The sequence below is a fragment of the Centroberyx gerrardi genome, chromosome 24 (assembly GCF_048128805.1).
Source record: "Centroberyx gerrardi isolate f3 chromosome 24, fCenGer3.hap1.cur.20231027, whole genome shotgun sequence".
Taxonomy (NCBI): Eukaryota; Metazoa; Chordata; class Actinopteri; order Beryciformes; family Berycidae; genus Centroberyx; species Centroberyx gerrardi.
Window position 1 is genome coordinate 6,246,446 of NC_136020.1, and position 71,192 is coordinate 6,317,637.

At 42.8% G+C, this 71,192-nt stretch overlaps 4 protein-coding genes across 6 annotated transcripts in view; 2 read left to right on the top strand and 2 right to left on the bottom strand.

Annotated features, from left to right (window-relative positions):
• Positions 1–11,532: 11,532 nt before the first annotated feature.
• On the top strand, positions 11,533–28,179 carry prkcq (protein kinase C, theta). 3 transcript variants are annotated; one of them, XM_071920540.2, is made up of 18 exons: positions 11,533–11,596; positions 15,512–15,979; positions 19,540–19,739; positions 19,947–20,007; positions 21,572–21,752; positions 21,860–21,891; positions 22,007–22,092; positions 23,811–23,940; positions 24,165–24,274; positions 24,460–24,589; positions 24,764–24,936; positions 25,218–25,391; positions 25,486–25,577; positions 25,694–25,756; positions 25,847–25,985; positions 26,272–26,460; positions 26,891–27,019; positions 27,098–28,179. In XM_071920540.2, exons 2-18 carry the CDS (start codon positions 15,862–15,864, stop codon positions 27,254–27,256), a joined length of 2,166 nt encoding a protein of 721 aa, XP_071776641.1. In that variant the 5' UTR covers positions 11,533–11,596; positions 15,512–15,861; the 3' UTR covers positions 27,257–28,179. The 3 variants fall into 3 exon arrangements, with proteins under 3 accessions (XP_071776641.1, XP_071776642.1, XP_078138018.1); XM_071920541.2 differs by having other exon boundaries at positions 21,581–21,752; XM_078281892.1 differs by lacking the exon at positions 11,533–11,596 and adding an exon at positions 13,659–13,702.
• A 293-nt stretch (positions 28,180–28,472) lies between these two features.
• Positions 28,473–55,280, bottom strand: tbc1d30 (TBC1 domain family, member 30). The gene is made up of 15 exons (XM_078281891.1): positions 54,564–55,280; positions 52,155–52,319; positions 43,508–43,569; positions 43,070–43,135; positions 42,172–42,297; positions 40,491–40,676; positions 40,212–40,281; positions 39,717–39,815; positions 39,405–39,573; positions 38,596–38,701; positions 38,366–38,472; positions 36,891–37,030; positions 34,931–35,173; positions 33,792–33,857; positions 28,473–32,508 (listed from the first exon to the last, which is right to left on the bottom strand). The coding sequence occupies exons 1-15, from the start codon at positions 55,147–55,149 to the stop codon at positions 31,172–31,174; spliced, it is 3,528 nt and encodes a 1,175-aa protein (XP_078138017.1). The 5' UTR covers positions 55,150–55,280; the 3' UTR covers positions 28,473–31,171.
• Positions 55,281–56,163: 883 nt separating this feature from the next.
• Positions 56,164–66,207, top strand: gnsa (glucosamine (N-acetyl)-6-sulfatase a). Its single transcript, XM_071920589.2, has 14 exons — positions 56,164–56,489; positions 57,455–57,514; positions 57,848–58,054; positions 58,430–58,495; positions 60,267–60,365; positions 60,596–60,763; positions 60,916–60,998; positions 61,427–61,545; positions 61,676–61,779; positions 61,991–62,092; positions 62,229–62,339; positions 62,617–62,727; positions 62,893–63,053; positions 63,176–66,207. Exons 1-14 carry the CDS (start codon positions 56,328–56,330, stop codon positions 63,249–63,251), a joined length of 1,629 nt encoding a protein of 542 aa, XP_071776690.2. The 5' UTR covers positions 56,164–56,327; the 3' UTR covers positions 63,252–66,207.
• Positions 66,208–67,562: 1,355 nt separating this feature from the next.
• The window catches only part of LOC139928168 (adipocyte plasma membrane-associated protein), an 11,528-nt gene continuing 7,898 nt past the window's right edge, over positions 67,563–71,192 (bottom strand). Inside the window, exons 5-9 of the mRNA XM_071920598.2 lie at positions 70,930–71,082; positions 70,709–70,824; positions 69,935–70,095; positions 69,612–69,807; positions 67,563–67,772 (exon numbers count right to left, since the gene is read on the bottom strand). Of these exons, the coding sequence (XP_071776699.2) occupies positions 67,563–67,772; positions 69,612–69,807; positions 69,935–70,095; positions 70,709–70,824; positions 70,930–71,082 (836 nt within the window). The remainder of the gene's footprint in view (positions 67,773–69,611; positions 69,808–69,934; positions 70,096–70,708; positions 70,825–70,929; positions 71,083–71,192) is intronic.

Sequence of the window (71,192 nt, forward strand, 5' to 3'; positions counted from 1 at the left end):
AGAGACCAATTTCTCCACAACAGCAGCCTCAATAGACCAGAATGCAATGCAGCCACAAGACATGTTGTGTTTTCACTCTCGCTTTTTCTCAACTGGAAAAACTCACTTTGATGTCATTATTATCGCTCTCTCCACCTACAATACAGCATAACCCGCAGCTGAATGGAACAAGCTCAGGCCCATTTTCTAGAGGTTGTCCAAAGGCATTCTGGGAAACGTAGGCAATCACTAACTGAAGTAGAAGTAGACGAGGCGGGTTGAGGGAAAGTGGATATATCAAAAAATGTAAATCACAAACACATTACTCCTGGAATGCGTTGAACATCAGATGGATGATATCTAACAGTGAGAGGATCCAAGCGTGGATTTGTCCTTTAATATCACGCACACTCACTGTATTTACTTTTTGAAATTCAAGCTCTTTGTTCTATTATCTTGGTTTCGACTTTCACTAGGCATGTTTCATCAGAGAAGCTACACAGCAGATCATTATACTGTAGCAGCTTAGTGAAGAGCTTTACCCCTCTGCTATAGGTTAGTATAAGAGGGAAAGGAGGTCAGGGGTTTGATCAGATTCCAAGTATGCATCATTATGTTTTATTATTATCATCATGGGTTTCAATGGAGAGTTTTAGTCTCCTATGATGGTCTGAATGCTGTTTCAGAGGCTTTTCCACCCTGACAAGAATGAAAATCAGGGGGAAACACTGAATATTGGTACAAAATATTGGCTATTGGCAAATTTAATCCAAAAATATCAGTATTAGTCAGTGTAATCCTTGTCATTTTTGACATGAGCATATTGAATATTGGCACAAAATATCAACTCAAAATCAAGCATTTTCAATCCAAAAAATATAAATTTTGGCCTTCAAAATCCCATAATAATCAAAAGTCAATTCATACTGTTATGCAATCCTTCATTCTGCACACAATACAAGCAAGGAGTGGGAGGCGAAGGGTAAAAGATAAGTTCAATCATGACTTACAGTAGAGAATACTTGTAAAAACGATTTAAAAAAAGGTTTTGCAAATGCTGAAAACCAGTGAGGAACTTGGTCAAATTCCAAATCGGTATAAGGAGGGGGTGGGGTGGGGGGATATGGTTAACCATAACTCTGAGCTCTCTCTCACACTCACACACACACAGTCACACACACACACCATCTCTCGCATCGCAGACTTGAAATCTAGGTCACGGGAACACACACAGTCTTCAAAAGGCGAGACGGAGAGAGAGAGAGAGAGAGAGAGAGAGAACAATCAGACGTGAGGATGATGATGCTCCGTCTGCAGGCTGAACAAACCCCCAGCATGTTAAAGGACAAATCCATGGACCCTCTCACACTGTTACATCTCATCACTCTGATGCTCCATGCATTCCAGGAGTTAATCTGTGACGAAGTTTTGTCGTTTACTTCTTTGATATATCCGCTTTCCCTCAACCCGCCTCATCTACTTCTACTTCAATTTCTGATTCCCTACGTTTCCCAGAATGCCTTTCGACAACCCCTCCCCCCCGAGAGAACAGTGAACTTGTTGCATTCAGCTGTGGGTTTGATGCGTGGGCGGTGAGAGCGATGGTGATAGTGATAGTAAGAGCAAGAGCATGAGTTTTTCCAGTTGAGAAAAAGCGACTTTACTCAAATCGTAACATTTTCTTGTGGCCGCATTGCATTCTGGCCTATTGAGGCTACTGTGGGTGGAGAAATTGGTCTCTTTTCCTCGATTAGGACTGATTTCTCCCTGTACGACTGTTGCAAAATAGTGAGTCTAGAAAGATTCTGATGGATTGACACCAGAACTTGACACCATTGATGTTTTTACATTTTCTGCTATTAAACTCGACAAAACCAAACAACAAAATGCAAAGTCCATCGCCACTCGCTGTTTTTTTAAGTGTTTTTTGGTGAGCTGCCACTCCTACAGATGGGATCCCAAAAACTCCTCTACATCCTCGCCTCGGGGGAATAATCCGTCTTTATTTTCAAATGAATCGCACTAAGAGACACATCTATCCGCCGCATCGGTGGATCCCGATCCGAATCCAGCGAGGCGCGTCTCATAAATTATGCGCTCCCGGAGCTTTTTTTTTTGATAAGCTAATAGACGTCTGAGCGGAGGCAAATTGATGCCGTCGCCTCGTGTGATTCAGTCACCGGGACATGATTCACTATTGATTAATGTTTAGTAAAGGGTGGGGGGTGGGGGGGGGTGCAATGGTGGCCCTATCTTTAACATCACACCTCTGTTTATACGACAGAACAGTTTCCTCTCTATTGTTCATTATTCATTAGTCGTCTGGACCGCCTCTGGGACTCCCTCCCATCTGCTGCAGCTCCATTTCCATATGCCCGACTCCACCAAGCGAGGCATACATCTGATAGGGAGAGAGAGAGAGAGAGAGAGAGAGAGAGAGAGAGAGAGAGAGAGAGGGAGAGAGAGAGAGAGAGGGTGCAAATTCATCGCTTTTGCCCCCCCCCCCCACCCCTCCCTCTTCATCTCTTTTTCAAAAGGTAATGTATTCATTGATGTTATCATTGGGGGGAATGGATGAAATGATAAAAATGGAAATAAATTGCTCCTTTGAAAAAAAAAAAAAAGACAGGAGAGTGCTGGGACACAACAGGACCGCTGTGGGGAAGAGAAGGAGTGGGTTTGGATGCGGTGGGTGGGCGGCAGGGGAGAGAATAAAATTAATTAATTAATTAATGAATTAATTAAAAAAAACAAGAAATGTATAATTAGCAGTTGACCAAGGAGTCTGCCTGTATGGAAATTCACACTGAACCAATCCACACAGGAGATAGTAAAAAAAAACACACAGGGTTCACAGGGAAATGCTCTTGACTTGTTCTCCAATCAGGCTCTTTGGTTTGCCTTTGATTCGCTTTTATCATTTGTTGATGCGTATGCCTCTGCCAGTAAGCCAAGCGCAGATATAAACAAAAGTTAGAGAAAAAAATTGTGTCTTTTCTTGGGCATGAAATGGAATTGGAAATAGAGTGGGGGGCAGGGGGAACTTTGCTCCTTTTACACTGTTTTATTCTGTTTGATTCCCCTATGTCAAATATTAGGCTTCAACTGATACTTTCGGATTAAAGCTGATATTTTGTGTCAATATATTCAATATATTTAAAAAGAAATTATTTTTCCTGTCAAACACTCTGGGTATTGGTAGTAAATTCACCTAAATTTCTTGTCTTTTGATGAGGGGGAACAGAGGGATGCTTTGCACTGTTGAGACTGCTGTTTTATTCTACTTGTTTGAATCCCTTCCATTTGATATTAGGGTTTGACACCAATAACTGATACTAATAATTTTGGATTGAAACTGCTGATGGCTGATTGTTTGTGCCGATATTCAACATCTTTCAATGTGATCATCTTCATGCTAAAAAAAATTCAAAAAGTGACAAGGATTCAGTGTTTCCCTGCCAAATTTTATTCTTGTCAGGGTGGAAAAGTCTCTGAAACAGCATTTCCCATAGACACCCAGTGTAGTATTGATCAATTTTACAATAAATATAATACAAATAAACATGAAGTCTGTGTATATTCAGTGTGTACATATGGTGTGTATATATGGAGCATATACATGGAGTGTATGCATGTGTAGGTGCACGTATGTGTATATATACCTATACAGTATGTATACATGGATGGATATGTATGTGTGTATGTGTATATACATGGAGTATATATGTGTGTTAGATGTGTTTCTGCGCATGGTGATATTGTATAGATGTATGATTGACATATGGTATTTTATCCAGAGAGTAGCCAGAGCATGACGTTTTTCATTGCATTGGAATGCACTGCTTTTTTAATGCATATGACGATAAACTACTTGAACTTGAAATATGTCACAAATCAAACTGCATCATATCAGAGGTGGACGACACTGACTGGCTGATATCAAATTTTTAATTGAGCCAATATCAGATTGAGACAATAATCCTCATTGAAAGTCATTCAGGTGCTCGATTAGAGGTATAACACACACTAGAGGAGACTGTGACCTCTTCACACAGAAGCAGACAATCAGAAAATTATGTGCACTTCACATAATCTGTAAACCCCGCTCAGTGCCTATCATGGACCCACTGGCCGCCGGGCTCCTGTGTAAAGAACACGAGTGGATTAATCAGAGACGGTAATCACATGTTGTCCTGTAGATGTGTGTGTGTGTGTGTGGGAGCGACCTCGAGGGGCCGGGCTGTCAGTAACGTGAGCCCGGGCCTGTGTTGATGGTCGGGGTCCGTCTCTGGAAGGTCAGCGCAAACACTAACTACGGCTCTCCTCTTCTCTCCTCTGCTCTCCTCTCCCTCACTGCGTCAGGGAAATTCAAAACCCAGCCGGAGTCACAGACAAGACATTAGCATGCACTAGCGACCGGGGCCACACCGATATATGGGGCCGATACTGGGCTTACAGTAAATATCGGATATCGTCCGGTCAGTGTCGTCCACCTCTGACATGATGGAGGTTCCTCTGACCACAGTTACATAAAAACAATCTAGAAGACCTGCAAGGACATTTGATTTTTCTCGTTTTGTAATTTAATTCTGTGTTTAAAAGCAGTAATCTATCCCAGAGTTTCCCTGACTTTGAATAAAAAGCTGTTAACCCAAAAAAACCTTTCATCAGTCTGGGTTTCAGTGGAGAGTTTTAGTGTCCCATGATGGTCAAAATGTTGTTTCAGAGGTTTTTCCACACTGGTAAGAATAAAATCCAGCGGGAAAACACTCAATACTTATGATTTATGGGGATGAAAATGGACAAAATGTAAAGAAAATATCAGCTATTGGCAGCTTCAATACAAAAATATCAAAACCCATATTGATCGAAACCTACTACCTTTTTTCTCTTTCTTTCTTTCTTTCTTTCTGTTACACACACAACTCCCTCTTTTCTTCTCCCTACCACCAATTGTTCTCTTGTATTGAATTGTATTATATTCCACCCAGCAAGCCCAGATGTTTAACGCAAGGCATTCCAATTATCACGCTCTATTTGTGTGCATGCGTGTGTGTTGCGTGCGCATATGCACATGCAACGTGTGCATGTGTTCATATGTGTTGTATGTTTTTGTACGGGACCAAAATGAGCCTATATGTGCTGATGAACATTTTGCCTCCCTAATCCTGCATGCAGCAGTTCGATGAATCTTCACACCCTGGAAAATTTGGTGAATTTCGGTTTCCCTGCATGAAAAGGTTGCGGTTGGCTTTTTCTCTAAAATAGCTGACTCATTTCCCCTCATGTCTCTCATGTCTCCATTCTCTCTGTCAACTGCCGTACAACCATGTCACACTTTAGTTATGCAGCAGCTCTCTGCACCCCGAGAGTGTGCAAAGGTATGTGTGTGTGTGGTGCTCAGGTAGAAGGTGTGTGTGTGTGTGTGCATGTGTGTGTGTGTGTTTCCGCTGCTCTCTTGTTTGCAGGTTTCTTCCTTTTTTACTGCACAAAAAAAAACATTCCGCAGACCTGGTCGCCTTATAATAATCCATGTGCTGGTATGCAATATGAATGTGCAGAGAAGGGTGTTGTGTGTGTGCGTGTGTGTGTGTGTGCGTGGAGGATGGGGTGGTGGGGGGTGGGTGGAGGAATTTCTCTGGATTCTTGCAGCAGCTGGTTGGCTGCTGGGCTGGTTTCCATGGCAACGCGTGTAAAAGGAGTACAGGCTCCGTCCCTCAGTCCCGTATCGATGCTCTGTACAAAGGAATAACGTTTTACAATTACATGCCCTCCATTCTCTCTCTTCCTCTCTCTCTCCCGCTCTCTCGCTCTCTCTCTCTCCCTCTCTCCCTAATCCTTCTTCTAACTCAAATTGAGGATGATTTATCTGAGCGGAGCCAAAAGTGTTGCTTTTAAAAGATGTCTGAGGTCCATTGAAAATATCAGATATTCCAGTTTTTAATATACAATACAGACTTTCAGCACCAATCTGCATCAGTATACAAGAATATAATTTTTTTTGAACTGATTTTCTCATCTCAATTATACAATCCAAATGCAGATTCTCCTCAGCAAGGATAATTGATTAGAGAAAAGCCTTTGCTGCGAGTGCCACTACTCATATTCAACACTTTCAGGAAAAAGCCACCATGTCATAGATGGAAAATCTGACACACAGCAGATTTTGCGTGATAAATTTTAATTGCCGAATAGTTGAGGAAAGAGTTAACTTTGGGTAAACGTTCACAAATAGTTCAGTATTTTGCTGGGACTGATAAACCACCTACAGAGGGACTCTCCGAGGAAATGTATCAAATTCACCATCTGACCTGCCGCCAGGGTAATTTCAGCTGTGTTGACAAAGCCGGTGTAGGTTTTACTGAGACACGGAAAGCACAGTGTGTTGAAATCATAGAGCATCGTATCAGGTTTAAAAAGAAGTTTGAGGTTTTCTTTGGATATTCATTTTCAATCCATCATGTGCGGTATCTAATGGAAAAACCGACAGGTGCAACGTCAATGGTGATTGCTGTTGTGCGTGTTGACTGGTGGCAGACTGGCTGCGTAAAGGTTCTTAAAGGTGCCATGTGTGGCATTTTAACATCAATACATCGTTACCACATTCATTTTGAGACATTAGTGGAATTATTGTAAACAATTGAGACCATCACTGAGAAGATTGACAGCCTCTACCAGCCTCTACTCTGCATTTTACATTGTGAGCCACCTGATCAGATTTGGAGGGAAATCTGCTGGATCGCTTTACGGCACAAAAGAAGAAGATGGCCGCTGTTCTTCCAGAGCAAACAGAGCTAAAGCTTTTAGTTTGTGGCAACGGCAGATGGTGGAAGGAGTGAAAGGCCGATGGAAAATCCCTTGAAACATGTTTATTCTCGTCAGTCAAATGACACCAGTGAGTGGGAGGGGGGACAGGAAGCAACAGGGTTTATGGGAAATGTGGTGTTAAAGAAGAACAACGGAATTTTCCATGTAAACAACGTGGATTTGTTTACATTCATAACTTCACTCGTACAGACAGAGTATGTTGTTAGACCCCAGTTACTATGTTGAATAAATGTATTACCTTCAAAGATGTTCAGAAAGTATTAATTTTTGTTGTTTACAAGGCTACAATGTTTAGGCTACATCCGGATCTCAGAGCAGCGGCTTGGAGAGGAAGCTCCGCCCCTTCATTTGATTGACAATATAGCGTTTCAGGTAACCATACCAGAGACTTCACCCATCAGCACATCATTTACTAGAACTTCCAGCTCAATATAGGATTGTAACACAAGTAATATAGCTAGACTAGCTAGCAAGCTAACTTAACCAGTCGAGTCAGAAGAATGCTACGTCCACACCTCTAACTTCACATTTCTCCACCAATCAAAAGCTTTTAGTATTAATACCATGTCTCCTTTTATCCATGAGTTTTCTCCACTCAACATTGCAATCAGGTTTTCCTTCTTTGTTCTTCCAAACTCAGTTGTGTCTCTTTCTTCTGTCGACTTCTGTATATAGTGAGCAGAGTGGAAAAACAACCTGGAACGGCTCTCTTCACACAACTGTGTCAAATCTGTGCTCGTACACGTGCTTGAAAACCACTTAAGTATTTTTGTTGCTGCACAGGGACCCACTTTGCTCTCTAGCGCTAGGCTACTAGTGGCCCAAAAATCTTTTGGTCATCTGTCATTTTGAGAAACATACATTAAAAACACCAGCTGGCTTGAGATAGAGACTACCAATCGTCTCTAGCATGGTCTCATTTGTTTACAGCAATTATACCATGGTCTCAATTAATTTGACAATGGGTTATTGATGTTTCAAAATGCACATAGCACCTTTAAGGAATCAAACTGGAATTGTCAGTCGTGTGGTTTTCAGGTATGCGCTACAGTGGCAGGCTGAAGACACCTGTAGACATGAATACAGGGAGTTGTTTGCTGTCATACCACGCTTTTATACTACTTGACTGGTTAATGGACCGCTGCTCTGTGCCTCAGGGTGATGCGGCTCCCATGAAACACTGCTGCCAGCCTGACATTTCAGTACAGTGCAGTGTGGTGCTGCGTGCCACTGGGCAATAGCCATGTTGCACACACTAACATGGACTAACATGGACATCTGGGGTTTTCCTCGCTGCTTCGAATCAATTTATATGGATTGTATCATAATTCTTCTCAGTGCGAATTATAGTTAGTGATTATAAGTGTTTCCTGTGTGTGTGTGTGTACTGTCTGAGCAACTGAGCTGACTGAGAAACCCTTTAAGGTGCCAGTAAGAGGAGGCATGTGCGTCCTCATCACACTTTATCTACTGAATTAACACACGGGCCCGACTGGCCTTGTTTTGAATTTCAAGTTCCAAACGATAAATGATTAAAATCCGGCTTGATTACTCAAGTGCCGTGTGACGAGCGCGGGCATGATGGACGTCTGCGAGCCCAGTGAGCAAAAGAAAACAGAAAGTATGGGTGAGTATGGGCCGGCAGCCAGGCATGTGCTGTGCTATCTGCAGCATCTAATCTCCCGACTTGTGATTCGCTGTGGAGGCGGACTGCTCTTTCTGCCGCTGAACTGGGTGGCCCACCGGGAGAACTGGTTCCAGGCCTTAGTCATGCCCACAGCCACTGTCAGAGGCAGTTAATCTGAAGCCAGTTGAGTGATGGGACACATAGACATACTTTACTGGCAATAGCTGTATTTCGTTATCAAGCTGTTATCAAGCTTTCTCCAATTACCTATCCCTGTCCATGTTGCCAGCCACACTGCCCACATAAAACCGTCGCCTGCATACCCAGAGGTTATTACATGAACACTGGCACCTCCTGGTGGAGGAAACACAAACTAGGAAAAAGGTTGACAGTCAACTTTGTGTGGAACCTATCAAGAGTTGATGTGATGAAACAGTCTGGCAATCATTTGTGTGCAGTGTGTTTGTTTCCCTGTCAGTACAAGACATGAAAGGCAGACGCAGGGACTGGAAAAAAGACAAGAAAAATCTTGACAGTACCCATAATTTACTTCCATGATGGGTAGGCTGTGTTAATGTTGGCTGTTGAGTCAGAAAATATCTCTTTTGTTGAATGCATGGTAGTTCCCCTGAAAATGGATTTTAGAAGTAAAAAATATCTCATTCATGATTCATGAGTGGAGTCACTGCACTTTGACCCTGCCAGCAGTTTCCACACAGCATCATGGCATCTGCTCAACATTAGCTCTAATACAAGGCAGGGTAAAGTTCAGCTTGGGACATGAACGTCATGAATACCAATATCACCTGACTTAACATCCAAAAGCACAATACTTAAAAGATGTCAGATCACATCAATTTATAGCTTTGCTACATATGTATTTAAATATGCAACATAAAGGCTGTTTTCTGTGTTTTTTCTGTTTTGCTCTGTAAGACAAGAGATGGGCTACTTCAACACAGTCTATGGATGTTTAAAACAGACTATGGTCAAATGTCACCATCTTGTGGACAAGAGAATAATACCAATACTAACAATGCTACTAATACTAATACTAATACTAAATAGAAGGGCACTCGGAGAGCGCAGACCTCCGCCAAGGTTCGTGCTATTATTGCTTGTTCGTGAGTCGGATCCGGATCCGCTCCAAAATTTAATGGGTTCTTCCTTGGGCCATGCTACACCCTTCCACGAAGTTTCATGAAAATCGGGCCAGTAGTTTTCCCGTAATCCTGCTAACAGACAAACAAACAGACAAACAAACAAACGGCACCGAAAACATAACCTCCTTGGCGGAGGTAATAATACAAACATCAAACTAGAACAACATGAAGATAAGAATAGCCGTGTAAAAAAAAGTGTGACAGTAAAACTAATAGGATAAAAGACATCACATACAGTAGAAGCAACTTTCTTAGAACAAGTTAAAAAGTGATTATTAAGATGAAACTGATTCCAATTCTGTCTGTTTAAGCTCCTCAGGCACAACAATATGAATAGGAATCATACTGAGCCATGTGAAAAAGGCAGTGTAAACTGTCAAATGAATGAGCGGCCATCCATAATTCATCATCCGTGACTTATCAGGCATTGTAGGCCCGACCGCATGGACAGTATTTAGGCAGCTGCACAAGGCATGGAATGGGAAATTTTGATTTAGCAAAGCATTGATGAACAGGGCAAATTAGGGGACAAACTTCAGCCCAACTTCTTATGCAGAACAGAAAGTCAATTCTAACTTCTCGAAATGTCGCATAGCCTACATTTGACCTTTATGCAAGAGTCAATTTGGGGCATAACCTCACATCATACAATTAGGCAACGAATGACATCACACAGTTATATATAGATAGCCTATTCTCGGGATTGCGATGATGACTGTGTATTTCCCCACCCCTTACAAAAAACAACTAGTAGGCTATAATTCCATACCCACATCACAACAAAACTATGAAGTCCTTTAGAAATATTAGCCTATATAACATTACAGTTGTACCATGGGAAGATAAAACAACAACAAAACAAAAAAAGCACGAAAGGTCACTATAAACTTTTGAGTACCACAGACACGCTATAAATCCCTACACGATTATTATAGCAATATCATAGTGCTGTTTCGTTAGGGATGCGACTAGTTTCGATTCGCGCCGTTCTTTCTTTTTGGAGAAACCGTCACGCCAAACGCCATTCAAAAATCCGACAGTTTAATGTTTACTTCCTTATCGGCGAATATACATACCTGATAGAACATGACTTTAGACCTTTACCGAATCGTTCGGGTCTTCTGGTAAATTCGGCATATATGATCCACCAGGCAGCGTTTATTTTAATAAAAATATCAACTTAAATAATTGTTTCACACTGCTCGCTAGCCCTCAACGGTGTGGCCTAACGTTACTTTAGTGGAGGAAGACTGCGGGAATAACCAAACCAATTCTAAAATTGGTTCGTGTATTGGATATGTGCCGAATTGAAGAGCGTCTCCTATCGATTCATAAAAGGTCTAAAGTTTTGTTCTACAATGTTTACCTGTCCCGACAAGCAAGTCACCATTAAATCGCAACATATTTTAATTGAGTTTGGGCGAGCGTTCTCTCCACGCGGGAGAACACGGCACGTATTGAGGCTAACTAGCTTACTTGATAGAACTGCGATAGGGATATTACTAAAGGCTGTTAAGCCATTTGTGTCAGTGCTTCTTTCTTGGTCTGGTAGTATTATAAAGATGTTTCATGGAGTAATTATAGTTAGAGAGGCGGACCTCAGCGCTGAATTGCTTTATGCTGCGTTCATGTCTCCCCGTAAGATAACTTAGATAGTCGTAAACACAAGCGGCAGCCGTCTTTTATGCTGCAGCAGCAGTCGAAAGAGGAGTGCATCAGGCATGTAATTGATGATTTAAGCTCTCCGCCCCGTTAAGCGGTACACCTAGGCGATTCTGGTATGATAGAGTAATTCACACTTCCCCAATTGTTTTACCACTTAGTTTGGTGATGTGAGGTGTCGTGGGCTTTCCTCTGAATTTTGATGTTTCCCGCAGTCATTTAACGTAGCACGATGTGACAGTCCGTGTACCAACGCTACTCTCCAATATCAGAGAAATGCCCAGATGGAGAACAACTTCTATGGACATTAAACTTGGGTAGACATTGTCTCGTACAGGTTAGTACATCTGTTTTATGTATTTCCACTTTGTTTCGAGGGTTTTACTATTGAGCATTTACTATGAACCATGCCTACTATTTAGCTGCCTATTTACCGTTTTGTTGATCTGCAGCGTTTAACGTATATTTAAGGTAGGCTATTGTATGTTTTACATGTGATGTGTTTCCTATAATGAAAACCTAATATGCTTGAGAAAAAAAATTGTTTGGGTCAGAATGGCTGAAAAAGAAGAGTCATAGGCTATTAGATCCATTTTAGTTCATGCTTTGAAACTTATGAGCTTTATTATAATATAATAGTATTTAGAGACACAGATATCTTATTGGTGATCATGAGCTGTATATTCACTAATGAAGGAAAGAACAGGATGATGGTGTTCATGCTTCATACTGCACAGAGCTTTTGTGTTCTGTCTTTGAATGAATGACCACTTCAGGGACACTTGGAGTGTCTGGGCTCCTGTTAAACCAGCAGCTAGTCAATGGCTTCTGTCACACACATGGACATCCTGTCAATAACAACAAAGAGACCCTTCCCCTCACAGCTACTTCAAAAACCTTTGGTGCAAACACACACATGCTACACACACATGCTACACACACACACTCCCCTTTTGATGGTGCATAGAACAGAGGGTTGTTTGACTTTGCCCTCCCCGATGAAAGGTTTCTGAAAGGGCACGCTGAGAAAGGTCTCTGACATTGGTACATTGGCACTTGACCTTCCCTGTAACTCTGTATGTGTGTGTGTGTGTAGGTGTGTGTGTGTGTGTGTGTGTGTGTGTGTGTGTGTGTGTGTGTGTGGGTGGGGTGGCATTTGAGTACTCATGGGTGGTTAAAGTCAATCCACCCCCTCATATGCCACCCTGGTGCATCCTACTGCCTACACACACACATAAAAGTGTATGCTAAGGCACAGCAAAATACGGTATGTTTTTAATATGTGCAATACATAATTCACCTCAAAAGATGCACTAACCCTAACAATAACTAAGTAGCTAAAAATTAACACCAACACTTACGTTTGCTTTAATCTGGAATAGCGAATTACAGTTAATCAGCAGCTGATTTGCAGGGTTGTGAGCGGCTGTTTTGGTTATAGTGGGTTTTATAATCACAGATCAGCAGCTTGGTTTAACAATGACCTCTGTGTTGGTCCTGTCTAAATCCACTTACACTTACTGTATGGTCACTGTATGAGGAAGAAAGAGGGCATAGACTATAATCCCTATTAGTTTACATCAGAACATCAGCACAGGTCTTCAGTTCTTCAGTTCACCAACTGTATAAACATCAAAAAAACATTTTGCAGTGGAAGTAAAGAATTATTTACTCTCCCTATTGTAAATGAGTAGCTTTTTAAAGTCGGTAGTTTACTTTAGTTCAGTTTACTGTTACCCTTACTTGAGTATGTTCATACTTAGCAAGTTAGGCTCTCCATTAGCGTCGCATCAGAAACTAGCCAGTCGCTTCCTTCAAACCTGGAGGAAATGTTAAGTTAACTAAATGTACCTATTATTAAATGCTCAAAGTTCTACATGCTAGTAGCTTTGTTTACATTACCCCAAAAGCCACCTATTCAGCTTCAGTATTATGGTTTGTGTTAGCTAGTTGTTGTCTAGCTAGTTCGCTAGCCTTGCTAGCTAACGCTAGTTGAAGAAACACCAATGCAGTGACTCAGAGACTTTTACCTGAGTGCATTTTAAATTAGCTACTTTTTACTTTTACCAAAACAGATTTTAGCACTAGTAATTTTACTTCCACTTGAGTAAAATTTCAGCAAAGAAACAATACGTCTACTTGAGTATTTTCTATTTGGGTGCTCTTTTCACCGCTGACAGTTTGCCCAACTTTTTAAAAATTAAAGATAACTATGTTTTAAATATAGTGGTGTTATTCAATCTCATGTTTGCATCAGCCCCACCTGTGAAGCTTCAAAAAAAAAAAGAACCCAAAAAAAACGGCCCAGAGACAGGAAGTGTGGTTACATAGTCGTAAGTCAAACACAGGAAGCTTTACTCCCCCTTTACATGCAGGATTACTGAAGGGTTCAAACTGCAGAAGAGGCTGTCAGGGAGGGCTGCAGCGCTGCACATTTCACAAGGTATGAATCTGCATTTGTAGGAGTGTGTGTGTGTGTGTATGTGTGTGGGTGTGTGTGGGAGGTTGGGTGTCAATATCAGTGTCAATGTCAGTCGGTCTATGTGCCTAAATTTGTGATTAAATGCTGATGAAGAGATTCATTCCAGAATTAGATATGGACATACTCAACACAAAACAACTACTTGATCCAAAATGATTGATAACACAAAATTAGAGCAAACTGTGGTACTTTTAAAAGGATAGTAGATAACTTAAGGCCTAAATTGATAAGATTATAACACCTTTGTAGACTGGATCCTCAGACTTGATGATCAGCTTCCGACAATGATTTTTTGATTTTTATTGCGTTTCAAAATAGAAAACTCTATGACGGTATGCATGTTTGTTTATGTTTCTGTTAGGGTTAGACCGATACATCGGGCTGATATTGGGCTTTAATTGAAAATATGACATCAGCCAGTCAATTTCGTCCACTGTTGATATAATGGAGGTTCCTCCCACTCTGTAAAACCGGCACATTTTATTTATTAATTTAAGTTTTCAATGGTATTTTTTGTGCATTGATTCTTCATTTAAAGACCTAATATATCCCAGAGTTTCCCCTACCATTGAATCGGTGCAGTGGGTCACCCTGCTTTAAAGAGCTTTCAACTCATGACTAAAATTATGTCATTAGGATTTCAGTGGAGAGTTTTAGTGTCCCATGATGGTGTAAATGCGGCTTCAGAGGCTTTTCCACCCTGTTAAGAATAAAATTCCCCAGGAAACACTGAATACACTGAATATAAAACTGAATATTGCCACAAAATATCTGACAGCTTCAGTACAAAAATATCAGTATCAGCTTTCAAAAGCGCATTTCGGTCGAACCCTAGTCTCTACGGCTGTGTGTCCGCGTCATGCCACATGTCACAGGGTCAGCGAGTGTTCGGTAAAGACTTGGCTGTTACATGGTGACTTGTGCCGGGTTGTGACGACCACGACGACAACGACCAGTACTGCAGAGTCAGGCTCGTGTATTCCTGATCAGCGTTTAGTATTACAGCTCTATTAATAGTCCCTTCCCGGTCCCCTCTCCACCACTGGGGCTGGCACAAACACACACACACACACACACACAAACACACACACAACTCTCTGGCAGGCCTCAAATATCAGTTGCCATCAAACCTCTTCTGCTGCCTCTATCTAAGCAGCAGGAGTTTGGTAGCTATTTATCCGGTTGACAATATAAGCAGAGGTGGAGAGAGATTGCCGCGGTTACAAGACGCTCCAGGACTCCCAAGGGAGACAGCTGCCGTTTACAAGTGCTAAAGGTATGAGCAGTTTTATTTTAGCTGTGCGGAGGTTGAGACGGCTGGTTCAAGGTCTGCCAGTTACATTATTTGGGGATTTCGAGGCAGGTTCGACAACTGCAGGGGTTCTCAAACATCCTAAAATGTCCCGGACCCCCCCAAAAATAGACACACATTAAGGCCATAGATGCCTCAGTTGATTAGACTTTGTCCATGGAGCCCATATGGGAAGGTTTTTATGCGTGCTTCTGCACGCGTGGTGAGAGTGAAACCTGTGGTTAGAAAAGTCACTCTTAATCTTTCTATTGAGATGATTTCTAGTGAATTATAGTGCAAACTATTCGTCATTTTGCTGGGGACCCCTTCAAGGACCCCTGTGTGTCCCTGGTACCCCACTTTGAGACCTAACCGGGTTAGCATGCGGTTTGCAGGGCAACTCGTTCGTAGCCGGCTCTTGTGGTTGCTGTGTCGCGGGTGATGAAACATCTCTCTCTCTCTGTTTCTTCCTTTCACAGGGCAACTGACATCTCTTAATCAGGACAGGACAGGGTGTGCGAAGCGTCAAGGGCGGAAAACAGCCCTCCCCGAGCTTGCCTCTTCCTCCTCCTCCTCCTCCTCCTCCTCCTCCTCCTCTGTCCTCCCCCTGCCAGCCCATCTTTCCTCTGGAGGGAAAGGCTAGTCGGCGCGTGCTGCAGCGGAGGGAAGGTGGGTGACGGCAACACCGGCGCTATCTCGCGAATCTGAGAGATCACATCCAACTGTTCTGAAGGAAGGACTAGCCCAAGGTTCTCCAGAGGTTCTCCAGAGGTTCCTCGGAGGTTGTTTGGAACATTTTGCAGAGGTCAAAGAGTGGAGACCTGCAGCCATGTCGCCGTTCCTGCGGATCGGTTTCTCCAACTTTGAGATCGATCCCGGTCTGGCCTACCATGAAGAGGTGCTGAGCCCTTACTGCGCGGTCTACATGAAGGAGGCCGTCGACACAGGTTACCTACTGTGTGTTTGTGTTTGTTTGTGTGTGTGTTCGTGTGTGTTCGTGTGTGTTCGTGTGTGTGCAAAATAGAGAGAGGTAGACATAGAAGAGCATGGTTAAGTTGTTAAAAGAATATCCTGAATATATAGTGATGTTAGCAGGGTTAGACCGATGTATTGGTTTGTTGATACTGACCTTATATTGAAAATCAGACACTGGCTAGTTGGTTTCGATTTGATGGATATGATGCAGTTTCGTTGATTACATATTTATTGTACAACTGATCAATACTGCACTGGTTGTCAATGGGAAGCCCTTAATCTGAATTGATTCTAATGTCACATTTTGATCAGATTCCACACACGGATGCATGAATATGTTTGATTAGTATTAGTATTAGTAGTAGTAGTAGCAGTAGTAGAATTATCCTGAGATATCATGTGCATTAAAATGGACAAATTTTAAGTAATAGTCCACAACTTTTCCATATAAATATGTCTGTTTTGCTAGTCTCTATTAATTGCTGTAACACAACAGTGATTCAGCCTCCAGTTCATGAAAGCTTTTACATTTGCTGTTCTAAACCCAGAGTCTGGTAGCTCTTTCCTGGAAAAATCCTGTTTTACGTTTCTGGAAGCAACAACAGCAGTTTGTCTGGAATAAATAGCAGAAGATAGAAGAAATAGAAGAAGCTGCAGTCTACACTGAATGTCTTTATTATTACAGCAAGTTGCCGACATTGAGTGCAAAACACCAAGGCAATGAACGCTTATCACCAAAGGCGTCGCCAAAATCAAGAAAAACAAGAATCTTGCAGATTATATTGGTATATTACATCAGCTATTTGCAGCTTGACTATAAACATATTGGTAATGGCCTTCATATTCAAACCCGTACCAGCTAAGCCTTAGCTGGGGATCCGAGCTAGATGACAGGCGCTGGATTGTCATGTTTCAAAGAATGCAACGACAGATAAAGATAGTGCCATGTGTGTGCGTGTGTCCATATATTTTTAAACAATACGCCTTTATATCCTTCCATTTTTAAGGTCTTCATTGCGGTCGGGTGAGTCATGCCAGTATCACAACTTTCAGCGAGTTCCCAGAGCGATAATGGACTTGACTAGGAGTCGTTCTTCTGCCTCTGACTATCTTTAACCGCTGGTGAATATGAGTGCAGAGTGGCGCTAAAAACAGTGTGCCATTGAGAGGAAAGAGGAGGGATCTGCTGTTTCTTTTCCTCTTCTGTAACCACAAGGCTGGTCCTGCAGCGTAGCAGAGGACGACGCAGCAGAGAGACGCCGTGTGTGTGTGTGTGTATTCTTGAGTACTGAATTCAATCTATTGACTCATTGGAAGGACTACGTCACTTAGTTTCATTTCACTTGAGTTCAGATTAAATCTTCCTAAGAGCTGCATGACCTTGACCTCAGCAACAATACACCGGAAACATATAAATTACTGTCATTTATTCACATAATAGTACGACTGATAGGGGTTTTTGGAGGCCGATAGTGATATTTTTGGATTGAAGCTGTTGATATTTTGTGCAGATAGTCAATATCTTTAAGTGTGACTATTTTTATGTCATGGTGGAAAAGCCTCTGAAACCACATTTAGACAATGGGACACTAAAACTCTCCACTGAAACCAGGATAATACTACTACTACTTCTTACTTCTTCCCATAGACAACCACTGTAGTATTGATCAATTCTACAACTGGACCAGATCTGATTTTTAATAAGAGGCCAATATCTGCCCCATATATGAGTTTCACATCATAAGAAAACAACTATCCTCTCAGCAGCTACCAGTACATATAAATGTCTCCTTCCCAGCATATTCTACTGCTACACATCACACCCGGTCAGCTTCAGTGGTTTCAGTGTTTATGACTGACTCCCTGCTCACCGGCTCCATGCTGAGCTTGTATCATTAACAGCTGATGATGAGAAACTGCCGGCTAAAAAAAAAAAACGGCTACCAGGCATTTTGGCTCACTTTAAAATGATGTGCAGCTGATTTCATCCTCAAAAAGAAGGCATTTATCAAGGCTTTCCATTACTATGATTCTTATTGAAGTCAAAGCTGAGAGTGTTGAGAGTATCGTAGCATTAAAGGTCCCATATTATTCAGTTTTGATGATTTTGTTTTTATTTATTGAATGAGTTTGAAGACTCAAGATGCTGGACCCTCATTGGCCGACAGCAGCTCCTCTAATTCAAATGAGGTAAACCTGAGTGGAGGCTTTCCAGTTCAAATGCTGCAAACTGGCCTGATTGGACGGAAGAGATCCTTTACTGAGGGAGCCAATCAGGAGCAAGTCCAGTTGTGATGCATTTTACTGGAGTTAGTCAGAAACTGCCTGGAAAAAAGGATGGATTTTTAAAAGTCAAACTCAAACAGAATCGAATTAAAAAAAAACATGAAACATCTTTGCTCATGTATACAAATGGAGGGAAAATGTGAATTCCTATAGCAGCGCCCCTTTAAACAGAGACATGAAAGCACACCCAAGTGTAAATGTCACCTCAGCGTCTTTTACAGAGAAACAACACAGGAACTGAGTAGAGGCTGAGACCAAAACATGACACCTCTCGCTCTGAATAAGACAGCTAGGAAACTTTCTAAAAAAAAAAAAAAAAAAAGAAGCACAATCTGATGCGTGCGTCTGGGGAGAAACAGACATATTTTCCTCTCTGGGCGGTTTAATCAGCATAGACAGCAGCTGGCAGGGCCGGTGGACAGACATGATGAGCCGATGATGGAGAGGGATGCAGATCGCTTTGGGAGCAGAAAAAAGCTTAGTGGGCTTTATTGTTGAAGCGGCAGGATGGCATGTGGGTGTTATGTAAGTGGATATATGGGATGTTATTGCAGAAAAGAAATGCAGCAGATGTCAATGATCAAGGCCAGGAGGTTTTCCAGGCCATGTGACGAGATAGAAAATCTCTTAACACTATGAATACATAATCATAAAGAGTGGCTGAACTGTAAGATTTTAATGTTAGGACCCGCTGTGGGGAAAAATACAGTTCCAGCTGAATGTATTATTCTTCCATAAACATAGGATCAAATTCTGTGCTGTTGAATGTATTTTTATACGGCGAATAGTTTGTACACTTTCTGTCCATATGTATATGTAGACCTGGTAACGTGAATATGATGCACATTTTGCACATCATGCATAAGCTGTAAATTCCCATATTTGTTTTCTTCATAGTTCCATATTCTCACTCATTCGTATACATTGCATACATCTCAATATATTTATAATTTCTCACTCATTTCATACTGCATCTGTTTCATTTTTTGGTATATTTTCATATCGGACATATTTTCATTCATTCAGCATGTTCCACCTCTGCTATTTTGCACACCTCATAATGCTGTAGCTGATATATTTTGTACTTTTCATACATTTCTCTTAATGTTATCTTGACTGTTATCTTGGAATTTTAGGTTGCGTTATGTTTGATACCCCCCATTTGCTAGTTAAGCTTTACAGTTTCATCTTATGTCTCAGCATTCCTCCTGCCTGATATATGTGTCTGTCCTATTCCCCTCCCCAGAGAAGGGCCAGGTGTACAAGCAGAAGAAGCCCACCATGTACCCGCCGTGGAGCACCACGTTCGACGCCCACGTGCACCGGGGCAGGGTCATGCACGTGATGGTGAAGGACCGGACCGCCGAGCTCAAGTCCGAGGCCACCGTGGCCCTGGACACCCTGGCGTCCCGCTGCAAGAAGGAGAACGGCAAGCTGGAGATCTGGGTGAGTGTGTGTGTGTGTGTGTGTGTGTGTGTGTGTGTCTTCCAGGCAGACAGTTCATGACATCAGCCCGCATCCACGTTCTTCCCCTTTCATTCTTCATGTTTTTCTGATGAATTCCCTCCCGTCCGTCCGTTCGTTCCAGAGAATCGCTAAAATGTTGCTTTTGTTTCCCTCTTTCTTTCTTCCTTCTGTTTCTCTTTGTCTCAGTTGGAGCTGAAGCCACAGGGCCGCCTGCTGATGGAGGCCAGATATTATCTAGAGAAAAGCGGTGAGTGGTTCAAACCTTTATAACCCGACCTGCTGCTGCCCCGTCATGTTAAAGCAACTACAATATAACACGCAGGGCTTGGAGGCAGAAAGGAGTGATTACATTTTCTCAAACTGAAAATAAGGGTTTAGAGCCTCTTGTCATCAGCTGGTTAGAAGCACTGCAAATGTGCTTTATATTAGATCGCATTCACTGGTGCTTTGCTGACACCAACACCATGCCAAGACCTGGAAGAAGCCCTCTCATGTATCTGTATATATATATAGACTTGGCAATTAAGAAGCCGCTGCCCACAACAACAGGTGGCATAGCGACTGGCACACAGTGACCATTTGCTCGGTAGATGTCCTCCTCTGGCACACACACACACACACACACACACACACACACACATAAACAAACACTAGCAACAGAGGACATGTAGCAACTAATGTAATAACTACCAGATAATAATAAAAATAATAATAACTTGCCAAAATGGGTAATAAAACCTGTTAATGTAATACATTCCCTGATAATTTTCATAATGTAATAATAATATTGACTAAAAATGTAATAACTCACAAAATTATGCATTATCAGTTGTTACTGGACATGCCTGTCAAGCATTTGCAGAAGTATGAAGATGGCACAATGTGACTTGCCTCATGTGCTTTCTCTGTCATTGTCTCTCTCTCTCTGTTAAAGGTAAACACTTTTTTTTGGAATGAATGAATGGAAATGAAATATCACTAAATCAATATAGCTGATGTAGGCAGGTTTAGTTTAGAGCTATTGCGGGTGAGAGTGAGTTTTTAGCTTTACACAGTCTCCCATCGCCCACCACTTTCACACCTTTGAGAAAAATAGCCTCTGGTATTTCAAACAGTATGTTACTTATATTATATTTCTTGTAAATCTTACCAATCTCTTAGCTGCATATATCTTATCTGCTTATCATTTAGCTTTAGAGCTACTACAAGTTCTCATTTTCTCACACTTGAGACAATGCTGGTGCCTGTTATCACTCAACATAGTGCATGCTAAACTGTTAGCATGGAGCAAACAATCTACCAGGGACACATAGGATGGCCTAAATCCCAAAGTGGGGCTGCAGCAGAGAAAAGCGTCCCATCCCCAGTAATTGAGACCCTGTATATTCACCCCCTCTCTGCTCAAATATAATTCTGGTCTTGGTATGGACACCTCTCAACTACAGGAAGTGACAAATTGAAACTTAACACCAAAATACAAACTGTCTCCTAAACAGCGGAGAGCAGCGCTCCGTCCAGAGAAAGCTCACCAACGTTAGATCTTTTCCTCTCTCGTCTCTTTGGTTTCCTTTGGTATAAAGCATCACAGACCGGTTGGGTTGGTAACTGTGTGCAGTTTACTGACGTCACCTTAGAGGATTACTGGGTATTTAAGTTCAAATCGTTACCTCTTGCTGCATTTGAAGCCACCAGTGTGCGTAGTTGCCTTGTGCAGCTTTAATGGGAATGCTGACCAATGGACCAATCTCCTACAAACTCAATGCATCCCTTTGACTTGTCATTTTCATATCTGTGTGCTGCCTGTCTGTCAGATGCTACAGGTCAGAGTGAGGGGGATATGGAGTCCGAGAGGGAGAGAGAGGGTCTGTTCGCCCTCCATCAGCGACGCGGCGCCATCAAACAGGCCAAAGTTCACGTGGTCAAGTGTCACGAATTCAGCGCCACCTTCTTCCCCCAGCCGACCTTCTGCTCCGTCTGCAAGGAGTTTGTCTGGTACGGACCCGACTGAGATGTTCTCCCGCGAACACCCACTCTCATCGTATTAGTCATTTTTGGATGTTTGGTTGATGACTCCCCTTCTCTGTTTTTCTCCACCACAGGGGTCTCAACAAGCAGGGCTACCAGTGCAGACGTGAGTGGCAGTTTTCTTTTTTTTCCACTGTCGCTGTGTATCGCCAAGGCAGCATCACACCATGATACCCCTCTTCTTCTCTTCTTTTCTCACCTTGTCATCTTTTCTCCTCTAGAGTGCAATGCAGCCATCCACAAAAAATGCATCGACAAAGTTATCGCCAAATGCACGGGGTCAGCGGTCAACAGCAAAGAAACAATGGTGAGTCTTGTCAGTTGTTCCAGAAATAGAAGGCTTGCCTCGGTCTGGTTTTGAGACTCTTACACACACTCCTTATGTCACATACGACGCTGTGTAACAATGGGCCGATTCTTCACAGCAGAGGTGATTTCTGAAGTGGCTGACGTGTAAAGGAGATTTGTAAACTTGTGGTTACAATGCTTACTAATCAAATAGTCACCTCATGCAGGAGTATCATATCATTACATGACATTCTCGTCTCGGCTCCCTCCTCCCTGCTTCATCTTTTCGCCCTTGTTTCACTTCCTCCTCAGCCGCATGCCTGCCGTTTTCATATGCATGAAAACAATAGAAAATGCCAAAGCTAATGTTGTGGTATATAGCATAGAGAGGTTCCGCCCACTCGTTGGTTCCAGGAAGTGTTTTTGCCATTACTTTTTCAGCATGATAAATTTAGTAAAAGCTGGTTCCACGTGGTTGGTGGTGGTACAACTAGTGCTGGTACACAAATAGTTAATTTAGTTGTGAAAAAATATACAATTACAGTTTTTCACAATTGCTTACACACATTTTCTGAAACTAGGGCTCATTTTCACAAAATGCAAAACCTGTGGGGTTTTGCATTTTGTGTTAGTGGTTTTGTGTCCAGAATGTTGTGCCTAATGTAGAGAACGAGAGAAAACTACACATTACTGTGTGTAGTGTTTTGCAAAAAGTGTGACAGAGAATTGCAAACTGAGTGAAAAGCTGAAAATGTGCTTGTAGGTTTGCAGACATGGTTTAGGGATTTGATACATGAGTTTCAGGTTTTAGTGATTGTGTCCCAAGTTCCAGTTTTAGTATGTAAACAATTGTGAAAAACTGTAAATGCAAGAAGACTTATTTTTTCTTAATCATAAAGTTAAAAAATGTATAACAAACTCAAGTAGAATGGGTGGAACCACTTAGATCTGGCTTTTGTAAAATCTCTATCTACAAGGAGTGAATAGTAAAAGAGCTTTCTGGAACCACAGCCAAGGACTATCACAATATGACATGGACACAGTGCAACTTGTGCCTGATGCTTTGCTACCATAGTTGCCATGTGACCTTACTGTAAGTGACTCTGGGCCTGTTTTTTCAGAAAGTTGCTTAAAAATATCGTCAGTCTCAGGTTTTTGGGCTTGTTTTCAAATTGTCATTGTGCTTTTTGAGGTTTTTTGAGACTACCTATATGAGTTTAAATAGAAGCTGTCAAACATCCCCACCTGCTGCCCAGTTCTGTTACAGTAACTGCACAACAGTTTGTTTCCCCTCCCCCACCCATCTCCCCACCCAGTTGTCATTGATGTTAGCAGGCACCTAGCTAAAGTAGCTAACTAGCTAACTAGCTATATATTCAGCTATCTGACACTGGAAGATGCCACCAACAAAATGGCCAAATGGGCTGATGTAGTCAAAATAAATAAATCAAATTAAATACATTTTCAATTTCTCTCAATTGCTTTTACTCTTTATATAATTCAGTAATCGTTTTTTTTAAATTACATAACTCTGTTCAAGTGTGTCTGTAAAAGAAGGAACATGTGGTTGCAGAGTTGTCCAGACTCATCGGGCCTCTTTTGACAGCCTGGGTTGCTTGTTTCTCTCCCGAGATCTTGCTGCGCTAAACCTGTACCAGGTCTCCCATGATAAGCTGTATGATAGGCCTATGTGTTGTGTGCGTTCAGGTGAGAGTGTGTGTTCACTGTGTGTTGCAGATCCACAAGGAGCGCTTCAAGATCGACATGCCCCACAGGTTTAAAGTTTACAACTACAAAAGTCCCACCTTCTGCGAACACTGTGGGACTCTACTGTGGGGGCTGGCCAAGCAGGGGCTCAAATGTGAGGGTGAGAGACCTTTAATGCATCTGCACACATTATAGTATCACTTTGTAACCTAAATGTGCCTCAGAATGTTCACAGTACACGCTAAATGAGTTTTCTACCATGTAATCAGTGCACAACTGTACTGAAATTGTTCTCTACGCTTAGTAATTCTGTTGCATCATCAACCTTGTAACATTATGTTGGAGTGGCACGTCCAGAGCGGTAATCCTGTGTTTTCTGTGTAGAATGTGGTATGAACGTCCACCATAAATGCCAGAAGAAAGTGGCCAACCTCTGTGGGGTCAACCAAAAACTGATGGCCGAAGCTCTAGCCATCATCGAGACCAAACAGCAGGTCAGGCAAACAAATGTTCTGGGCTATGTTCAGATTTAGAGAAATTACTATTGTGAAGTAAAATGCCATATTTGTGACTTGTTGGCTCAAGCTATTAGCTGTTGCCAGGTTCAACGCAAAAGATATCTGTATTGGCCTTCAGAAACCCATATTGGTCTGACTCTGGTAATACCTTTCCCCTATAGGCCAGAAGCACCAGAGACAGTGACATCATTGGTCGAGAGGGGCCAGTAGGCGTGGGCCAGGCGGGAGTGGTCCGAGCTCCATCGGGGTTAGTGATGGGTTTGCCCGCTACAGCGACTCCTGCGCGCAAAGGTAAGGCAAAACATATGCGTGTATATTGCCAACTCCTCAACATTCTGTAGGTAAACAGGTCTAAAATCTTCTCAAGCCTATTATTTCTTCTTCATAGGTCGTTAATATTGCATCCCTCCTCCTTTCCCATTCCCATCCCTTCACCCCTCCCCTGACCCACCTCTCCCTCCCCAGAGTTGCAGGGTATATCGTGGGACGGTCCAGCGGATGTTGGCGGGCCGTTCACGGAGGAGGAGAAAGAGGAAGAGGAGCCCCTGTACGCTGTGCCCAGGAAGGAACACCAGCACAAGTTCACCATCGACAGCTTCGCCCTGCACAAGATGCTCGGCAAAGGCAGCTTTGGCAAGGTGCTGGAGGAGATAAGGTCAAACTGTAATGGGGAAATTGGGTGACTGCAGCAGCAAAGACTAGGATATAGATACGAATACAGCAAATAGAATATATTGAAGTATCGTTGAAGGATTTGAGAGGGAGGGGAGAAAGCAATGACTGAACAATGGAAACTTAAACTTGTTAATGCTCTGTGGATTTTTGCATAGTTGCTGTAAGAACTCAAAGAAATTATGAGGAAACTATGAAGTGTCCAGCAGCAGCAGCAGTGCTCATGATGTTCCCGGTGTGTTTCCAGGTGTTTCTAGCGGAGCTGAAAGGCACCGGACAGTTCTTCGCGGTTAAAGCTCTGAAGAAGGATGTGGTCCTGATGGACGATGACGTGGAGTGCACCATGGTGGAGAGGAGGGTCCTCTCTTTAGCCTGGGAACATCCCTTCCTCACACACCTTTACTGCACCTTCCAGACCAAGGTAATAGCACCCAGACATACACATCCACACACTCCCTACACCCTCCTCAGCCAACTCTCTGACCTATCTTTGTTTTGTTTTGTTCTTTTCCCAGGAGAACTTGTTCTTTGTGATGGAGTATCTGAACGGAGGCGACCTCATGTTCCACATCCAGAGCTGCCACAAGTTCGACCTGCACAGATCCACGTATGTCAGTCCACAGACACGTCAGATGTTGGCTGAATACACACCTCCATTTTGCATCACCCTCCTTTACACCTTAAGAGAGACGCCATATCTCCTCTTTGTGTGTCTTCCTGCAGGTTCTACGCAGCGGAGATCGTCTGTGGGCTCCAGTTCCTGCACTCTAAAGGAATCGTATACAGGTAGGTTCACAGCCTAGACCAGACCTAGCACTAGAATAGATGATGTGCAGTAAAGTCAAAACAGCCCCCCCCCCTCCTGTTTCTCTGTAGGGATCTGAAGCTGGATAACGTGCTGTTGGACTCTGAGGGCCATATAAAGATAGCAGACTTTGGCATGTGTAAGGAGAACATGCAGGAGGACTCGCGGACCTCCACCTTCTGTGGGACCCCCGACTACATCGCCCCCGAGGTGAACACACACTCCTTGTTATAATAGAAGCACATATTTGCATTAGAGATGTCATTATAGATTAGGGTTAGACCGATATATGGGGCCGATATTGATGTGGTCCAGCCATTGTCGGTCACCTCTGATATGATGCATATGATGCAGTTTGATTGATTACATATTTACTGTAGGATTGATCAATACTACACTGGTTGTCTATGGGAAACCCTTAACCTGAATTGATTCCATGACTGAGCTGGGGACTGTCTATCATAGCAGTGTGTGTGTGTGTGTGTGTGTGTGTTAGATCCTGCTGGGTCAGAAGTACAACAGCTCGGTGGACTGGTGGTCCTTCGGAGTGCTGCTGTACGAGATGCTGATCGGTCAGTCTCCGTTCCACGGTCGCGACGAAGAGGAGCTGTTCCAGTCCATACGCACCGACGACCCCTGTTACCCCCGCTGGCTGCCCAAAGACGCCAGAGACATGCTGGTCAAGGTCAGAGGCTGTGTGTGTGTGTGTGTGTGTGTGTGTGTGTGTGTGTGTGTGTGTGTCTGTCTCTTAGTAGTGGAATAATTCCACCTGGAGAGAGTGAATTTTACTGCCATTTCCCATCTAACCTAGCTTAGTGTGTGAGAGGATGATGACTGATAATGAGGTTTACTTCTGGTTTGATTGGAGTAAACAGAATAAGAACTGGGTAGTTTGATTGACAGGTGATCTGTGGGAAGTGCAGTGCAGAAACAGATTAAGATATTAATAAGTGACAACAAGATGAATGTTTTATTCTTTCGATTGTTAACTGAAATTAAAATAGTGATTTGTCACACTGCTTGTTACTCTGAAAAGTCATTATATCACTGTAATCCAGCACTGCCTGTATGTCATGTATGTAACCTCGGCTCTGACGTGCTTGTCTGCTCTCTAGCTGTTTGTGAGGGAGCCTGAGCAGAGGTTAGGGGTGAAGGGCAACATCAGGCATCACAACTTCTTCCACGGCACCGACTGGAACGCGCTGGAGCAACGGCAGGTGGAGCCGCCCTTCAGGCCAACTGTGGTAAGCACAGTCACAAGCTGACTGTAATTTTGTACGCAGCATATTTCACATTTAACATTCTCTCCTCCACCCTCACAGAAATCGGCCAGTGACTGCAGTAACTTTGACAAGGAGTTCATCAACGAGAAGCCCAGGCTGTCGTGTGCCGACCGGACCCTCATCAACAGCGTTGACCAGACCATGTTCAGAAACTTCTCCTTCGTTAACCCAGGCATCGCCCGCATCCCGGCACCCTGACCGCCTGACAGACGACCTGCCGCCTACCAGCCAGCCGCTCACAACCAGCACTTACTACAACACAGAGACAATAGACCATGAATGTCACAAAACTCAACTGTAACATATTCACAACTTAACGATAACCACTAAAGGGGCAGAGTCCGGCCCGGGACCTTTGTCGCATGTCATCCCCCCCTCTCTCTCTCTCTCTCTCTCTCTCTCTCTCTCTCTCTCTCTTTCCTGTCTCTCTCCACTTTCAACTATATAATAAAGGCAAAAATGGCAAAAAAATAGTGTTGGAAAAAGAAACAATAACCACTAAGCTTAGTGAAAGAGGCAGAGGCATCATATTTTCATCCCAATCAGAGGAAAAACAGAGTAATCCACAGAGACATTACCACTCTGCAAGCAGGTAATAAGCTCATTAGAAGCAGATATAATCATCAGACAAACACCAGAAAATTACATTCAGTCATGTCAAATTGCCCCATAAAGTATTCAACCTCCATTTTTTGCCATGAAAACCAAAGGCCAAAGCAGATCCACTGTGATGACAAACCAGAAGTCTTTGTTCCATTGGCCAGTCATCACTTTTGTTGTTTCCCGTTGTATTCCAGTGCGCACTGAGTCTGTTACCTCCATTTGGGTCCGATTTCCATTGGCCTAGAGTTGAAGTTGTATAGTTGATAGAAAGCCGAATGTTGTAAAAGTAAATTTAGTCCAATCCTGTCAACATGCTGTCATTTGGAATAGCTAGAGATCTGTTGATGTGTAGCAGAGGTAAATTACAGGGTTTTTGTTTACATGTGTTTTCCTATTGCACCTCAGGAGCTTTGTGATTGATGTCATGATTTGGATCAGGTACTTAGATCCTGCATACTGTAGTTTTTATTGTTTTCTTTATTGTGAATCGTGTACAATGAAATAAGAGGGTTTTTTTAGACCGCTGTCTGTGTGTGTCTGTTTAAGGAGGGGCTGAGTTTTGTATAGCTTGGTAGTACCACTCCTCCTCACCAGATATTGAGAGAGTGAAGGTGAAGGTGCAGACAGTTTGACAGGTTTTCTCAGCACAGATGAATCGGTAGACTAGTTTATTAAATATCGCCTCCTCCGCACAATATGGAAAGACACTGCAGCGTTCTCGCAAGAAGAGGAGCAGAAGAGGAATAGCCGCAGCTTCAGTCAAGCGCATGAAAAGGCTGTTTATTAGCAACATTAATATGAAACTGTAATGATGCCCTCAGGGAAATTGCCATTATAGCAACAAAACAGCAATAGCGTTTGCATGTGTGTGTGTGAGGGGAGAAGAGAGAAAGAATGAGAAAAAAAAAACAAGCCGTGTAGAATTTGATGGTTACGGTGGCAACTAACAGAAACAGAACTGCTGTACATAAATTAATGAATTCAAGTACAAATAGTCATTTAAACGGAAAACCATGCAAATGAGTCAATTCTTTTCAAAGTATGTCTTTATTAGGAGTGTGGTTGTGCCCTTGTTCTACGTCAGCCTCCCCTTGGTGGCCAAGGATAATTTGGTGTAATATGATCCACATGTTATGTACAGTCACTCAAAGAGGCCTCACACACTAGATACAACTTTATGTGAAACAAAAAAAATCTCCACATATTGATGTTGTGATCAATGGTAAGCATGTCGTGTCTTTAGGGCATTCAAGTGGTTTAGTGAATTCTGGTGAATTCAAGGACTGATAAATATATTGGCTGATACCAATGAAACATAGTGTATACAAATAACAAGGATGAAGTTTTCCCAAAGCTGTTACAGCAAGACAGCCAGAGGTAAAGGTTCCCCAGCACAGAACTGGTGGCAATGGAAACCAGTTTAAGCTGGAATCATTGGGATATGTTGTTCCAGTGTGTTCCTATCTTTTCCTATACAAAACAAGGATGGACACAACCATGCAGAGCAACATACTTGAATAGTCATTTGGCTACTACAGATAAAATGGCTGCCATAGACAGAGGTTGATTATAGGAATGAGAAAAATAATGTGCACAATGGCAGAGACAACCGGTGGCAAAAGGGAAACATACTTTGTGGTGACAGGTAAAGAGAGTTTCAAATCCAGCAGACACATATGTCCATGTGCACATCACTGGCTCCGGTGCTCCATGCTAACTCTTTAGCATGCAGCATGTTGAGTTGATAGCAGCCACTAGCATTTCATCAAAAGTGAGAAAATGAGAACTTGTAGCAGCTCTAAAGCTAAATGGTAAGTCATCTTAAATGAAATGAGGCTATCTGGCAGTTTAATGTTGGAGATTGGTAAAAAGAAATCCACAAATTGTGATAAAAAAAGAGCATACTGTTTTGAACTAGCAGGGACTTCTTCCCTATTTTCTTAGGAAGCGAAGGTGAGTGATAGGAGACAATTTACAGCTAAAACTCACTGCGCAGCGGATGAATACATGGTTACTCACCTGAAATAGTCCCAAAAATAAACCATAGCTACATCAGGTATATTGAGTTAATATTTCATTTTTGAAATTCATTAACCTTTAGGCCATATAATAAAAACCACTATCTTTCTCTTACACTATATTTCTCTTTTTCTTACAAAAAGTTCAGTCTTCTTACTTGTGGCCTACTATCACTGAAAATGTTGTATGCTAAAGTGTTAGCATGGAGCATGGAGTCCATGATCTCATCATTGCAGGTAAGTTAACCAACAAGCCAATCTCCAAAAAACTTGATGTCATCCATGTATTGAAGTGTTGTGCTGATTTATTTTACATGAACAGAGCTAGATGGACAGGATTAGCTAACATTCAGCCATTTCTTAAGCCAACATCCAGACATTACATTTGCTATGACACCTCATAATTTCCAATTATGTTTCAGCATCAAAGCCTTTGTCTTTACATTTGCACATCAGATCCATACAGTACTCCCTCCAATGCATGAATAATTAAATTCATATTTCAGGGCCCACACACACAAATCAAAACACTCTCAGATCAACACTCCCATTCACAGCTACTTTACGATCAGTGGCCGAGACATTACATTCCTCGTGTCCAACAGTCGAGATACAGACAGACGGAGTCAGAGTACACACAGATTCATTTCAGACCCTTTAACAGGACAAAACATTAAGTGCTTCAGGACATCACAAGTTTTAAGATTGGGTAGGTTTTCTGGACACAAGTTTATGATTCTTCATTTACAGAAATTCTTAGGTATCTCTTGTTTCTTGTGTAGTTTTTTTTAAATACTTGGCATAGAAACGTGTGGATGGCTATAGTCTCATCTCTTAGGAAACAAAGCAGTATTTCATTTTTGCTCCATGAGTCCGAAATGAGGCATTTGTCTAAGATGGAGAGAATCCCGTCTCCCATTTTGGATCACAACCCGCTTTTTAAGAGATGTTGCTGTAGAGCATAGATAGAGAATAACTTGGTGCCTTACTCAGACACACTATAGAGTCAGTCAAACCTAGTTTAGCCTCACATGTGGCGTCCCAACATTTTTTGTATGTATGGCCAAGAAGGACCTGGATAGGCCGCTGTAAAGGGATAGATATAATACTCCTGTTTCCCAGTGTTCATAACATCTAACTCCTCGGCGGGACAGTAAAATAATACCCATGCAGTTCAAACACTCCGCCTTTGACCTTTAGCACACCATTAAGAAATGACTGTAAATTCACAAATTCACACAGTTTTTATACACATAGTCTTGTGCGTCTGTAATGGCTTGTGAACTTCGGGATGAGCCTTTACAAGGTGAATGACAATCTTTACACTTTCAATCCACTTATATAGGACATGGGCTGTTTCCTCGATATGCGAGAGGCAACGCGGTGTAACTATAGAATGATTTTTCCTATCAAGTGACAAGTGTGTTTCCACCGTCAGCGTCTACTCGGGGTCAACGACCAATATGTGGATTTGGTAACGGACACGCCGTCTTCATCGCCTCCTGGTGGTGCTGACGGCACTGCTGCGGTTGAGGTTGCGGCTGAGCTGCGGGAAATGCACCGTGGGCGTTCTGGAGGTGGGACCGTAGAGACCCAGGTTCCTGGCCGCCACCGACTTCCTGGGCTGCTTGACGCACGGGAATGGGGAGAAGACGGACTGCTTCGGGGCGGAGGTGGACGAGAGCGCCGGGGTGGACGGGGAGGAGGGGATGTGAGATTTGGACGACGAGGAGAGGGAGGAGAGCGAGGGGGTGGAGGGGGACGGGGTCATGTAAAAGCCGGAGGGAGCGGGAGGAGAGAGAGGGGAGAAGGACGGGACGGAAGGGGAAGACGTGAGGCGGGACGGGGGGGAGGAGGAGGACGGCGCGGGGGAGGACGAGCGGGACGGATCGACGGGAGCCGGGGACGGGGACGGACTCAGAGTGGAGGGCGAGGAGGAGGGGATGCAGGAGGTGGAGGAGTGGTGAGACGGAGGTGGAGCGACGGAGGGGAAGTGTCCGAGGGAGCCGGCGTTGCTCTCCGAACTCGAGGAGTCGGACTCTTTGCGTCGGCGTGAGGACGGCGGCGGAGGGAGGACGGGGACTTGGGGTGCGGCTGCAGACTCTGGGTGACACTCTGGTGGTGTGACAGGGGGAGAGCCGGGTTGTGTATTGGGGTTTGGGGGAGCGTCGGCGGGGGAGGGGGGGCTCGATTCGGCCTCTAGATCCAGGGAGGCCAGTTGCTCCACCACCTCTCTCACTTCCGCCACATTTCTCGCATCTGTAACCTGTTGAACCTCTTCGCATTCTGGCCCTGTAACAGTGGGATCTGAAGAAGGAGATGCAGGGACGTCACTCCCCTCTTTCCTCTCCTCCTCCTCATCAACCTTTCCCGTTCCATCTCTCTCCTCCTCCTCCTCCTCATTCCTCTTCCTGTCTTCTCCACCCTCTCTTCTCTCTGATTCTCCTTCCTCCTCCTCCTCCTCCTCCTCCTCCTCTTCCTCTTCCCTCTCCTCTGAATCCTCGAAGCCTAGCTGTGCTCGGGCCCTGGCTATATTCCTGCGGTGAACCCGGACGTGGGCGCGCCAGGGCGAGCCCACGCCTCCTCCCGAGCTTCCTGGGGAGCCGGTACCGTTGGAGGGCAGCGAGCCGCAGTGCTGCCTGGCCGGGGAGGCCTGGGTCTGGGGTAGAGGGGCGGGCCGGGCCCCCGGGAGCGTGGGTGCGGTGGTGGTAGATGTGGGTCTGGAGCCCCGGGAACCTCCGCGCGATTTGCGACCCAGGAGGAGGTGGTTGACCACTGGGGTGCAGGGGTTAAGCTGGGAGGCCAGGACATTGGTGGCGGGGCATTTATCTGGAGAGGAGGTGGGGGTTTGGGGGGGTTAGGGGACAGACACACAAACATATTAAACCAGGCTTACAAAGGCTTTGAGTTGCAACCATGACTGACACCATCATGGAGGCCTGCTGCAGTGTTGGCTGTGTAGATACTGTGGTTAGCTAGCTAACAAGCTGACATTATCTAAACATAAAATCAATCAGATGTATCAGTGATGAAAGGATCAGTTCCCAGTCAAAAAAAGCACAGAAATTAACTGTCTATTTGATAATGTTGAGACACCTGAGTCACTAGTTTAGAAATTTAATCAGCTGTTCTCAGCAGTTGATGCCAGGAGCTGAGGACCTCCAATATGGCCACCGGAGAGCCTTCCATACTGTATGGTTCTTCCTCTGAAGGTTTCATTTATCAAGCCTCTCAGAGCAAGACGGCTTTAGGATTACTGGCCATGAACCATTTCTCTCTCTTTTTCTCTCCCTCTCAAAAATACCACTCAGTACATACTACCATAAATGCACAGTATTTCTGGCCTCTTTCCAAAGTCAGTAAACTCTGTTATGGTAAACAGGCCTATATAAAAGCAGATTACTGAGCTTTAAGAGCTTGTTCGTATGAGTGATGATTAGTGTGGACGACTTAGTGTATGTGTGTGTGCCGGCATAGATGTTTGTATTTGAAGGGGGAAAAAAAATCAAATCCATTGCCAAACTCACTGTAATTCTGTTACACAAGCCTCACAAATCATACGTTGCAATGAGAGGCGATGGAAGGGGAGGAGCTACAAGCCCGGGCAGAATTAGAGGTTAGTAATGGGAGGTTTTAAAGAAGCATGTAATGATTTCCAATATAGAATGAGAAGAGTCATCAAACAGATAGAAAGGAGACTTCATCGCGATCATGGTAATCTCACTGGACTATGCCTAAACTAGAGAGTAAATCAAGTCAAATTGGAGACATGTGTCCCTTCTGGAGATATCCTCAATGTGTTATCAATATTGAAGTGACATATTGACATTGTGTTAAATACTACCTTGCATCTGCCACCATCCCCAAAACCATCACCAGTTAGCCGAGGTATTCCTTAAACCATTAAAAAGCGATGGATAATTAAGCGACAGTAGGCAATAATATGCTCTTTAATTTAATTTGTTCTATAATTAATAGCCATTTGCCCACTTAATTAATCAGATTGCATTCACTCAAACACCAGGGAATCATTGGACACCTTCAAATCAGAACACCCCCATTTCTGATCACCCATTGGTTCAACCCAGTATGGTCGTTGCGGCGGTCAGTACCATCGTTGGGTTTGGTAGGAGGTTCCTGTAGAACCCCTGGATTTGTGGTCACTCCAAGTCCAGGTCCTATGAGTCACACACCGACAGTCATACACCTCGCTTTGTGCTGTGTGTGTGTGTGTGTGTGTGTGTGTCCCTCTGCCCCCACAGGTATTAGCTACTCTTGATGTATGTGTACTGTTTCTTCATTATCTACGTACTGTTTATTCAGGGTGTGTCTCTGTGTGTGTGTGTATGTGTGTGTGTGTGAGAGAGAGAGAGAGAGAGAGAGAGAGAGAGAGAGAGAGAGAGAGAGAGAGAGAGAGAGAGAGAGAGAGAGAGAGAGAGAGAGAGAGAGAGAGAGAGAGAAGAGAGAGAGAGAGAGAGAGAGAGACTCTCTGTGTGCTCGTGTTTCTCTGGGTGTGTTCACAATATTCCACTCTTATTGAAGAAGACGGAGCGCTGCCTCGCCTGCATTTCATGCTGATAATAAAAAGCTGTACACGTACTTTGTTTCCATGGTGACTAGCTGCATTTGCTGCCACTATCTGCAAACAGTATTTATGTACAACTCTCAAACACTTAGCAGAAGATCCCCTTACTGAGTCTTTATGATATTTGAAAAAAAAAAAAAAAAAATTCTTTATAACTAGGGTTTGACTGATATGAGTTTTTGAAGGCTGATATTGGTACTGATATATTTGGACTGAAGCTGCCTATGGCAAATATTTTGTGTTGATATTCAGTATCTTTACATTTGACCATTTTCAAACCAAAAATTCCCTGCAAATATTCAGTATGTCCCCCAGAATTTTATGCTTGGCAAGATGTTAAAACCTCTGGAGCAGCATTTACACCATGGGAAACACTCCATTGAAATCCAGGATACTACTATTAATACAAACATATCCATACATTCTTGTGTGGAATCTGATCAAAATGTCTCATTAGAATCAATTCAGGTTAAGGTCTTCCCATAGACAACCAGTGTAGTATTGATCAATTCTACAGTGAATATGTAATCAATCAAACTGCATCATATCCATCATATCAGAAATGGACGACACTAACTGGACCAAATCAGCTAGTAGTTTTTGGCACTGGCAGTGTGATAATAGTGCAGCAGAATAGTGTGACTGCAGCCTTCTGTCTCCCCCTACCTGTGCGTATGTAGAGCTGCATAGCCTGCTGCTGCTGCCGCCTCTTGATGCGTGCGTACTGCTTCTTCAGGGCGCTGATGTCCGTGCTCATCCTCTCCATCATCATGCTGTTGATGGCTGCTTGATGCTCCGCTCTGCCTCCTCCTCCTCCTCCTCCACCCCCTCCTCCTCCCCCTCCTCCTCCTCCGGCCCCCACCGCCCCGGGACTCAGCTCCGCTATGTTGCCCTGCTCTCCGCGCTGGTCTGGTGGTGAAGGAGAAGGAAGACGGGTATGTTAAGATGAAACATTAAGGATCCTGCAGGGGAAACTGGGTGTGGCAGTCAAAATGATCACGGATAGAGCAAAGAAAAATAGAATGTTAATTACATTAAATAGATAAATAGATTATAGTAAATGTGGGCATTAAATGTAATGCAACTGACAATTCCACCATGTCAGGAACATATTATGAATGAAAAGTATGACAAAATATGAATTACAATTTGCAAAACAGCAGTAGAACATACTGTACTGAGACAAAGAAAACAGAATGATAATATATACAATATGAATTTGTATTTAAAATAGTGTCTAGGGGTGCAGACTGTCCATTTTCAGTTATTTTCTTTCTTCCTTTATCCTAATATTCTTACTATTAAATTCTTTTTACCCTCTAATATTTTTAGCTTCTTGTTTTTATGTGTTTTGATTTATTTTATGACTATGATGTTTGCTTTTAGAGACAGAAAGACAGACAGATTGACAGGGAACAAACTGAGAAACCAGAGATTAGAGTCAAGAGCTTTGGTTCAAAAGCGGGAAGACGACATTCCAGAATAATACACAAATCAGACACAATCCAATGTGCCTTTTTTTTTGGGCCGTTTTAAGCTCCGTTTCTTCCCAAATTGCTTCCCCAGTTTTGCTTTCATCCTCTTTAATCAAAATCATTTGAACCCTCAAGACACAACACTTAGTGACAGAATCTCTTGGGAAGAAAACAGAATTTGGAAAGTCGATACTGAATTTATTTTCAATTTGAAATACAAAATGTTTCTTGCAATAGAGACATGACTGAAACACTGTTTTGGAGACTATCCAAATCCATTCAATTTGAAATGACATTCATCAAAGATGACGTTTGGCTCTGGATGAAACAAGCCCTGGCAGACTGTTAGTCAGTCACTCCTGTTTATTTGCATGACTTTTGATGACATCGTCATCACGCATAAGATTTACACGAAAGCAGCCTTTGAAGACAAGTTACCTTTGTGATACCTTGGTATAATTACTGTAAACAAATGAGGGCCTGATGGAGACGATTGGTAGCCTCAATCTCACACCAGTGGTGTTGTTAGTGCTCATTTCTCCAAATTAAGACTACATTTCACAGAAAACCTTTCGCCTCTTGCCCCCCTCCCTAGTGTCTTTCCCTTTACTGAAGAGGATAAATATGTTGGGAGTGATTTCTCCACCTGTCACACCTGTAAAATGCATTGTAGAGGGTGCTAATCTTCTCAGCGGCAGTCTTGTTTTTTTACAGTAATTATACTCAAATGTCTCAAAATGAATGTGGTAATGATTTATTGATGTTAAAATGCTACACATAGCACCTTTAAGAATGAGCAATATTTTCCGTACCATGTACCATGTAAATCTATTTGAAATCATTTTTAAATCACTCCAGGGTGTGATGACAAGTGTGTCAGATTCTAGTCTGTGTTTTTAGCCAAGTCCCTCGGTCTGATTGGGCCTTTCCCTGTTTGGCAGGAAGAGATGTTGAAGGAGGAGGAAGTGGGGATTTGGCTGGAGGAAACGGAGCAGAGACAGTGTGTACTTGCAGTGGGTTCGGGGGCAGAACATGAGGATTTGGGGCAGCGGTCTGTCTGGAGCCACTTGGCTGCTGTCCCCATACAGTCTCCATCGGCTTCCATTCACATTCAGTTTGTTATTTTGTGTGTTTTGAGTGTCTGCACTGACCTTTGAGATGTTTCTGGTATCTCTGCAGCTCGGGGGCCAGCAGGCCGCCCAGGGGCCCCAGACAGCCGAGCGCCGTCACCACCGAGTCTTCATCGTCCATGTCAGCGTCATCATCGCTCTCCCAGCTGCCCAGACCGCCACTGGAACAAGACAGCATCATCATCATCAGATCATGATACAACATGTGGCTTGGTAACAACCTGCGCGTCGCTCCCAGAGACAAATCTACTGTAACTTCACTAACAACACTGGTTTTGAGATGAAACAGGGAGGATACAATGAAAATAAAACATCTTTGGCACATTGTATTAATCTAAGAGTGTAAATGCATGTGGGTCAAACTTACTGTGACCAACTGGAAGTGCAAGTACAGTAAGACCACATGATAAAATAAAACCAATACTAATGCCAGTCCCATACATTTCTTTTGGTGAAACACAATTCATGACATTTGAATAATTTAATTTGCCTTACTTCCCAAGCCTGCTTGTATCACTGCTTATATAACTTTCTTCACTATAGACTATTTAATAAAGGTGAGAATGCCCAAAAAATCTTTTAAAAAAAAGCCTGTCATTACATGGTGAAAAGAAAACTGTATTTGAGACATTTTAATTGTTTCTAAGGCCTTAAATTTAGGTCATTTAAAGGAATAGTTCACCCAAAAATTAAAATTCGGTCATTATCTACTCATTCTCATACCAGTACAAACTCGGGTGAGTGTTTTTTCTGCATACAACTTACCTGGAGTTCTCCAGGCTCGCTGCTGGAGGAGCTTCTTCCACCGTGGCCGCGCAAGGTTTGTGTGTGCGATAGTGCGCGACCTCCATCTCGTGAGGTTTGGTAATGCGGAAATACATGCAATGGCGATCGCCTCGGATTTTCATGAAATAATGGAGCAAATTACGTTTTTTTCGACTCATACAGTGATCGTCAGCCATCAGAAGACTTTGATTATACTACACGAGCTTTATGGAGTAATTTTATGGACATTTATTGCCCTTTTTGAAGCAGAACGTCCGGCTCCCCATTCACTCCCCATTCACTGGAAGAAGCTCCTCCAGCAGCGAGCCTGGAGAACTCCAGGTAAGTTGTATGAAGAAAAAACACTCACCTGAGTTTGTACTGGCATGAGAATGAGTAGATAATGACCGAATTTTAATTTTTGGGTGAACTATTCCTTTAAGACTTTTTCAGGACCCATGGACACCCTGGTATACTATGTTATGAAATCATTACTATTTTGTCTCAGTTGCAAAGCTCCATACCTGCTGAAACTGATGAACTTTTTAAAGACCATAAATGATTACTTTCAACTATGTGGAACAGACCATTCAAAACCATAAAAAAACCCTCATCAACATATTTCCTTATACAGGAAATCATCATAGAAGGCCCATTTTTTTTTTACTGCGGACACTCTGAATGTGGGAGACTTGTGAGGATAACACAGTACAGTGTAGCATGGGACTGACCTTCCATTGGATTTGACTGAGGTAGGGAAGGGGGTGATGTTGTAGGTGTATTTCTCTCTCAGCTCCGCCAGCTGGGGGAAGGGAAACACGGCCATGGAGTAAACCTCCTGATGGAGGGAGGAGAGAGGAGAGAAGAGGTGACGTAAATACTGTCTACTGATTTGCATGCTGGTTAAAAACCTTTTGGTGTTAAGTGATTTTCAGTGGTTTGTGAATAATGTGTGCGCTACCTGCATGAGCTCAGTAGGATCGATGAGGCTGTGCTCCAGCATCTCCTGCGTGAGACAGCCCATCGTGCTGTAGAACTCGTCTGCTGTCTGACAATACTCGATCCTCCTGGACAGAGAGAGACAGAGGGAGGGAGAGACGGATTAAAGACAGGAAAAGATAGAGAGAGGAGGCGGGGGAGAGATAGGGAAGGAGAAATCAAGAAAGAAGATAATGAGGAGATAGAGGGAGAGAAATATGTACAAAATAGATTTAGTTCACATTTGGTTTGCCAGTACTCTAAAATTAATGGTTTGAATGTACACCCTACGCCAATCTATGAATAAAATCTGTCATTTTAATTTGCCATTAATTGGTGTCATTTTGTCAACCAAGGACTGAAGTTATCTTCCATCCTTTAAGAAGTCAGAAAATCATTTAATTTTGTGCTATTGCTATGAGAGTTAGACTGACATGTAGGTTTGCTGATATTGATCTTTTATTAAAAATCAGATCTGGTCCAGTCAGTGTCGTCCACGTCTGATATGATGGTTATGATTCAGTTTGACTGATTACATATTTATTGTAGAATTGATCAATACTACACTGGTTGTCTAATGGGAAGACCTTAATATGAATTGATTCTAGTGTGACATTTTGATCAGATTCCACGCAAGTATGCATGAATATGTTTTACTATTAGTAGTAGTAGGATTAGTAGTATTATTAGCACACACCAGTCAAACCCTATTTGCTATCATCTTTCTAAGAGTTGGTGGATATCAAATTTTTGGAACCAAACTGTTGTATTTCAGTGCAGCGGCCCACTCACTCTCCCAGTCGTTCCCAGATGGCGAGGGCGACCCGCAGCAGCACCTCCGACCCCTCAAAGAAAACCGAGTCCCAGATCTTCAGCACGGTGGGGGGCGGCAGGCAGGTGGCGAACATGGTCAGGAACCACTGCATGGTGAACACGTTGGTCAGCGGGGGCTCGTAGCTGCCTGAGGGAAACACACAGAGGCACTGTGATGGAGATTTGTTACTAAATGAATTGTCTCTGTATCTCTCTCTCTCTCTCTCTCTCTCTCCCTCTCTCTCTCTCTCTCTCACACACACACACACACACACACACACACGCCCCTACCTCCGGCCTCTCTGTTGGCAGCTTTCTGCAGGTGGTGGAGGTGCTGGGACAGTCTGGGCAGCTTCAGACGCAGCAGGTCTCTAAACACCGCCATGTCCACTGACAGACACAGGAACAGAGACATAAGAAAGCGAAGATGGAGTTACAGCATAGAGCTGGAATGTCCCATGGTGCCTTGGTTCCTGAAGAGTGTCCCCTGTTAACCAACCACTCAAACTAATGCTATTGATGATAACAGGCGTATTTAAATCATTACAAATCTGGACATGTAGAGTCCAGCTTGTTATATTACAGTGTATAAAATTTGGTCCATTTCTGGGCTAAAGCAATTATGTATAGTCTTTTGTCGTGTTTTAAAAATTAAATTTCAAAATGCAAACACTTTTGGTTTAGCTGTTTGTCTTGCAGCGTACATTATAGGACTGATTGATTGCTACAAATAAATGGCCAAAATGCTTGCTGAACCTTGGTGATGTTGTGTGTGGTTGTGTTTACCTGACAGTGCCCGCAGGTTGTTGGCAAAATAACTCTCCGGCAGCACTTTGTCAATCAAATAGATCATCACCTGAATACAGAGAGGGGTGACAGACAGACATCAGATGTTGATTTGTGGAGTAATATTTCATATGTATGTATGTATATATAATTTCCCACTTATTTCATACTTTATTTTTAGTATATTCTCATATTTTACATATTTTCATTCATTTTTCTTTGTCTCGGTATGTTCAACTGTCATTGTGTGTGTGTGTGTGTGTGTGTGTGTGTGTGTACCTTAAGTGCATCGCTCTCATCGCCCTCTGTGACCTCCAGTATGAGTGCAGCCAGTACGTTGAATCCCTGGCAGTAGCCCACAGTTTTATTCCAGCGGGCGTACGCCAGCAGCACCCTCTTCAGCACCACCCTGTCCTGCTCCCCCTCCTGGCCACAGTAGGAACTGCAGCCCGTCCTGTGTAGGTCCTGTGCATGGGAGGGAGGTACAGTGTGGATCATTTGATTTCACTGCAAGTTCTGTTTTTGATCAGGAATGAAGAAAAACAAAAAAAAAGACAATTCCTCATGCCCTGATTTAAGGGCAAACCTTGACGAAAATCACTGTTTTATGGCCCACATAGAGAGAGAGAGAGAGAGAGAGAGAGAGAGAGAGAGAGAGAGAGAGAGAGAGAGAGAGAGAGAGAGAGAGAGAGAGAGAGAGAGAGAGAGAGAGAGAGAGAGAGAGAGAGAGAGAGAGAGAGAGGACTTTGCTCCGTTAATGGGAACAGGCATTACTCTGTTGAATGTCTGAGTCATTGGGAAGTAGAAAACAGCTGTAATGTTTTCCATGATGGAGTCATCCACTGCTCTGACACACAGCTAAAAGCAAACATCCTCGACCGGACACTGCTCTAAATAGTAGGTCAGTCACGTCAAACTCAAGCATGGAAACTTTCAAGAGACGTTATTTTATTAGTAGGTGATATAATTAGTAAGTGTTCATGTAAACAGCTGTGCTAAGGCCTCATGTCCACCAATCACCTCGTTTTTAGCTGTTTTTTTGGCTGTTCAATCGGCAAGATCCATGTTTTTTTTTACATTTTGTCTCCATCTTTAGCTAGTGGTCACAATTAGGGTTAGACCAATATATTGTGATGATATTGGCCTTTTATTAAAAATGGGATATCGGACAGTCACTGTCGTCCACCTCTCAACAACCTAACAAAGCATTGTTTCTTAGTTGCCAAAATTAGTTTCCTTCATTGTCCTTAAAGGACAAGTGCACCAATTAGAGTTAGACCAATATATTGGTTTGCAAAACATCAGGCCAATTTTGGCCTTCTGTTAAAAATCAGCCAGTCAGTGTCGTCCACCTCTGATGATATGATGCAGATTGACTGATTACATATTTATTGTAGAATTGATCAATATCATACTGGTTTGAATTGACTCAAGAGTTTTAATGGAGAGTTCCACGGTCTAAATGCTGTTTTTCCAAACCTGACAACGATCAAATTCTGGGAGAAACACAGAATACTTGTGCCACAAAATATTGGCTATCCAAAAATATTGGTATCGACCTTCAAAAACACTTATTGGTTGAAACCTAGTTACAATACATTACATCAGTGACTGTTAAAGTCTGATGGTAAATTGGCTGCATAACTGTTCCTGGTTGGTCTCTACATGGCTGGAGGAGTAGCATGTTTTGATGAGCCTTGGCTCTGGGCTAGATAAAAGAGTAAGAGTCCCTGCATTACACTAGAAAGGGCTTTCAAAAATGCTAGGGCCTCGACACTGGACACCATGCTGCTGACTCAGGACATACACTCAAAACACACATACACACACAAAATCCCCCTCGCACACACATACACACTCATCCCATCCCCCTCTTTACACACCCCCTCCCAACACACACACACACACACACACACACACACTCCTCCTAACCCCCAGGATACAAACACTATCTGGTTACCTTGACGATTTGGATGCCGAGGGAGTCATCATCCGGGTTGCTGCGCTCGTTAAAGGCAAAACGAAGCGTCTTCTCCCAGTCAATAGAGATACTATGGAGGTACTGGTCTGCCAGGGTTAGCCACACCTAGTACCAGATACACAAGGAACCGTATTAATGGTAGAATAATATATACTGCTTCTAGGTCTAAACCTAAAGCAGAAACTGTACCAAAGTTGGGATAGATTTGAATATCCAGCATTGTACATACTGCTCTCTTCATGATTATTAATTATTGCTACTGTATTGCGAGTCATCTGAACAAACATTTTTACTTTCCTATTTGCCGTACTTGAATATTCTAAACTTTCTCCCTACTCCAGCACTTCTGTTCACAATGATGCATTACGTTTTGCAAAGTGAGAGAGGACATTTCACTGTTTATCTCACCTCTGAGAAGATGAAAGTAATCATTTCCATCTCCCTGCTCTCTCTCTTCCCAAGAGATAAAGCAATAATGTATAATGAATGGAGTGGGTTGTGGACAAAGTGCCTCTATACAGTTTAGTGCAGTCTCATTATTCTCTGAGACTCTGCTATCTCTATGCCTGGCGATAACAAATAAAACAGACTTTTATAGTGAAAGGACATCTGGATCATCTGTTTCTTTTATTCAGCACTTTTTGGGTTCTGCACAGACACATTAGAAAGGAGAAATACATTATGGCAAATGTCCTTTTATATAGGAGATTTTTCATGGACAGGTACAGTAGATTCTCCAGGGTTAAGGGTTCCATTCCCTGTGTTACTCAGTGAGTAGAGCAAGGCACTAACACTGCCAGGGTTGAAAAAAGAAACAAAGACAAAACTGTATACAAATATTGGATAAAAGTGTCCACTGAAAGTTAAATTGACATACCCTCTTCCTCCATTCCTTGGGTATTCCAGTTGGGAGCCTAGCAACCGCTTTAAGGGCGTCGTACCACTGCAGGGAAGAAAACACACACATTTTTAATTACCCTATATTTAACCAGGTTAGTCCTGTTGAGACCATGGACCAAGCCAGTAACACACTTAGTTAGAGAGAAAGACAGAGGAGAAACAGCAGCACAGATCAATGAGTACCTCAGCTATATTACTGTGTATCTGACAAGTGCGGGCTTGATACTTTGAGCCCTGCTGAGAGAAAACACAGAAAATGTCTGCGCGCTCCTGAACTGAACCCAAGAGGCGTAGCATTTTAGGAGGCCAAATCGGATTAAGCCGGATCACTAAGACTTTGTTGATTACAAAAGCTCCCCCGAGCTCGGCGGCTCAATGTGAATCCCACCGGGCTCAGAAAAGCCGGAGCGCTCACCTGCTGGAATCCATTCTTCCCCAGCGACGGTTCAATGGTAAACTTCAGCCTTGTGTCAACTCCTGTAAACAAACAGAGACGCAGAGTGAGAACAGTCTTAAAACGTATCCATTTGACTTCCTTGTATCCAGTCAAACCCCAGCCAGCGGGGATTCATAAGTCTCAAGATGGATGAGTTTGAGTCCATCTGAAAACCTTTACTCTGTGCTGTACCCTGTTTGACCAATATGGGTTTTTGAATGCCGATACCCATACTGACATCTTTATATTAAAGCTGTCAATTGCCGATATTTGATATCTTTAAATGTGACAATTTTCATGCCAAAAAAGTATTTCCCCCATATTTTTTTTTTCTTGACTGAGTGGGAAAGCCTCTGAAACAGCAATTACACCATGGGACACTAAAACTCCTAATTGAAACACATAATAACAAAAACAACAATAATACTAATACCCAATCTATATAGTCTAACCGGATCCTCCTATATTCTCTGCTGCTCTCTACCATCTAATGCCTCTTCCTCTCTCTGTCTCTCACTCACTCAAACACACTTAAGTTTCTGTATGGACTGATATCAAGAGGCTTCAGCTGGTCATATATTATGAATGACCCAAGCTACATCACAGGTGATGCAGTAGTAAATATAAGAAGAGGTAACTTCTGCCCTCCAGTTGGTGATCATCATATGGCAAACAACAATCAATGCAAACAAAACCAATTACACTTACAGAAAAGCATTAATGTTTTGCTTTTTTCTTGAACTCCCCTCATATAACTTGTAACATGTAACATTAGTTTGATACTTATTACTATAATGCATACATTGAATGCACCTCATCAGGATTTTTGGTGGGTAAAATGAGTTTTGGTGGGTTTACCCTCCACTACATCCCTATATAACTCTGACAGCGACAGCATATTAAAATCCCAAATCCGGAAAAGAATGAGGAGACCCGGGTCACAATTTACAATCTCCTCGAGATGAAAAAAAAAAAAAAAGCTCCTAGGGGAAATTTAGCGATTTAGCCTTTCCAAGAAGATGATGTTAGCCTTTACAAAATCTCGGGTTTCAACGCCGGAGCTTAGCTTTAAATGGAAAACTTGCGGGGTGAAAATGAAATGAGTTTTGAACCTTTGAGACCGTTTGAGACGCTTTGGGGAGAAGTCGCTGTCCTTTTCCGCGTGGTGCTGAATCCGCATTTCAATCTCCGCTTTACAGGGAATCATGTAATATCTCTCTGACACACACATGCACGCACACACAAACTTCTTTAGGGAATATTTAGAGCAGTAGGCTAAACCATCAAAGGACCGAACGCAAATTAAACTTTGATCTCAAGTTGAGAGGGAAAGTCCTGACATCTCTCGGCTCCTGGCCAACAACTACAGAACGGCTGCGGCCATTTCTCTCTCTCTTCCCTCCCTCTCTCCCTCTCTCTGTCCATTTATCCCACCGTGATCAGTCTCCAACAGCAGCCGATCACACCAACAGACTGACAAATCTCGGTTTCTGTACAATAAAACTCCTTCATAGCAGACAAAATGGGTGTTTAACCTGCATCGTCAGTCTCTGTCGCTTTGTCCTGCGCCATTCTGGCCGAGCGCCGCTTTATTCTCGGGGCTTTGGGAGAGGATTAACACGGAAAGCCCTCCTACTTCCCTGTCGCAGATTAGTCCGACACCACGCCGTAGCACCGCTGCACGACCAACGTGTGTGTTTAGACTACTTCTCCATACTGTGAAGGCTAACATTGTCCCACTTCTGTTTCTCAAAATGGGGTCCGGGGGGAAACGTAGGGGTCCTTGATGAGTTCCAGGGGGTGCCTCATCAAAATGAGTAATAGTTTAATTGTACTATAATTTAATTGATTTGAAATTAGAGAATGTATAAGAAAGACTATTGGGATCGTAGGTGTGACTCTCACTGCTATTATCTCCCCACATTACATTGTAGACAGTTCTACAATTCAATACTACATCAACACAAAAACAAAATCTTCCAATATAAGCAGTGATGTAGTGGGAAATAAAAACATTTACATTTAGGGTTTACTATGATGTATACTTTAAAATTAATATCATTAAGATTTATATCAGCCTAAAAACTTTGGTAAACTCTATTCTACAAATAAAAAAGTGGGGAAACTGAGTTTACATTGGTTTACCTCCACCACATCTCTGCACATGGGACAAAATCGTACCAAATAAAGGTCCATGTGGCTTTATGTCTATTTGAGGGTCAGTCACATAAAAACGGTTGAAAACCCCTGCTCTAGACAAGATTAGGCATTTTCTTGAGATATTATTAAATACTGTTTCAGTAATAACCTTTAGATACTTTACAAATCATTAACTGAGCCTCAGCAATCAAACATTTGAGCAATGGATGGATGCCTGAGCAGAGCTGAGTGTTGTCAGTGTTTCCTCCACATGCATGCAGTAGATAACCCCAACAAGACAATAACCCCCAGAATAGGAAAATATGAAATGACAGTATAGGCTATGATCTCCTATTTTAGTCTGTGCCCCCAGCGTCCTCCTCCTACTTAAACTATGGTCTGTATTCTATTTTTATTTGTGATTATTATGTGCATTTACTCTTGCGTATTCTTTATTCTTTTTTCTAACCCTAACCCTCAGGACTGAAAGCTGCATTAAGTTACTAAAACTGGGATCCAAACAAAGACAGATGAGGAGCCCAAGCCAAAACACCCCACAACCCATAACCCTAACCCAAGTGTTACAAAAACCTAGTGAGGCAACAGTGTTCATTCACTTCAGCACCACAGGCCAATAGACAGTTGTTTAGACAGTCTGTTTTATGGAGCACCACAGTAGTATAGGACTACTATTATCCTTGAATTACCTTGTCAAACCCACACATTGCAATGGATTAATAAACGTGAAACTCTGTAGGGGCACAATGGCATTTGAGAAACAACCTACACCCTCTACCACTTAATGTTATGCTGGTTTGTTTCACCCTATAGCAAGTCTCTTTGGATATAGGCATCACCTGAATCAGGGGTTTCACTATATGGCAAAGTTCCTGCATCCAATATCATTTGCCTAGTGACTGATGACTGGCAAGATATTATCATTTGGTGTGATATGTGATAAATGAGGTCACCAAACTATCAGATTAGAGGGAACACTGGTCCTGAATATTTCCATGATTTGAATTGTTATTATTATTATTATTATTTATTTATTTTTTTTTAATCACTTAGGCTCAGGTATTCATTCAGGCCCAAGATTAAGCTGATAGTTTGGTGACTTAAAGATGAACCTTTAATGATCCATCTTTCTATGACCTAATGATGTATAGGGAAATTGGGTCATTGCAGCAGCAAATGGAAAATATGAATAAGAATGTAGCGGAATAGGGTCATGTAAACATACGCAGCCTTTACTTACCTAGAATGTTAAGCAGAATGTATGAATGAAAGCAGCCTATGAAATGGTATGGATAACACCATTATGAGGGTGTGAAAAATAGCAGCAGTAGAACTAAATCATATGAAGGAAAAAACAATGAAAAACAATGGAAAAAATATGGACATATGATATACAAATATATACCAAAAATGAAACATCTGCAGGCCTATAGACAAAAAATAACAAATTAGAGGAAATATGAAGGGAAATAAAGTGAATGATATGTGGGTAAGTAGGTCTATATATAGCTACAGGAAGCCATACGTGTAATAATTTATCACAGGGACCAAAATAATACTGTCAGTCAGCAGGCATTGCTCCACTACAAATTCCCCAGAAATCGAGTCTATGTCTATATAAGCGGGTTTGGGAGTGTTGGGATGGAGGGACTTTGCCATAAGGTTTAGTGAATAGACCCATCCAGACATCCTGACCGGTCACCTGGCTCCAAGGTGCAGAGCAGCCGGGGCGCGCTCCTGGAGATCCCGTTCCGCTTCTTCAGCACGTTGCTGATGATGTTACCGACCCCTCCCGATCCCTGCTGCCGCTGCTTCACCCCCGCCCTCGGCCTCCGCCCGGCGGCGGCGAACCGCTCCTGCCTCATCGGTGATCGAACTGTTCGACCCGCTCGATCATTTCATCGTTTCTTCCCCGGATTTGTCCTCGCTTTAATAAAATATGTTCCTTCACGTGTTCCTGGCTGGCGGCGCGTCCATCCCGATGCGCAAAGACGCCGGCTGTAGCCCCGGATGCCCTCCTCCAAGATGGTACAAGGATCAATCGATCAAATTGATGATCGGATCTTTTAAATCTCTTCCGGTGACTGCTTGATTTTCCGACTGATGCGCGCGGAAACAATAAGACATTCCATTCCGAAAAGTCCCTGCATCACTCAGCGGTAGAATAACGTCCAGGCAGCCATATCCACATGACTCATAGGCCTACATCTAAATAAAATGTGATTTAAAGCGTCAAAAAGCCGATCCGTTAAGGAGGAAATAAGGATTTCTGCTGCTGCTGGTCGGCGGTGCTGCTGCACACCTCTTCATCCTCCTCGGTGTGGCGTCACGGGAGGAGGTGCGCGGATGGAGGGATGCGGTAGGATGGAGAGACATGTGGGGAGGAGATAGAGGGGGATGAGGTAATGGTGCCGGGCAGGAGAGGAGAGATAAAGAGAGGAGAGAAGAAATTAAGATGAAGAGTGAGGAGAGGAAGAGGGGAGAGGAGGAGCGGAGAGGAAAAGAGGAGAAGCGAGGAGAGGAGAGGAAGAGAGGGGAGAGGAGGAAGAGGGGAGAAATTAAAATTAGGACGAGAGGAAGGATGTGAGGAGAGCAGGTGAGGAGAGGAAAGGAAGGGAAAATAGAGGAGGGGATAAGAAAAGAGGAGAGGAAAAAGAAGACAGGAGAGTAGTGTAGAGGCTATAACTATGTGTGTTAAGATTATTTCCGTATTGACAGGTGATTGAAACATTAACAGAATATAACAGTAACCACATTTTAGAAAACAGCATAACACTACAAAGTTGATCATCTTTTGACCATGATAATAAGCGACTCACTGTCTGGAGGAGTGAGCTGTTTGCGTACATAACCTGAATGTAGAAAATATTAGGGACACTTGCTCATTTCATGAAGTACATTGATGAGGTGAATCCAGGTAAAAGCCATTATCCCTTATTGATTTCCCTTATTAAATCTAAACCAATCACAAAGGAGGAGATGTAGATGAGGAGAAGTAGACGAGTTGCAGAGGGATTTTTAAGCATTGAGACAAAGATGTGGACTGTGCAAAAGGAACTGCAACTCAATATCAGGAAGATAATATTTTGTACATTCAGTGTATATAGTTATTACTGGGTATGACACACTTTCACCTAACCTTAACCAAAGTTTTAGTTGCCTAAACCTCAAACCTAACCTTAACCAAATGTTTTTTAGCAATAGGCTATGCGGCTGGCCATGTGTAAGTATAGTACCAATCAAATGTATAGGTATAGTACGAATCAAGGATGCATAACTTTTTCATAAGAAATCATATGAATATTATAGAACAAGATACATCCAGTTTGACTCTTCAGTCATCCAGCTGTGGTACTTTGGCTGACTGGATGTTTTTTGTTCATGGCACCATCCTTGGTAAACTTCAGACACTGTAGTGCCAAAATCCTAGGATAATGTCTGTTCCTGAGATGCTGGAACTGGTGCATCTGACACCAACCAGAACATAAAGCCTCTTCCATTACGTGTCTTGCCCATTCAAACGTTTTAGTCGAACAGTAACTGAACTAATCCATTCTGTCTGAATGATTTATATGCTGAGTCACAGCCACATGACTCACAGCCTGGGGGAGTGGACTGTTTGCGTAAACAGGGCAGTGTACCTAATAAAGTGGTGTTTATTAGAAATACCCCCTTTAAAATCCAAACTGATGGGTTACTCAGCCTGGGACCCACCAGGGAGGGATCCACCAGACACAGTCCTGCAACCTGCTGTGGGCCCCAAATTTAAGAAACACTGATTTAGAATAAATAGTCACCTACTTCACCAAATCGCCTGCAGAAAAATGAGCAATGAACAAAGAAAATTATGTTTGCAAACAGAATAAATAATGCATGAGATTCTGATTTACCATTAAGTGCTTCCTCCTGCATGGAAAATAAATCTAGGCTTATTGACATTATGAATCCATAACTGTAAACAGATCTGATGATAATGTGCCATAACCAGGGATGCAGTGGAGGGCAAACACTCTTGAACTCAGTTTACTGACTTTCTAATTTGTAAAATAGAGTTTCTTCAACTAATGTAAATCCTTATAGTGTAATTTAAATCCATAGTTTACCATGTTATTTACCATTACATCACCAGCCATTACGATGGTCAGATATACAGTAACTGCTGATCCAATACCAGCTGCTGGGTGAAATACTGGCAATCTCACCAGTGGTGTGACATCGTATTTGCAAGACTCCCATTAAAGGCTTTGCATAAAACATTGTGTAAAATCAATGCAACAGTGCTGAAATATATTATGCCCTACCTCCTTGTTAGCCGCCATGCTGCATGTTGACAGAAAAGAAGAGTTCAAAAGAAAAGAAAAATAACACAATGCACACCTAAACTCTTTCAATTACTTTTCTCTTTGGTGGATCATTGTTATTCTCTAGTGAGCACACATCTGCAAGGAGTTCAGAATGGTCGACCACGAAAACTGGACCCTGAAGGTGTTGATAGCATGGATTAAGCCTAGTCCCAATTCCTAAAAAGAAATTCCAATCAGGTTCCTCATTAGTTTAGTCCGGAGTATAATTCCATGCATATATTATACTAGGACTAGGCTTAATCCATAATCTCCTCCCTGGAAAAATTACCTCTGTAGGCCATGTTATTCCAATAGTCTCTTATGCAACCACACAGTCTATTAAATTAGAATAATATTCAGGAGCAGTTTTGGATTAGGAGGGCAGGGAGATTGGGATATGAAAATGAACGTATGTTTCCCCCATAGTCTGCATGGGAGGGTCTAGGCCGCTGTCTTTTATGTAAATTTAGACAGTACTTTTCATATGGCATGTGATATGACGACTAGAACGAGGTCCTATACAGCACACTGAGCTTCAGTACTATGATGCAAAGTCTGTCCCACAACCTAAAATCCCTTCATATATGAGGAAGACACCCAATATCACATATTCTACATTACAGACACTTTTGAAAAAATGTTTGCTTTGATCACGCACACAATTTAGAAGTATTCAAATCACTTAAAATTGGAACTAATTTTTATTTTAACTTGAAAACTGTCAACATTTTGATAAGCCACATTAAATTCAAAAGTAACTCAAAGCAACTGTATAACATCAGTGGGTTTGTCTAACTATTTTCAGTAGGTAATCTGTGATGGATGATATTTTAAAAGTAACTTTCCCCATCCTGCTCTTCAATGGAACAAATATCAGTTGGAGAAAATGAGTGTGTTTTAGCTATTTAAGTAAATGTCAGGGAAAGAAAAAACAACCTGACAAATTATTATTAGACTGGCTGCCCAAACAGGATGGAGAGGATTTGGCAGCACAGTGAGTCAGAGCAGTTGATGGCTGAGATAAATGTAACACAACCTGCAGCCACCTGTATTCACTTCCTCTACAGCTAAATGCCATCTGCCATTCTGCAGAGTGGTGTTGACTGTTTTGACAAAAAGTATGACAGAAAAAACACTTGCTAACAGACATATTTTATATTACTATGTTTTCACCCAAAGCTAGACACTACGGTTCAACTGTATTGGTTTCTGAAGGCCAATACTGATATTTTTGGACTGAAGCTGATGTTTTGAGCTGATATTCAATATCTTAGATCCGATCATTTTTATGGCAAAAAATAAAAACAATTATGCCAAGTATTTGGCAAACCCATCTATCAGTTCATGGTGTCAACTAGACACCATGAACTTAAAAAAACCAGACTAAAAAGATTTTGCATTTTTGTGGACAAAAATGTAGGCTGACAAGAGTAAATTGACATTTTAGTCAATAGACAAATGCTAAAATTAATTCTAAAATTACTATCAAAATAACCATTGGGACAAATTGGAGACAGGAGACAGACTCAATTTCAACTCCAGATTAAAGTTATGTCCTGGCCAAGCACTCAGTGGCTCGACTTGACAAAAGAAGCTTTTTTGCCTATAAGCCTTATAAGACCTAGACACAGTGTGACAAGGTCAGGCAAAGGTCAGGTTGAGCTGTCGTTTTACTCACATCTTTATGACTAATTTGTTGGAGAATAATTTGAATACAAGCAGTGGCAGTTGTGTCAGCTGCTTCTTTTTCTGAGACAATCAATACTAGCTATTGGAATGAAAGGAATGACCACAAATATGTTTTTGTGGTATAAAAAAATCCAAGTCCACGCACTCATATGGGTTTGAAAGTTGCCCTGATGAAGGCATGTAGGTGTTTTTTAATGTTTTAACCCTCTCCATTAAAGACTTTTAACTTTCAAACCCACATGAGTGCCTGGACTTGGATTTTTCATGCCATGAAAACATATTTGTGGTTATGTTTCCTTTCTTCCTTTCCTCCAAGAGCACCTGTGGATACCTGCAGCGCTCCTGGTGTTTAACAGGCATCGTGCTATACAGCACCATGTCCTTAAACCTGTCCGTCTTGTTAGGCATCATGCAAAGCAAGAACTGTATATTCTTACGTCGTTTTTGTGAGACGGCTTGAAGGCACGCGGTGATGATGTCGTAGTTCTTCTGCAGTTTGTGGTAAAGCCGGTCTCGTCTCTTCAGCTGGCGGAGCAGCTTGGCCGACTGCAGGCCTGTGCGGTATTTCACTTCCTGGATGATTGAATGCAGCTCCTCAGGGGCTGAAAACGCACATAGATAGACACAAAAACAAAATATTGGGGGTTAAGAGTTTATTAGGGTTCCCACCATGATGAAAAGAATCCATGACTTTTCAATGATTTTTCATAACTAAGTTTCCATGACCTAAAAAATGTTCTTCTTTCCTGGTTTGTTCATGTTGTTTTTCTAAAGGGTTGAACAGTCTGGTTTCCTCTACAATTGGGCTGAAAACCACCAGCTAATGCAACAAATGTGTGAAACAAGTTGCAAAATACATTCTGCTATATTCCTGTCAAGAGACTGATTTGTAAAATTCCCTGATATTCCCTGACTTTCCTAGAGAATTGATTCCCCAACATTCCCTATATGGAATACACTTAAATTCCATGATATTCCAGGAATTCAGTGACCAGTGGGAATACCGTTTAATGTCACCTCCTGGATGTTCAAATGAAACTTAATGAAGGAATAGACAGACAGACAGACAGACAGACAGACAGACAGACAGACACACACACACACACACACACACACACACAGACCAATTCATATATAACAGGCACAGTTTCTGTGTCTCCCACTGTCTTCATGTCTCAGAATCACATCACACAGGATGTATTTATTCAGCTCTGTCTCATATATGATCTATTGAGCAAAGTGCTGTCAAATTTGATCATTATGGCTTGGATTATCTTGGGATGTCTCTACTCCATGTGCCATTAGCTCAGATCAGAATATCACAGTCATTATAGTCCGTTTTCCATGCTGCAGGCAAACAGTAACCAAAAACCAGAAGGCCTATGACCACCCAACCCTCCTCTCTGTCTTGCTGGTGGGTGAAGGACAGTCTCCCTACTCACTATGCCATCCTGCTGACCAATTATCATGTATATATTAAAATCATCTCAGATTTTTCCCTCATTTGCCATGAAGCTGTGATCGAACACATTAGAAAAGACAGAATTCACTGTTCTTTGCCTGCGGCCTTATCAGAACGATTCCAGAACCAGCAGCCTCGAAACCTTCTTCCTGAGTGCTGATCCCACATCAGCCCACTGCCTTGTTTAACTCGACCGAGCCTACCGTCCTGAACCCAGTGTAAACCCAGCCGTAGAGGGCAAACACTCCACACACAGGCCGGGGTTTATTTACTGAAGGATTCCACAGGAACAGAGGAAACAATGGCAGCGTGGCACTCACAATAACGTACCATTCAAGACTCTGAGGCGACACTGTTTGACAAGTAGTAAATGAGCTGTAAACACACTTGTCAGCCTGTGCGTATGTGTGTATGTGAAACAGACATGTGGCATTTTGCCCCCATCTGATTACAGTAAATCCTCTTGTAGGCCTACTTGTAAAACTACTGTCTACATAGCTTTGGATAAACCAAGAATGTAAGGCACATAGTATTCATTAGAGACCCATCCTATTGAATTCATAATGGGGCATCCAGGTAGCTCAGCAAGCCAAACAAGCTACAATTGTATTCACAACACTGCGAGTTTAAGTCCATCTCTGCCTCTGGCTCTCATATAACTCCATTTCCCCCTCTGTTTCCTGCATGGTTTCTTGTGTTTCTCCATTGTTCACTATCAAATAAAGGTGAAATGACTTGAAGATGAATAGGACTGCTTTTTAAAAATTGTCTCACAATTAGTAATGTAGTAGCAAATTAAAAGGTGGGCAAACTATGACCTTGAGTAGGTGGTCACCATAAGATAAAGAACCACCAATATAGACCAAAAAATCAATTATATTTTTCAGAAAAACATTAATTTACACTCTTTTCTTTATATACACCCGTTCATATAACTTACTTCAGTGTGGTACTAGCCTACTTAATATGATGTACTATGACTTTATATTATAAAGGATTATGTCAGTCCTAGAAAGGTGGGCAACTCCTCTGTAAATAAAAAGGCGGGTAAACTAAGTTCAGGTGGGTTTACCCTGTACTACATTCCTGTTAATACTGCTTTCTACTGAGGGAATAACACACGAACCAATTCTACAAGTTGAAATTTTATTTAAATAATTCCTGCTTGGTGAGTCATGTGTATGCCGAACTGAAGAGTGTCACTTTAAGATTCAGAGAAAGTCTTGAGTCATACTTTATCAGGTACCTTTACTAATATTCAAGGCCAAATTAAACTGTCATATATTTGGCAGTTTAATTTTGGCATGCATTTCTCTCCATACCAAAGGGAAAGGGAGGTATCAGGGATCACACACACACACACACACACAAACACACACCTCACCTTTCTGAGCCAGGTAGTTCATCTGATGCCTTCTAGTGTGCTTCTCTTGCAGCTCCTGCAGGAAGCTGGATCCAGTGTTACTGCGACCCAGAAAAGCGTCTGAGCTGGACGCCTCGGTCGAGCTGTCCCAACTGTCCACGTTCCTCCTGTTGCCGCCGCTGTACGTGTCGTAAAGCTCAATCAACAAGCAGTCCACTATAGAAGTACGTGCACATTTCATTTCATCTCCTTGGGATTCAGAGTCAGAGTCACCCGCCGTGCTGGTCCTTTGGGTGGCAGTAATGGTGCCAGGTGCAGCCCCGTGCCCGTTGGGGACCTCCTGCTGTCCGGGAGGTGATGATGTGTCATTCAGTAACTCGGCAGTAGCCGAGAGGGAGCCTGAGTCGGGCGGGCTCCACTGCTGGAAACCCGAGAAACCGTCCTGGAGAGACGCGGCCGAGTTGATAAAAACCCCGCTCTCGTCTTCGGAACACACGCCGCCGTCGCATATGTCAATTTCCAAAAGTTCATTCCCGGTTAATGCCACTTGCGACGCCATTTTCACTGGGGCTAAACTGGCAAAAACTGCCCCGTCGGATCTTATCATTGTTCTTCTAGATGTCAGTTGTCATTATTTCAATAAACAGCATAGAAAGTTTTCCCTGCGCGTCTGGAGGAGGATAGAGTTCCGGGAGCAGTCCATTCCTCAGCCGGGAGGTAGAGCCCGTCTCACGGTTTTTAGTTTCCTTCCTGAAAGCTCCAGACTGTCTTCCTTCCTCCCCTGCAGGCCTGAAGTGGTCCAGCCCACTCCCAAACTTCTGTGGCAGCGGCCAAACATTCTTCTGGCCGCGCGACAGGTGCAGCAGCTGCGCAGGTGCGCGTCGGAAGAGTAGCCTACCTTCAACTAGTAGATTGACCAATCAGAGGAGAGCCAAAACTATTATGGACCAATCCGCCACCTCTCGGAAAATAGTAGCAAGTTACTCTACAGCAGGCTATTTCAGCCACTGTGGCCTATGGAATTTCACTATATAAAGAAAACATCTTAATAATTTATTATAACCATAACAAACTAAGACTAATCACTTGATAGTAATAGCATGGATTTATTTCATCTCTTGTATGACTTTTAAACTAATAGGATAACATTAGCCATAAAGCAAATTAATAAAATAGTCTGGAACATAGGTCTATACAGCCTTATTCTAATCTGTGTATGCAAGTCTGTGTATGGGCTGGTTTAGTTGACCTACTAGTTATAGGCAGGATTTTGTCTTCAACAATTAATGAATAAATACATAACTAAACCCCTAAATAAACTTCTCCATCTCCATTTCTATGATGTTTTCTATTCTGACCCTACAGCCCTTGTGAAAAGATAGCCTATAAAGTAAGATACAATTATAAAACAAAACAAATGAATTAAAATAAAAACATGAAATAAACAAATTTAAAAAATGTGTCTTTTTTTTAACTGCTTTTTAAACTGCTATTTATTAATTTAAGTAGATTTAAAGTGCTTGAAAGACTTGTTCCTCCAACACACACAGCATCATGACGTCCTGAGGGCTGCACGTCTTCAAATCAGCTGACTCGGGCTTCCGTAGCCAAGCAGCACATGACCAGGAAACAGGGAAGTGTTGTCTCAGACGGAATAGGCCGTTTCTCTTGTCTGCCTTGGTTTGCTGTAGTGAAGATTTCATTAACAACATTTCACGCTGTGACCCGGCTGAGACTTGGGGAAAGAGAGGGACGGCGTCAACTGTTTATAATTTAATTGTGAAAATGGCCTCGACTCGCTCGTGTCTGCCGGCCTTGTTGAATTTTCTCTTAATCTGCGTCACTTTGTTGAGCAGCCTGAGCGGAGCGGCTGCTGCCAAGTCATATCGGAAACCCAACATTGTTTTGATTCTAACCGACGACTTGGACATCGCTATCGGGGGTCTGGTCAGTGAAGTTTATTAATTTCGTGCATTTATACCCTAGTCTTATGCTAATATTTGGCTCATTTGCTCGGCTTGTTTGGTTTCTTTGCTAGTATCTTCTCTAACAAGCTTCATAAATTGTTTGCAGACCTGGCATAAGAAATTAGTGGATTATTGATCCTCAGTTGACACTTTAGGCTGATAGCTTTCACATTCCTGGCTGCGCACATCATGTAGGCATCTCACACAGTCAGCAGCCTTATCACTGCCCTCCTCCCCAAATAAATCCATTAGCTTTTTGACCTTTTTAGTGAATAACAGGCACAAAGTATTGGCTATCTGCAGTCTCAATCCAAAAATATCATTATCAGTATCAGCCATGATACTCATAGTGGTCCAACCAATGGGTACACTGGCAAAGAGGTGGGTATACTGCTGAGGAATTAAGTAGCGAGGCTGTGGAAGAAATGGGTGTGCAGTGCATTTTGCCTTCCATATATTTCATTAGTAATTGGGATGAAAGGTGGTTATCTCTCTGTTATGTCCAGAAAAGGGAGTGGACATACTATTTATACTTGCGTACATCCCGGAATACACTGCTGGGAAATGTATTTGCCAACCTGTGCATGTGAAAGTAGGACCACACCGCATTACTGCTCCCTATTTGTCAAGACAACTAAATTAGCTGACATGCAGTAGGCTTTGTCTGTAGAGAACAAGCTTACTCACGGAGGTAAATAAGAGAAAGAAATGCTGCCTCATCACCAAATCCTTTTTAACTGATGACTCCGAGGCTGCTTCCCTTCCTAAATTGATTTCCATGAAGATCATTTGGACAGATGGAGCCTGTTGCCTAATTTGAGTAGCCTATGTCTTGCAATGAGACAGAGGCCAATATGTGACTCGGTGAATGTTGGTTGCATGTTAAAATATGAATTGCTTGATCACAACAAATTTCATTCATCACACCAAATCCGTTCCTTGCAGAGTCCACTGAACAAGACGAAAAAACTCATTGGTGATGCAGGGATCTCATTCACAAATGCGGTAAGTATCATCAACATTATCGTCACCTTCATTGTCATAATTATAATTATGTCTACTAAACTTTGACTGATCGCAAGAGAAAGTATTTTATCCAGTTTTTCTGGTGACCTAGCCTATTTTCAGCTATGACTTGTGGATCAGCTGCTGCACCTGCTTCTTTTTGGACTTTAACTTGACAAGACAGAAAAATGTTTATCAGTTTAATGCATATCATAACTTGCCTATCATAATTCTAGGGCCTCCATACACCTCACTTTAAACATATTGCATCCTAAAACTGAGCCATTTCCTGCTCTCTCTCATCTGTCCTGTTTAATCCCCCCCTCCCCCCAGTTTGTTGCCAGCCCGCTGTGCTGCCCCAGTCGAGCCAGCATCCTGACAGGGAAGTACCCCCACAACCACCATGTCATTAACAACACCTTAGAGGGCAACTGCAGCAGCAAGGCCTGGCAGAAGAGCCAGGAGCCCCACACCTTCCCCGCCCTGCTGCAGAGCTACGGAGGCTACCAGACCTTCTTCGCTGGGAAGTACCTCAACCAGGTGAGGGAGGGGACTCCGTATGTTTCCTGCCTGTCTCCCGGCTTACAAAGACCACCAGATGTTGACTGTGTCAATAGTGAAAAGGTGTACATTTGTCCGCCAATCTAGTGTGGTTCGAGGGCCCGATAAACCTTGGCCTTGATGTTTTGAAAGTGTTACACACAGTCATAAGATCTGCTGTCATAAGATGTCTTGCTGCCAAAGTAGCATCCACCCTTGTGATGAACGGATGGTCAAATGGGGAACCAGGAGGTCCTGTTAATTTGTTTGTGTTGGCTGTGTTCATGTTTAACAGTGACTTTCTGTGTGTCTGTGTGTGTGTGTGGTATAAAACCTTGAATGTAACTGATTTCATTGTGTGTGTGTGTGTTTCAGTATGGGCACTCGGAGGCCGGGGGAGTGGAGCATGTTCCTCCAGGCTGGAACTACTGGGTCGGACTGGTAAGACTGAGACCTTGTAGTCATAAACTTATTCTTAGACTCCTGTCTGACATCATGGGCCAGTTAAGCCTGTAGCCTTTGATGTGGCTTTGTACCTCTCACTGGTTTCAATACAGTTCAGCTCATTTCAAGAATTTCCCAGAAACAAGCGATAACATCTTGAAGCATGAGGGGATAAATGTGTCGATCTTTCTGCGTTTTCCGTATCTCAGTGGAACCAAGTGAAGGGTCGATGCAGCTGGGAAGTGATGTTGCTGAAAATTGCCGTAGTGTAAATTGTTCTGTTTGGGAAGAAGCCAAGGCCGGAACACACATGATGCCCATTAGGCATTTCTTCTGCATTAGGCACAGGCGATAAATCAGGCCGATATTGATCTTTTATTATTAGTCAGATTTCAGCCAGTCAGTGTCGCCCCCTTCCAATATGATAGATATTATGTAATTTGTTTATTTATATATTTATTGTATAATTGATCAAAACTACACTGATTGTCTATGGGAAGCCGTTAACATTTCTTCTTCTTGTCATCATCCTGGGTTTCAATGGAGAGTTTTAGTGTCCCATGATGGTCTAAATGCTGTTTCAGAGGCTTTTCCACCCTGACAAGGATAAAATTCTGGGGGGAAACACTGAATACTTATAATTTTTTGGCATGAAAATGGTCAAATTGAATATCAACACAAAATTTTGGCTATAGGCAGCTTCAGTCCAAAAACATCAGTATGAGTCTTCAAAACCTCGTATCAGTTGTAGCCTATTCTACATAGTATTCAGTATTTGCATAGCATACAAATGGGGATGAGGTTGCTGCAGCTCAGTTAGTAGAACATGTCACTAACATTGCAGTGTCATATCTCATAACGGTGCCACATTAGGGCTTGTGTCCGTATACTACCTTAGAATGGGAGAGCTGATCTGAGACCAGTGTGCCTCTTAAGTCACAGTGACGTTTATGTGGTCTTGTGAGCAGCTCTGCAGAAGGAACCAGACTGATAAATAGACTGAAATTAGATCGTAGATGAATGTATGACTCTGACCGGCTCACTGGAGTCATTATACAGAGGTCAGGACGAGTCTCAGTCAAGAATATGACCGCAGACTGCTTTATCTTCACTCTTAACTACTGAACAAACACAGACTTGAGTAACGGCCAGTCTCATGACCTGACAGCTTATCATACCACAGAAGGAGACTGTCTGAGTTTATATGGCTTCTGGTGCTCTAATCATGAAGTTATTATATATTATGCGTCCAGAAATGGTGTGTTGGTTAAGACCTCCACCTCTGGACACACAGGTATCCAGAACCTTCTTACCTGTGTTTCCCTTATTTTGGGTTCTTCTCAGCTTCCCTACTTGTCTGTGTGGAAAAGCAACATATATTGGAAAAACAAATCGAGAATTGAAATGAAAATTGCACAACACAGAAGCACCATTCAATGTGACTTGATCATAATCCTGAGCTACTGTAACATGTGCTGTATAAATCAAACTAAAGTCCATTTGTATGGGTTATTTTGAGCACAATAGTCAGCATCCGTACAATTGGAGACATGCAAAAGCTTGTGTAAGCCCATCAAGAATGTGCTGATAGTATTGCTTTAATGCTTTCCATGGTCTTCAGGATTAATCTGTATGAATGAAACCCTTATTGTGACAAAGGGAGTATGCCTCGCACATAATGAGCAGAGACATAAAAACGTCACGCACAATCAAATAAACGCAATATTATTTTATTGCGTCATATTAAAGTGATGTGTGTGTTTTGCAGGAGAGGAACTCTAAATACTACAACTACACCCTGTCAGTGAATGGGAAGGCTCAGAAACATGGAGCGGACTACAGCAAAGACTACCTGACAGACGTGCTGGTGAGACACCTGATCAGTGTTATGACAGATCAAACGCCATTCATCAATTTCATGTTTAAATATTTGATTTGATTGAATGTTCCTCAACACTGTTATCAGTACAAAAAAAGATGTATGTGCGTATCACAGTATAAATTCTCCTTTTCTCTCTCTCTCTGTCTCTCCCTCTCTCTCTCTCTTTCTCTGTCCCCTCCCTCTCTCTCTCTCTCTGTCCCCTCCCTCTCTCTCAGGCCAACATGTCTCTAGACTTCCTCCAGTACAAGTCCAACTACCAGCCGTTCTTCATGATGGTGTCCACCCCGGCCCCCCACTCCCCCTGGACGGCTGCCCCGCAGTACCAGGACAGCTTCAACAACACCAGGGCGCCCCGGGACCCCAACTTCAACGTCCACGGGAAGGTAGGGCTTCTCCTCGCTTCTCCAACCTTTAAGAATTAGGCTGGAGACTGAACGACTAACCAGACTGTGAAGATGGGGGGAAAAAAAAGGTGAATTTGATCCTCAGGATGTCATGCAAAATATATTTCTTTTCTTTCTCTCTCTCCTGTCAGGACAAACATTGGTTGATCAGACAGGCTAAAACGCCCATGACCAACTCCTCCGTCGAGTTCCTGGATGACGCCTTCAGGAAACGGTCAGCCTCTCCTCCTCTTCCTCCTCCCACTCTTCCTCTTTTTCTTTTCCTCTGTGTTGTGCCTCCTTTCCATACCTTCCTCAATCTTTGTCTTTGCACTTTTTTTCTCTCTCTTCCTCATTATCCTCCTCCCTCCTTCTTCTCCTCCCTCCTACTCTTCCTCCTCCTTCCTCAGAAATATCTTGACATTTTGAATTTTACTCAGTTATTTTTCTTCAGCAGATTGTTAAAAAGTTTCTACCTTTGTCCTTGAGATACCCTAAAGCTGCTGTTTAGCAATGTGAGCATTTTTGTTGAAACAAATGGTTACTCCTTTCTGCAAGCAAACAAACTAGTTTTTAACCCCAACCCTATAACACTCAAGTTCAGTTTCAGATGCACAGTTCAGTTCTGATTTGAAGTTCTGATTTGTTCCTCCCATCCTGCAGGTGGCGAACTCTGCTGTCAGTGGACGACCTGGTGGAGAGAGTGGTGAAGAGGTTAGAGGTCAGAGGTGAACTGGACAACACATACATCTTCTTTACCTCTGATAATGGATACCATACAGGTACGTACACACACACATATTTTTGTGTTAAGGACTATCTTTAGTTACATCGATAAGCTCTCTCTCTCTCTCTCTCTCTCTCTCTCTCTCTCTCTCTCTCTCTCTCTCTCTCTCTCTCTCTCTCTCTCAGGTCAGTTCTCTCTTCCTCTGGATAAGAGGCAGCTCTATGAGTTTGACATCAAGGTTCCTCTCATGGTCAGAGGACCAAACATCAAGCCCAACCAGACCAGCCAGGTACACACACACACACACACACAGCTTTGTTATGCGTCAAGATTCAACCACACATAGAAACAAGTTATACATAATGACCTATTGGCTTGTTCTGCTTTACTTGTATCAACACTCTGGAGACAGTAAATCCGTTCTGCTGTGTTGTTGCCCTGCTTCCACTGTGCTTCTCCCTGCACTCTTTGTTGAACTGAACTGAATGAGTGTATTTCAGATACTGGTGGCCAACGTTGACCTGGGGCCGACCATCCTGGATATCGCAGGCTACAACGTCAACAAGACCCAGATGGACGGCATGTCTTTCCTGCCCGTTATGGTGAGATCACCACTTCATCTTTGTTTGATGATCCTTTAATGCTTCTTTTTTCATGAATAAAAAAAGATATCTAGCTTATCAGCTGCACAAATCCAATTGTGCACACGTCTTTATGTGTGTGTGTTGGTGTCACCAGGAGGGGAAGCTGAACAGCAGCAGCTGGAGAACAGACATCCTGGTGGAGTATGAAGGAGAGGGCAGCAACGTGTCCGACCCCGCCTGCCCTCTGCTGGGGCCCGGAGTGACGGTATGAGGGGAGGGAGGGACCACATGAAACTTTAATGATCTCTGTGGGTGAACTGGCTCGTTACAGCAGGAAAATACAATGCTGTGAAATAAATATCATTCCCTATGCTTGACTTCTATCAAGTGTTGCATTGTTGGAGACATTCAGAATTCAGGAGGTTAGACCAAGTTTTTACCACCTGGAAGCTGAGGTGAATGGAATTTTGTAGTGGGAAGGTCGTATCTACGTATCTACATATCTTCCCATCTGATGTGAACTCTTTGTCCTCCCTCTCCAGGAGTGTTTCCCAGACTGTGTGTGTGAGGACTCCTACAACAACACCTATGCCTGTGTGCGCACCGTCGCCCCCTCCGCCAACCTGCAGTACTGCGAGTTTGACGACAACGAGGTGCGGGGGAAACATTTATGTTTTGTGTGTTTACCTCATAGAAATGATCAGTTTAAAGTAATGGAAGGGTTTAAGGTCCCTACACCAGTGTATTCTGTTAGTGAGGAGTCAGCGGATTCCCACCAGCTGACTGACATTATGTGTGTATACTGCGTGTCCCTCTAGGTATTCGTAGAGGTCTACAACGTGACGGCAGACCCCTACCAGCTGACCAACATCGCCAAGACCATCGACCAGGAAGTGCTGGAGAGGATGAACCATCGGCTGATGATGCTGCAGTCCTGCTCCGGACAGTCCTGTCGGACGCCCGGGGTGTACGACACGCGGTGCGTTCACACACCCGCCCCGCCCGCCGTTTCACTGTAGCGTCTGCTGTCAGTCTCCCGGCAGGCGTTCGACAGACGGTGACAGCCAAGGTCAAACTAATCTGTCCTGTGTTTTTTTCCAGGTACAAGTTCGACCCGCGTCAGATGTTCACTGGCCACAGCTGGCGGCTCAGCAGACTCAGACAGACGATGAAATAACAGACCGGCGGAGGGAGAGGAGGAGGAGGAGGAAGGAGGGCTGTATTATCTGTTTTTCAGCCTTTCCTGCTGTTGTTGCCTTGTGTCCGGGCCTCCTTGCCAGTCTCTTTCGAGGTTAGATGGAGAAGGGATGGGGGGGAAAATGGGAGGCCTCTCTGGGTGTAAGACCCGCCTCTGAACCTTCTAGTGTGGGCCGCTGTTAAGTGTGTTTTGTCAGAGTCGGGCGTGCAGGGGGGTATTTCAAGGAGGCAAGATAACTGGATTTACACATGATTTTATGATCACGTCCCATCGTGTGGCGAGGCTTTCCGCACGAATGCGCACTGAATGTCATGTCTCATGCTATCGGTCATTAATGCCTTCATATAAATAAATGTCTGTTCCGCCACTTTCTATCACTGTTTGATATAACACAATAGTGATTCAACCTATATCCAGCTCATGAAAGCGTTTCCATTTACGGTTCGAAACACTCTGGTAGCTCTTTCCTGGCGCACAGGATGTATTTTACGTTTGCGGTTTGTTTGGAATAAATAGAAGAAGAACTGGGTAGTTAGCATGAGCAGCGACAGCCACTGTGGCTGAACAGACAGAAACTCAAACTTCATCAACAGAAAATCCAAGGAAAAAGACGTTGCATGGTTAATTTGCAAATTTCACATGATTCTTTCACAGTTATCTGGCTAACTTGCTAATCCTGCTTCCTGAAATGCCCCCTGCGATCCTTTTGGCCTCTCAGGCTCTTCTGAATGAGAAAGGTAGTGAGACTCGGCCAGCTGTCCCAGATCAGTGTGCCTACTCTAACGCTTGATAATTACAGACCCTGGCGTCACACGCTAGACTTGTTGGTGTCGTTTGTGTCGTGTGTCAGACCCGGGTCGTTTCAAATAGTTTTTTCTCCGATTCATGCAATCGATTGATCGACCGATAAGCCAATCCAGTTGATTTTGTGATTCAACTTGCTAGGGGAAATCCCAACTAACTGAACTGCGTTTAAAGATGTGACGTAACGCCTCCTTGCTGACACTGCAGACTGGCCCAATCAAACACTCAGACGTTTTAGGAGTCTCTTAAGTTTACCTATAGAAGGTTTTATTGTATTTTTGTAGTCTGTGTGTCTGAGCAGTGTGGTTGCATCCGTTTGACTCATAAAATCGGTGTTCTGTCAGTTTTACTATTAGCTTAATGGACAGGAGAACAGAGACGCTCAACTTCGTCGTTCAGTTTCTATATTGGGGAACATTGGATCACATCATTTCATAACTTATTATTTCATGGATCATTTCAGCCAATGGTCATTTCACCAATATCATCCTTTTGTTGATGAAAGTCTAGAATATGACTGAGCCAGAGGAGCACCACTGTAGTGGTACAGTCCAATGGGGAGTTGGTGATTTGTAGTTATATTTTGCCAGATAAATGGTCCCTTTCATCATCCATCATCAGGGTTGGTCAGTTCACTTTTAGTTCAATCATTTTATTTATTATGTTTATTTTAACTGCAATTCATTTCCTAATGATTTTATTTCTTTATGGGTTGGATGTGAGAACGTTTTATGGCAGGAAAAACAAATCCAGTATCTAATCTGTAAAGGAAATCCACCCACTGAACTGAAAGTAAATTGACCTCTGACCCTGCAGTTCATCTGTACAATGTGAATCCTCTGCGACTGCCTTTCCTATGTAACAAATATGGACTAGTAGGGACAGAGGAGTTTGGGGTTACTGAGAAACTGACCTATATACAGTATACTGTATGTAGTATTTTACCAAGTGACCCTCTTCTCCAGACTTCAAGGGAACTGATTTTTTTCACTCTGGACTGCTAGGTTACTAACTGGGCTGGGTTTCCCAAAACAATCTTAGCAAGTGTCTTTATGAAACTAACTGCATAAACTACATCTTTACACAGAAACAAAGAACAACTAATATTTAAGCCTCTGTGTCCCTAGTTTTGGGTTTCCATGGCAACTTAGATTCCATGTTGCTTCTACTATGGTTATGGGTTTTTGAAGGCCAAAGAGATATATTTTTGGATTGAAGCTGCCTATAGCATATGTTTAAAATTTAACCATTTTTATGCCAAAAATTAGAATGAATTCAGGCTGGAGATTTCCCATAGACAACCAGTGTAATATTGATCAATTCTACAGTAAATATGTAATCAGTCAAGCTGCATCAGTCCATCATATCAGAGGTGGAGGTTGCACTAATATGATTTTTATTATAAGGCCAATATTGGTGCGATATATCTGCCTGTGTACAGAGCAGTTAAAAGATCAGATCTGTGCAGATTATTTGCATCCAACCAAAGACTTGAGTAGGAGACTTTTGGGAAACTGGCCACTCAACACTGATTCATGCAAACTGACGTTCAGATCGCCTCCGTCTTCAACATACATCTACATGACATTTGTTTTAAATGACTGATTCTTTTTTGTGTATCACTTTCAATTGTGAACCGTTTTCCTGCATACAAATAATCCTGACAAAACAAACAAGCAGACAAACCGGCTGCCTATTTGTCATGAAGTAATTACGACTAAGATCGTTCTCCACCGCTACTGTGTTCGTTATTCTCAGACGGCATATTCGTTCAGCTCTTTCTTGCTTTGTAGTCGGTTTGTTAAGAGTCAGTGGCACAGCTGGACTGAATTCACAGAATGAAATGAAGCTCAACATGAGAAATCCACCGTTTCTGACGCTCTGTCTAGATTTGAGAATGCGAGCAAGTCACTCCTAAAGCTAGAAACCAGAGATCATAAGACTCTGTGAATTTACGGTGGGTCTTCCTCTCTAATTTATCACACTATGGGTAGCTGGCATGACCCGTTTGAATTCACTGATGCACTTTCCAATCTGTCAGAACTGTTTTGTTGTTTTGGCACCCTTATTGTAGTTTATTTTTATGATGATGATGATGTATTTCTGGCTTGTGTTTTTGTCCAAATAAAGATATTCTCAAGATATCACAAAGGGCTTTTTCAATTAATTCACAATCATCTTTCTATCATCTTCTTCATACTGGTCCTGGATCTGATTATTAATGACTGACTATACACCGTAGGCCTTGTTGCACCTTTATGTAGCCTTAATCACAGTTGTATTATTGCTATAGGTTTGTTACTTCCTAAGGGAGATGCAAGGTATCCACACTCAAAAGCTAATTTCCCAACTTCATGATGTTACCTAATATTTATTATCATGCAGAATTTTTACACGTGTGATACTAGTGGATTTTGTTGTAAAAGAAAACAAATAGCATCATGTTTGTTAAGAGTCTTCTTTACAGTATTTTTTTTATCATTGACATGTTTTACTCAGTAGTGACTCAGAAATATAAATTACGTAAAAAAAATTAAAAAAAACTTTCTAAAATCATGTTAACAGGTTACATCCCCAATGTTTTTAGAGAGTCCAAAATTCACTTCCAAATTTCTAACGCTGACTAAAAACATTTTTACAACTCTAACATCTTCCCATCCCTGCAACATAAAGGTAAAACACTGGACTAGCATTTTAGTAGCCTACAAACATGGTAAATGAAATAGATTTAAAATAGATTGGTGTGAAAGCCAACCAACCAAGTAGATGAACTGGGGAAAAAGTTAAAAAAAAATCATTAAATGTCTCTATCTCTTATGTTCCAAGTGTTATTCCAGTCATCCATAAAGTCTTCTCTGTTCGTTGTTTGTCACCCATAGGAAACAGAACTGTCCTAAAATATATTGATCATAGTTAACTCAGTTGGAGGATTCAGCCGGTGTTTTCTCTGCTGCTTGTTTACAGGCATCCATCCCATAATTAGCTTGCAAGCCACGGACACTTTTTTAAAAAAATATGGCACAAACTGACCTCTTCACTGGACGTTTCTGTTGGATCTCTGCTGCGGAGACTTGTGTAGGAGGAGATCAGTTCTATCAATGTTATTGTAATTCCTATTGATCACCAGTAGAGGTCAGTAAAGTTCATGGATTACTTGATACACCTTTAACTGCTCTGATAGCTCTAAAATCTAATTTCTTTCCATAATATTTTCTGAGACAGTTTATTCTGTCATATTTCATAACTTGTGGACGGATGAAAGTCTTCTCTGTTCGTTGTTTGTCACCCATAGGAAACAGAACTGTCCTAAAATATATTGATCATAGTTAACTCAGTAGTAGTCCATCACTGTTGGGACGCAAGGTGGCCTATGGAGACCGACCCAAAACGCCACAGGTTTGATCCACGCAAAATCCACGAGTCGCTCCGGATGGGAACGTCAGCCTTAAAAAATGTCAAATATCGAAACACCCCCCCCCCCCTCCGTCAGCTGTCCCATTCTTCCAGGACGGGCAGGAAGGGCAGGTCGGTGCTGCCCAGATAGGTTCTGCCTCGGTGCTGGAAGACGTCGCTGACGGCCCGGGTCAGGCTGCCGTCCGGGTCGTGCAGCGTTCCCAGAACCTCGCCGTCCGGTCCCAGCTCCAGAACCAGAGCGTGGCGCGGCAGCAGCAAGTTGTACCAGCTCAGCGGAATCACCTATAGGAACAGAAGTGCATTTTTAATCACATTCCACACAACTATTGGGAGTTTTAGTGTCCCATGAAGGTCTGAATGCTGTTTCAGAGGCTTTTCCAACATGCCAAGATTAAATTCTGGGGGAAACACTTCTAATTGAGCGTTTCCATTTTTAGGAAATTTCAAACTTCTATTTAAAGCCGACATTTTACATCACTATACCTGCAGTTATCAGTTCAGTTTATGAAAAAAAAGCTCTGCACACAAACCATGTGACCAATTCATAAAAATGACGTTCTTTTGACTTCGAACCAGACATCTAAGAGGGCCAATAGAAACAGATTACTGACATCTTAAACTTAAGTCAAAGGCTTTTTTTTTTTTTTTAAAGTACATTCAATATCAAATATCTTCATGTTTTTATTTTTAATTTTGAATGGAGAACACTTCCATCAGGGTATTTCTACTTATTATTTTTTCCACTTAATAATACAAGCCCAATGTCATATAGCTATCTCCCACTACAACAGTGGTTTAATATACAGCACAGTATATCATAATAGCTTGGAAATATTATTGGTGGTAACAGCAGCGTGTACCAGCTCAGAGGCCTCAGCTAGTGAATTAACAAAAATGAATTAATAATATGAGATTAGAGTGTAGTTTACTGGTTAGAGAGACCATCCTGTACCTGAAGGTGTCATATTTGATCCCAGCAACTGTTAAAGTGCCCTTGAGCACCATTTTTACACCTTTATTTTCCCACATAAGGTTTAACTTGCATGCATGCTGTTTCTCAGCAGCTTTCATCCAGTTCCACACGCTCACATCTGGAGAGTTTTTATGGATGTGATGATGAAGTCTTTCAGCTGGCTTTGCTTTTCATCAGTTGAACTCATCTGTGGCTTCCCACAGTCCACTGGGAGTTCAGTCCTGTTACTCCAAACAACCCCTGACACACACCACTGCTCCCACTGCAGGTGGATGAGAGTGTGTGTGTGTATTTGTGTGAGGATGTGTGAAAGAGAGATAGATGTGACTAACCATTCGAGAGAGAGAGAAAGACAGACAGAGTGTGTGTGTGTGTGTGTGTTACTAATGGGTATTGCCCCTGTCCTATCAGATTTCACACTATCTAGTCTCAGTGCAGGCCTGGAACAAAGCCCGTTACTCCCCGCTGTTCACACACACACACACACACACACACACACACACACACACACACACACACACAGCGAGGCTGGAGGGGAGTTGGACTGAAGTGCTGCCTGGAGCTGGGATGAGGGTCGGCACAGGGGGCAAAATCACTTTTCATGCTAAAAGGTCCAAAAAATTAAAAAAGTATACAGTGTTTACCTCAGAATTATATTATTGTCAGGGTGGAAAAGCCTCTGAAACAGCATTTAGACCATCATGGAACACTAAAACTCAGGATATTACTACTGCTGCTACTAATAATAACATATTCATACATACTAGGGCTGCACAATTATGGCAAAAATGATAATCCTGATTATTCTGCTTAATATTGTGATCAGGATTATTAATCATGATGATTTATTTTATTGCACTTTTGTACCTTAACATGCATTTTTACTTTTTTCAGTCAAAGTAGCAGCAGCTACAAAGGTTTGTTTTCACTCTTACTGTCTTACTCCAACTGTGGTTCTAATTTACAAATTAATTGTGCAGCCCTAACACCCTACTCCTAATTGATCAATTCTACAATAAATATGTAATCAAACAAACTGCATCATATCAGAGGTGGACGACACTGACTGGACCAGATCTGATTTTAACAGAAGACCAATATCGGCCTGATATATCAGTCTAACCCTGCTGATGACTATGAAGACTGACCTTGGCTATGAAGCGTTTGGCAGCTGGGTACGGGGCGATCAGATCCAGGAAGGGAGGCAGGAGCTTCCGGAAGCGGGGCGTCGTTATGCCGACCAGGAAGGTCCCGTGGTCGCTGAGGCGGATGTTGTCGGGGTAACCGACCATGTTGTCCATGACGACCTCCCTGGTGCCAGCCTTGGGACCCTGCAGCCAGTATCTGACAGTAGACAGAGTGGAATGCTTGTAAGTTAAGGCTAGTTTTTCCTCTGGGTCACTGCTGTTTTACTGGTGAATTCTTATCTATTCTGCTGTGTGTGTGTGTGTGTGTGTGTGTATGTGTGTACCTCAGGATGCGTCCGATGCTGGTCTCTGCCAGCAGCAGGAAGTGTTCGTCGGGGGACAGGGCGATGCCGTTGGGCATGTAGAGGGAGTCCAGCAGGACGCGCACCTGTCCTGACTCTGGATCATAGGACAGAAGACGACCCAGGCTGTTCAGCTCTATCACCTGAAACACCACACACCTTCAGTTTAGTTAAGTTAAATTAAGTTAAATTAAGTTAAGCAATTATGACGGTTGATCACAACACAAAAAACACATTCATATGTTGTTTTCTGAAGGTTTTGTTGAGGTGGAAGTTCATTTAGAGGTCAAGCAGGTACTAGACAGGAGCATTGGCCTTGTGTTTTTTTACTAGATTTTACCTAATTAAACCTGATTGTTATACAAGTTTGTGTGTAGCAACCCTTAGAAAATGAAAAGAACGGCGAACAATGTGAGACTGAAGGTTGACCGCAGCTCAATTAAGGTTTTGTAAAACGACTGAAGGTTTCTTTCTTTCCTCTCTTCCTGGGACTCGCCGCAGTTTGCTGGACTGAATGGACTAGTGGGGTTTGCTCTCCTGGCAAAGAGGCCGGACAGACTGGTGAACAAACACTGCTGAGTGTCCTCAAGTGTTTTCTTTGGAGGCCTGTGGTTACTAAGCAACTCTGAAGAAACCTCAATGGACCCTGTATGCATCAGCCTCCTCCTGGTCGTCTATGGGAGTGTCTCCTATATGAGAATAGATCTCTCTTTCTCCACCTCTCCCTCCTCCTCCTCCTCCTCTCATCCGCCTCACCTCCAGCTTAACGTGTCTGCGTCCCCAGCGGCTGGAAGAGTCGGTGAAATAGACGATCCCCGTCTGAGAGGAAATCTCCAGGCCGTTGAGGAACGCAAAGGGGATGCCATCGGCACCTGAGGACCGAACAGAGGAGGGAAGGAAAGCGAGAAGTCACAGGAGAATAGAAAATGCACTATTTAGCACACATGCCAACACACACATACACACACACACTGTACCTTGTGAATTAGCCAGTAGCAGAGTCTTGTGTCCGGTTTTGGGGTTGACGCTGTGCAGTCCGAGGTAGGAGTCAGCGACTATCAGCTGACCCTTACTGTCCAGACGCACACCATGAGGACGACCACACACCGGCTCATAGTCTGTACTGCTGCCTGGACACACACACACACACACACACACACACACACACACACACACACACACACACACACACAGGTTAGCATGATATCTGACATGCTCTTCCTGACTTTTGAATCATTGT

What these genes read in the sequence shown, in the direction of transcription:
- prkcq (XM_071920540.2), top strand. Translation starts at nt 15,862, where the DNA reads ATGTCGCCGTTCCTGCGGATCGGTTTCTCCAACTTTGAGATCGATCCC. An exon ending in CCGACTACATCGCCCCCGAG is followed by an intron (nt 25,986 to 26,271) that starts GTGAACACACAC and finishes TGTGTGTGTTAG; the next exon opens with ATCCTGCTGGGTCAGAAGTA. An exon ending in CGCCCTTCAGGCCAACTGTG is followed by an intron (nt 27,020 to 27,097) that starts GTAAGCACAGTC and finishes CCACCCTCACAG; the next exon opens with AAATCGGCCAGTGACTGCAG.
- tbc1d30 (XM_078281891.1), bottom strand. Translation starts at nt 55,149, where the DNA reads ATGATAAGATCCGACGGGGCAGTTTTTGCCAGTTTAGCCCCAGTGAAA. An exon ending in AGCCGTCTCACAAAAACGAC is followed by an intron (nt 43,570 to 52,154) that starts GTAAGAATATAC and finishes GTTTGTTTACAG; the next exon opens with GAGTTGACACAAGGCTGAAG. An exon ending in TCGGCATCCAAATCGTCAAG is followed by an intron (nt 40,677 to 42,171) that starts GTAACCAGATAG and finishes TCCCATGCACAG; the next exon opens with GACCTACACAGGACGGGCTG.
- gnsa (XM_071920589.2), top strand. Translation starts at nt 56,328, where the DNA reads ATGGCCTCGACTCGCTCGTGTCTGCCGGCCTTGTTGAATTTTCTCTTA. An exon ending in GGATCTCATTCACAAATGCG is followed by an intron (nt 57,515 to 57,847) that starts GTAAGTATCATC and finishes CCCTCCCCCCAG; the next exon opens with TTTGTTGCCAGCCCGCTGTG. An exon ending in ACTTCAACGTCCACGGGAAG is followed by an intron (nt 60,764 to 60,915) that starts GTAGGGCTTCTC and finishes CTCTCCTGTCAG; the next exon opens with GACAAACATTGGTTGATCAG.